This window comes from Calypte anna, chromosome 4A, assembly GCF_003957555.1.
Source record: "Calypte anna isolate BGI_N300 chromosome 4A, bCalAnn1_v1.p, whole genome shotgun sequence".
Taxonomy (NCBI): domain Eukaryota; kingdom Metazoa; phylum Chordata; class Aves; order Apodiformes; family Trochilidae; genus Calypte; species Calypte anna.
The window spans coordinates 6503783-6564730 of NC_044248.1; the positions used below are offsets into that span (position 1 = coordinate 6503783).

The 60948-nt window shown below is 39.5% G+C and overlaps 1 protein-coding gene across 4 annotated transcripts; it reads right to left on the reverse strand.

The window, feature by feature from the left end:
- Positions 1–3519: 3519 nt before the first annotated feature.
- Positions 3520–60708, reverse strand: PROM1 (prominin 1). Of its 4 annotated transcripts, XM_030449883.1 has the most exons (26): positions 60489–60708; positions 42129–42187; positions 39409–39435; positions 37672–37877; positions 31979–32099; positions 28802–28865; positions 26456–26545; positions 24977–25194; positions 24526–24600; positions 23303–23366; positions 22636–22644; positions 21310–21469; positions 20215–20367; positions 19306–19429; positions 18781–18884; positions 18349–18433; positions 16897–17043; positions 16547–16618; positions 13306–13398; positions 12135–12188; positions 10615–10695; positions 10469–10537; positions 9831–9923; positions 6700–6815; positions 5561–5629; positions 3520–3538 (listed from the first exon to the last, which is right to left on the reverse strand). In XM_030449883.1, exons 1-26 carry the CDS (start codon positions 60706–60708, stop codon positions 3520–3522), a joined length of 2592 nt encoding a protein of 863 aa, XP_030305743.1. The 4 variants fall into 4 exon arrangements, with proteins under 4 accessions (XP_030305743.1, XP_030305742.1, XP_030305744.1 ...); XM_030449882.1 differs by lacking the exons at positions 22636–22644; positions 39409–39435; XM_030449884.1 differs by lacking the exons at positions 5561–5629; positions 22636–22644.
- Positions 60709–60948: the final 240 nt, after the last annotated feature.

Sequence of the window (60948 nt, forward strand, 5' to 3'; positions counted from 1 at the left end):
GTGTCCTACTTGAAAAAGGCTGATTTGTGGAATGGGTTTTCTGTGGATTTGCACAGTAAGGATGCAACTTCAGAACTTCATCTTGTCAGCTTGGGACATGCAGCAGGGACACATGGAAAAATCAATTGCATGTTCTTTTAGCCATGAAAGATTTTTACATTTGCAATATTTAAGCAAAATAAGGAATTCAGATGTAGCAAAATACTGTATTACAGTCCTAGACATAAACCAAACCTCTGGAAGTTTTATCTTCATTGTCACATAATGGGTTATATTCAGCCAACAGAGCAAGAAAACAGCACTTGATGTGTCCACTTGGGTGTTCACAGCAGGGAACAGACCTCAAAGTATGTCAGACAGATAGCTGTGCTTTATCACCCTAAAAAAAAAAAAAAAATCCTGTTCATAAATAACAAGCTGTAAAAATGTCACAAAACCAAGGCAAGAAAATTTAAATACTTTAGATTCAGAATCCTGAAGTAGCAGTTTCTGCTGCAGTAACTACAAGCAGAGCTAAGGAAAATCATGGCAATTCCCTTGGCATTCAGGAGGTCATGAGAAAAAAAAATCCCCCCCCCACTGCTGCAAAGCCACAGTACTTTCCTGATTAATAAGACCCTTACTAGGTACTTCTTTAGAAAATATGTTTGCTGTACCCAGTCTGACCTGAGCAGCTTCTGGAAGGGGAATCATATTATTTAGGCATGCTTGACTAACTCTGGGGTGCTCACAACCTTGGTCACACATACTGGAGTAGAATATAATTTTGTGTATCCAGCCACTCAATAAGTACTGCTAAAGAAAACACCAGGCAAGAACATTCATTTAACAGACAGAGAAGCAGAACAACAGCAACAAAAATATAATTGCAAAAAAACCCCCCCAAAATGCTTCTCTAATACTTGACAACAGAGCCCTGAGCTGCTGTGACTCTCCAGCCACTCTGAAATCTTCCTGCTTGAAGACAGAGCCTCCCACAAGAGCTCTTCTGAGTAGTCTGAACCTTGTTCTCCCAGCAAACACATCACCAAGTTCCCCATGACTGCACACCACTTGATGGAGAGAACAGAATTTCCTTCTCATCCCCTCTCTAAGGCTATTTTTATAGCATTTTCAGCAGAGGTCTCATCTGTAGTTTCTTACCATTTGTCCCTCCTGACTGTCTCTTTCAAAGCCCAGTGCTGTGGCTCCTGGGTCAAGTCTTCAAAGAAACAGCAATGATACAGCTGATCTAAGATTTAATTAATCCACTCTTCTATTGTTTTCTTCTCATCCATTACCCAGGAAGACAGAAGGATCTTGTTGCTTACCTCACACTTCATCCCAAGGATTTCAAATCCCTCCTGCAAGGACTCAAAGATGTCCTAATATTTGATCAAAAAAAATCTATTATTTTCACTTGGTTTTGCATGAAAGCACCCACAGTTTGTAGGTTAGGAACTAAGAGCACTCAACTTTTTAGTTCTAATAATTGTTAAGAGTTCAAAACTATGTCAGCAGTGAACTATGGGAGCTGATGAACTGGCAAGTGTTTAATTCTGCTCTCAGGGCTACATGAACAACAGAGGAAACACCTTGAGCACTTGCCAGGGTATGGGCATTTCCTCCACAACTCAGTAGCTCAGACCCTTCCATCTTCACATAAATCACACCCCCTGTGAAAGTCAGAAGCTTCCTCAGCCAGAGTCAATGTTCTTTTAGTCCTTCCTGCTCTTAATCTTAAGCTAAAGTCATCAAGTATAGCAGAAATTTTTAACAGGAGCAATAAATTAATTTTCAGAGGATTTCATCTCAGTGCAACTCTAAGACAGGTCTACAGAACAAAACAATTGAGCACCAAGCATCAGGTAGTTAAGCAAGTTCTTTTTTATTTAAATGAAGTGGGAACGTTTTCTCAAATTAAAAATAGAAACTTTTAAAAATCTGCAGTTCTGAACATTACATATACACATATGCTACACAGTGTCAATTAGAAATGTTTCCATTTAGGACCTAAAAATGAAAAATTTAAGGTTATTTCTGGTTAACGACTGGTACCACTTTTCAGCTTTCCTTTAAAATTATAGGACTGATTTACAGGATTATTTCTACTTCAAGCCAAAGAACCTTGTGGGAAACAGTTAACAATACTGATAGATGAAGAGACATTATTTTAGACACCCCATTACTTCACCTGCTGAAATGTTTTACCCTAGTGACATAAGATACTTTTGGCCTTGTTGATGAATTCTGTTTTTACTAATTCAGCAATACAACTGTATGCCTAAATTCAAGGCAGTAACTCTAATTCAAACTCCAACTTCTAACCACATTTGAATTTCAATACTGGAAATCATATTTTGAATTTGTTTAGCAAAAATAGCATCACTGTCCCCTGAATGAGCCATAGCTTAGCAGTGACACTGTTAAGGACATTACAGAAGTGAGCGTGAACGAGGAAAAGGGAGACAGAGAACATAAAGCATTCTTAAAATCACCAACATATGATATCTCTCATGCTCTTTTTGAGTACTACTGGACTTTAGGAAGCTTAGCTTTTATTTTCAACATTATGCATCACTCGCAGTCCCAACCCTCCCACCCAAAGAGCTCCAAAAAGGTCCCCTTTAGGTCTCTACTGCAACACCCACTAGATAGTGAATAATTAGAAAAAGAGGGAGAAAACAAAACAGCAGCTGAACTTTTCAGAGACACAAGGAGACACTGTGGATCCCATTACACTTCGAATTTAGTCCAACGTGGTCATTCAAGAGCACCAATAGCAACACTGATCATGCTGGTAAATTCATTTGTGAAGAGTATTATACAATATTAAAATCTTGACTGAACATTCGTAAGTTTCAAGAAAAAACATATATACAAAAGTCTCTGTATACAAAATGTATTTTTATGTAAACGTGTATGTACTGTATTTAACACAAACCAACAATTTTAAGAAAGGAACTTAATTATCAGAGGATTGCTAGGCAAAGGCTGTTACTCTAATTAATTCATATACTGTGATGTAAAGTAGAAAGCCCAGTGTAAAAAAGTAAAAAACAGAAAAACATTTTATATTCAAGCCCTGAACAGTGGTATTGACAGGCAGTGCCCCAACTGCAAAATATTCTGTACAGTAGTTCATGGCATAACATTCAATAGTACATTTGGGATTTACAGTACAGGTGACATAAAACAAGTGGCTCAGGATTTGGAAGATGAATGCAAATGCCAATACACTTGGAAGAATAGTGATATATTTCTGGAGAAGGATCTTGAGCCTCATTTATGCAGCCTGGAAATAAATCAGAAAAACAATTCAGGGAAATTTGATGAAGACAGAACTATAATGTAACTTAAGCAGAAGGGATGGATTTTCATATGAACATCAACATGGTTTACTATTTTATTTTATTTTTAAACCTTACAGCACTCCTGCTACAGAAAGCAGAGGATCCTTCATAAAAACAGTGAAGTAGTAATAGACCTGGAATTGCCATGAAGAACTTGTTACTTACCCCTTAATGTTTCCAGTATGTGTTACCACTGTTCCACAGAGCTGTGCAAGAGAAAACACACACCAAAACCATCATTTTCTTTTGCCCACAAATGGAATGAAAATACTGTGTCTAACTAAGGTAAGAGAAGCCCAGTTAGCACCTGTTCTCCAGCTTTTATCCACTTAAGACTTTTTCAAACAAGAGTAAATAGATTAATGTGGTTTGTTGGTTTTTTTTTCCACCAACCCTCCTGGTTATCTTTATTTTATGATAGAAAGAAATGCTTGGGTGACCTATTCAACACCACTACTTTGAGAACTCAGTCCAGCCTCCAACTTTGCTTTCACAAATTGGTGCCTGCAGTTGGGGTTATCTGTATCTTCCAAAATTCAGATGAAAACACCTGTGTAAGACACCTATACACACATAAATACCTCTCACATAGTTCTCATACTTGGATTTACATATCTTATCCTCATAAAGATATTTGCATCTCTTTCCAGCAAAAGAATCCAGATGATTCTGACTATGGGATTCTTTATACCTGCAGAAGTGCAGGTGTACAGAGAGCTATTCAAAGTCCTATCTCTCCATCTATCTCCCAAAGTGATTTGTAGGAAATGAGAAAAAGCAGAAAGTTTGCTGAAAATCAAGTGAAAAGCAAGACTCTATCGCTAAGGGAATCCCAGGCTGAGAAATTCAAAGCTTGTGTCTCATACAATTAGCAGTTTTTCTAATTATCTCATTTAGCACTTCAGAAGACAGCACTGCTTCAAAAGGAATCCTTACATTTTATTATGGAAGCCCATTTTGAGTAACTTAGGTATAAAAAGGAAGTCAAGACTGAACTCGTGTCTTTGCTCAAAACATTATTTTATGTTAGAAATTTTTAGCATATTCAGAAACACTATTAACCTACTCATCAATCACTGAAATATCACAGAAATCATACTATAAACCTGAATAATACTAACTTTCATAGTAAAGATTCAAAGTTCAGCAAGGGACTTCTATAGCCTAAACAACTATCAGCTTACTTAAAACTGAGAGCTCTAAGCTATGCCAGTATTTCTGAACTAAACACCTTGTAGGTTAATTTAAGGAAGCTTAACTTGCTGAAGCTGCAGAACAGACCATGAAAATCATGATAATAAGTATCACTAAAACCACCTTTATACACAAATACTTCCTTCTGATGGCAATGGGGAACCAAGACTTGGTCAGTAAATAATTACTGTAAAAAGCAGTTCTAATAATTGTAACAAACAACTGATGCAGCCAGGAAAATCTGGAAAAACTACAGAATTTTGAGCTCTCTTGGTATTGACCCATTGCTGAAAGAAAAAGATGGTATCTTATTCTCTGCCAGTACTCAGCCTATACTTTCAGTCCTGATGTTGCAAGTTAAGGCACAGTGAGCTACAGATTCCAATAATAAACTGGAGCCTTGCTTAGGCAAGTTAAACATTTTGGAAACCCACAGTATTTGTGGGACATCCTCTGTTCTCCCTATGGGAACTGCAAGTCTCACAACTACCAAAGGATTTGCAGCACAAAAGCTGCAGAGACAGGGAAGAGCCCAGATCTCCTCCTTTTAAAGCATAACTTGCATTTTTTTCCTTTCAACCTGTGCAGAAACACCCATTTACTCTGTTCACATTTTCTGCTAGCCTGGATCACCTGCCTTTTACACAGGAAAATCTCATCATCTAAAAAATAAAACAACCCAGCAGGGAGAATGCATCCCATTCTATTGCTTTCAACTGCTATCAGAGTATTTTAATATGTTTATCAATTCAGGACCACCCAGTGAGCTAGATAAGTACCTAATTACCTGGATTTTAAGATCAAATTTAGGCAATTGCTTTGTTAAATTGCTGGCAATTACGACAATATCTGCTGTTATGTAAAGAATAGTTGAGAAATAGAAATCATACAGGATTTGCTATAGTGAGTAATCATGCAAAAAACCATAAAGAATTAGGTAATTCACTTTAAAACGTGCAGAAAATTGGACAGGTGATTAATACAGAAGATTAGGTAAGGACACATGAAGGCATGCAGTTTCAGACTTGGTTTACCTTGTAAAAACAGGATTGTGTATACCATATAAATGCTCTTTATGATAACCATTATTACCATTTTCTGTACTGTAATAAAATAAATACACCAAAAAAAGACCTTGTTAACTCCAAGATGCACTATGTACAGTATGGCTTCTAAGACATGGACATGGATGATGGTATTAAATGCAAATAAATAAAAAAACTCTGTATGTGCAGTAGCTTTTCCCATGTAACATTCAGGAGTTATGGCATGATTATAGTTTTATGTTTTTAATATTTTACATTCTCCAAAAGTTAATGAATTATCTTGTTATTCTTTTTGACTTGGACACTCTGATATAAAAAATGAAGTCTGGTGAAAGAGAACTGATTACTTCTCTTGACAATTACATTAAAAACATAAGCATCCCACCTGAATAAAATCATTTTATCAAATATCAGAAAAAGTCTTACATTTTCATGGGTATAGTTTTGACACTAAAAAAAACACAGAAAAAGAGGAGTAAATAAATAGACACTAATAGGGGAGCAATTTTAGCTGGACATGCCTGTATCTGCTCTCCTGACTTGTGAATGTGTAATGAAAACTGACCCATGTGAAATGTGAGAAATGCAGTGGGCAGGCTGACTGAGCAATGAGCAAAACAAAGAGCAGAAAAAAAGAGTTAAAAAAAAAAACTGATGGGAAAATCCGTAAGAACAGTTATCATAAAGTAAAATGCCATGTCCCTGAGACAGAGGAACTGCAATTGAAAGAGGAAAGACTGGTTAGGAATAACTAAGACAGTAAGAAAGCAAATAATTAATTCAAGGAGATTACAAAGCAGGCCTAGTTCACTATAATAGGTCACGTAGCAAAGCTAATCACTTGCACTTTTGGAAGATACTTCTATCAATGTTAGACATGAAGCCCTGAAGACCTCATTCTGAAATAAGTTTCTCAAAATCAGAGCTAGCAATATCTGCACAACAACGTGGCAAGGCAAGGCAAAGCCCACCTGCATGAAGCACCAACCCAAAGGTGCAGGATTTCACAAGAAAATTTGCACAGAAGGTTTCAGAATTATAGTGCCTTCATGTGAGACACCAGGAAAAAAAACCCAAAACATTTCAATCCTATTTGCCATTTAGCTTACATAGGAGTAAATACTTACTCATCATACACATCCTCTGTATCCATTCTGCGATAGTATTTGGAAAGTTTTACAGCAAAAATTATGGCAGGAATTAAAAAGACTGAAGAGCCTCCCAAACCAAACCAGAAGGTATTCTGAAACAAAGCAAAACCCAGGAAAAAAAGAGACCACAGAGAAAATTTATCAGAAAAGTAGAGAATCCTTGCTTGATACTCAAAGCTTTTTGTCACTGGAAGAGGACAGCATGAATTAAGAGGCCTTGTGGAATATCTGAGGCTCCTTAAAGTAGTGTGGAAAGGGGCACATTAAACATTCTCCACTGTCAATAGGAAGTGAAGTGAGAACACCACCTTAAAAATGATTGTGCACTCAAAGCTACAGAGCCAGAGTGCCCTGAGAAGTTGCAATAATGTGATCAGCTTTGGGGATCAATTTACTTGCCATGTTACTTCTTTTTCCTTTCTGGATATTTTAAAAGTAGTGTCCTTCTTGTGGTTCTTGTCAAAATCTGAGTTTCCAGCTCTTACTTGAGGTAATTTTTAACTTGCTAAGTGCAGCCTGTTTGTGTAACTAATTTCATTATCACACAGTTGAATTGACTCAACAACAGATGTTAACACGATGATTTTTCAGTTTTGATTTGTATTGGCTGGAGGCATTTTGACTTAGAAGTGACTCAGCTAAGCTCTGCCATCAGGAAAACTGCAGCACACTTACCACCAGTTGGTTAGGGGCTACACAAAGGAGAACAGAATCTCTGGAACTTATGGGATAATGAGTACAATATGGTTCTGGCAGGTAAGGAGATTTCATGGTTAAGCATTACCAAGGTTAGAGAGTGCTCTGGCTTTGACTGATCACATGCATTTACTGTTGGTATGATTAGGACCTGGCTAAAAGTTTTATAAAACTAAATAATAGCTAGGAGATGGCTTAGGTGGTTTTCAGGCATGTAGTTTCTTCTTCTGGTTTAATAAAAGTTCTTTGGCAAGATGAAAAAGCCAGTGTTACCCTTATGTATCAGAGAATCATAGAATGGTTTGGATTGCAAAAGACCCTAAAGACCCAATTCCAACCCCCCTGAATGGGCAGGGAGACCTCCCACCAGCCCAGGTTGCTCCAAGCCCCATCCAACCTGGACTTGGACACTGCCAGGGATGAAGCATCCAAAGCTTCCCTGGGAAACCTGTGCCAGGATCTCGTCACCCTCACACTAAAAAATTTCTTCCTAATGTCTAACCTATATCTACCCTCTTTCATTTTAAATCCATTACCCCTTGTGCTGTCACTCCATGTCAATGTAAAAAGTCCCTCCCCAGCTTTCTTGTAGCCCCTCCAGGTACTGGAAGGCTGCTGTAAGGTGTCCCTAGAGCCTTCTTCTTCTCCAGGCTGAACAACCCCCACTCTCTCAGCCTATCCTTTTAGGACAGATGCTTCAGCCTTCTGATCATCATCACTGCTCTGAACTCACTCCAACAGCTCCACAGCTTTCCTGTGTTGAGGACTCCAGAACTGGGCACGTTATTCCAGGTGGGGTCTCACAAGAGCAGAGAAGAAGGGGAAAATCACCCCCCTTGATCTGGTGGCCACACTTCCTTTGATGCAGCCCAGGATATGGTTGGCTGATGTGAGCTTCTCATCAACCAATACCCCCAAGTCCTTCCCCTCAGGGCTGTACACACTTCCATCCTGCTACTGACCATGCTCCAAGTCATGACTGTAGAGGAATGAATTTAGATATGCCTGCTACAATTGATAAGAAGTCCCTTTACCTCACTGGGGTTTTCTAGATTCCAGGAAAGGTACTTGAGAAAGTTTTTCCTTGGTATTTTCTCACTTCTCGCCCTTCCCCTATCCCCTTAAGTTAAAAATGGTTCAAAATAAAAATTTAAGATCTATGATTCTCCATCTCAAGGTGCTTCAGAATCAAGCAACCAAACTGAAACCCACCATTTTCAAAATGTTTATTCCAAAATAGTAGTAGTGGTAGCAATTTAGTAAGGATAGTTAATTTTACAGAATTCTTGCTAAGAAGAAGGATAAGTTTAATGGGAACCTAAACCAAGTACAGCACTAGTTTGGCTTTGGACTTCATCCAGATCAGAAAAATTTTTCCTTCTGTAACTAGATGAGGGGACTGAGTCCATCATCAGCAAGTTTGCAGACGACACTAAGCTGGGGGGGAGTGTGGATCAGCTGGAAGGCAGGAGGGCTCTGCAGAGGGACCTGGACAGACTGGAGAGTTGGGCTGATTCCAATGGGATGAGGTTCAACACGGCCAAGTGCCGGGTCCTGCACTTTGGCCACAACAACCCCATGGGGAGCTCTAGGCTGGGCACAGAGTGGCAGAAAGGGACCTGGGAGTCTGGATCAACAGGAAGCTGAACATGAGCCAGCAGTGTGCCCAGGTGGCCAAGAAGGCCAATGGCATCCTGGCCTGGATCAGGAACAGCGTCGCCAGCAGGTCCAGGGAAGTGATTCTGCCCCTGTGCTCAGCCCTGGTGAGGCCACACCTTGAGTCCTGTGTCCAGTTCTGGGCCCCTCAGTTCAGGAAGGAGATTGAGGTCCTGGAGCAGGTCCAAAGGAGGGCAACCAGGCTTGTGAAGGGACTTGAGCACAGACCCTATGAGGAGAGGCTGAGGGAGCTGGGGGTGTTCAGCCTGAAGAAGAGGAGGCTCAGGGGAGACCTCATCACTCTCTACAACTCCCTGAAAGGAGGTTGGAGCCAGGGGGGGGTTGGGCTCTTTTGCCAGACGACTTTCAACAAGACAAGAGGGCAGGGTCTCAAGTTGTGCCAGGGGAAGTTTAGGTTAGATATTAGAAAGAATTTCTTTACGGAGAGAGTGATCAAGCATTGGAATGGGCTGCCCAGGGAAGTAGTGGATTCTCCGTGTCTGGAGATATTTAAAAAGAGACTGGATGTGGCACTCAGTGCCATGGTCTAGCAACTGCAATGGTGGATCACGGGTTGGACTTGATGATCTCCGAGGTCCCTTCCAACCCAGCCAATTCTATGATTCTATGATTCAGATGTGCTACTTTATCATCACAGTTCAGATTAGTCTAGCCAGAATAATTAAATGGAGATTTATGTTCAAAGAATTTCCCAGTTGATGTCCCAATTTTGAATAACAGAAAATATTTCTTACCACAGAATCAGTAATATAGCTGCATAAAAAAATATCTACTGCTGTATCTATCACATTGGCAATAGGTTTGCATGCTGCTACCTCCATGGCAATCTGAAAGAGATTTAAAAAAAAAATACAGTTTGAAATATCTCTCAGAATAAAATAAGAATCTCAAAACTTGCTTATATTTTCAGCTATTGTTTACTGAATTGTTATTTCTTGCCTTATCCAAATTCAAACTAAAGTCCAGTGGAATATGCCATCAACTGAACATACACATCTTTAAAACATCAGCTTATTTTCTCAAAGGCTTCAGCTGAAGAAAGAAAAATAAAACATGATGCTAATGACATCTAAGCAAGGTCAGGCTCAGTGCAGTATTAGCATAAATGGTAGCTTGCAGGGTTGCCCTGGAGAAATGATACCCTGTTAAATTTGCATTTTATTCCGACCAACACAACTCATCATCTTTAGTCTGTTTCAAACACAACAAAACTATTTACAGAAGACAAGTTTTCCCCTTCATAGTAATAATATCTTAGTAACCACAACTATAAAACATACTCTCAACATTTTTATTTTATAGTTATTACTATTATTTAGCTTTTTAATGTTTTTTAAATGCAGCTTCTCTCAATGAAATAAATGCACCTTACCGACTCCTTGACCCACTCAACGTACTGCTCGAAGTAGCCAACTATGGTATCCATGTACTTTTTTGTCTCCTAGGAACAGACAAAAATAAGTGAACTTCATCTCCATGATATCATAAATTAATGTAGTTTAATCACATAAAGCTTACCTGGACAATAACTAGAGAAGCGTTGTTATTTATGAGATGCTGGGCAGCATTAACAGCGCCAATGACATTTTTCACCTTAGCCTGCAGAGGAAGAGACAGCATTTAATATAAATAAATCCCTTTCAGGCTATTAAAATGGCTCTGCAGCCATTGTCAGTCACTTATTCTCTTGATAAAATGGCATCACTGTCATGTCAAAACCTGACAAAATCAACACAAAGCTGCCTAAGGAATCATCATCACCTGACAAAATCATCTCACTACTAAAGAAGGAGAGTATCAGTGGTTACAAAAAGCATCTATTCCTGGAACCTACATAATTATTTACACACTTGGTCAGATTTCTCTTCCATTCTCTTTTTTTAAGCATAGAGATACTTTCATCAATGTGTGTATACACTGCAGACACACACAGTGCACAGAAAAAACCATTGATCCATATCCTAGCTGGTAACCAAGAGTTATGATAGAAAATGCTGCTGATCAATATCCAAAAAGATTGAGACACTTCTTCAATATATGTAAAACCTCAGAGTCCCTCAAAGAACACACACAAAGGATAATGTACATACAACCTGAAACCATAAAGATATTTCTTAAATATACTTCAGGGTTAAACATCCTTTTCTCACAGACACCTTATTTCATGGCTTCTTACCAGAAACCACAGATTCTAAAAGAAATCCCACTGGTCTGCTGCAAGATGGAGAGGTGAAAACCTTAATGAGAAGAACAGAGGCAGGTATGTTCCATCAAGCTGTTGTGACCATGACACTTCAGAGCCAACCAAGTGGGACTGAATTCTCATGACCCAAGCCAGGGCAGGCTGGCAGCAACAGAAAACTTTGCTGCCAGAGCAGTAACCATCCAACCATCCTGTTGCTTGTTCTGATCCTGGCAGAGCATGAAGGCAACTGGTCTTACTGGGATGCAGGAATTAGCTGCTACTTAGAAGGGAAACCTCTAGAGAGGACCCAGCTTCCCACAGCGGGGCTGATGCTGCAAAAGAGGGGAAGTCATGGGTATAGTGCTAAAGAAAAAGGCCCAAGTGAGAGCTGGACCTGGGACAAGAGGTTGTTAAGGATGTGAATTACAAAGCTCTCTTTTCTCAGTTGTATTTTTGCATTCTGTTGTCCCCCTTCCAAGTTTTGCACTCAAAGATCCCAGAATAAACAGCTACATTTTTAGAAACATGAATAACACAGTATGTGGAAATGTGCTGAAGTCTATTTTATCATCTGACAATTAAGTTTACAATTCACACTTGAAAAAATACACTGAACATCTTTTTTTTTTTTTCCCCCCTCTCCTTATTTTCTCCTCTAGATGGAAGGGAAAGCCAGGGTAGAAAAAGCTGTGCAGAAAAGATACCTAAAACCACTGTTATTACTCTCAGTGCACTGCAATCTCTTTCAGTAACAGAACACTGAGAAATAGAAAAAGCTGTTCTGAAAACACATATGTAGGAGACAAAGCTAAAACACACAAAAATGTTCCTGTTCCCATAAAGAAAAGCTTACCATAAGTTCAGATGATGTCCTCTTCAGTAACCTAATGCTCTGATTTAAAGTGCTCTATTAGAAAGGAGGGAGAAAAAAAAAGATTCATGTCATCATTACAGGTAAGAGCCCACTTGTTTTAACATTATAGACATGCTTTGATCTTCTATCCATTATTTTGTTTCTAATACAACATATCACACACAGAGTAACTAATATATTGTAGTTTTTATTGTTGAATCAGTATTTCACTAACAGGACTAAGTAGTTATGAGTTGTCTACAGAAGACTTCACATATAACTGAAGTTATTAGCAATAATCTAAGATTTATTTGGAGGAAGAAGAGGATCAATAATAAAAAAATCAGAACCAAGCATTTGGAAAATTCTGTAACTGTGAAATTTCAGAAGGGAAAAAACACTTACCCTAGCTTTAACATATTTCTTGACAGTCAGTTTTGTAAAAGGAAAAAGAGATGAGAATAATTAGGAGTTAATTAGGAAAGGACAGCATAGAGTCAGAGTGGAACAGAGGACCTAATGTTTTTCCACAAGAAGGGTTTGAGAGGGGCAGAAACACTGCTCCTGATGCTATGATGAACTAAAATTATTCATTTTATGTAGAGGAAAAAACACCACCTAACATGCATCAGGTTTGCAGCCTGATACTATACAAAACCAGTGGCTGGCAAAATCAGGCAGAAGAAACCCTTTCACATCATTTTTAGCATCATTAAATTTTTTTTCTTTGGCTCTAGATACTACTCTCAGGAGTTTCCAACCTCAGTACTGTTAAGAGATTGCTAACTCCAAGAAATGAAGTGTGAAAGTGATAACTGCTTTTACTACTAGAGACAAACAGTAAGCAAAAAAAGAAAATGAGTGATTTGGGGATAGAATTTTGTAAAGGCCTCCCCTGCTTCCTCTTTTAGTCATACTTAATCATTAATAGATACAGCACAAGTTGGAGAAGAAAAAGGTCATGATTTTAGACACTAATGTAAAGTAGTAGTAGTGTAAGTAGGAAAACTTCATAAAATGCATACTTGAACCAGATTACTCTGCAGGGACACAAGGCAAATGAAGTCTGTACTTATGTAACAGCAAATGTCCAGGTGCCTAAACCTTAATTAAAAGGCAGAGAGTTTCATATTTTCTACAGATTTGATTTCATATTGCTTTAATGTTTTACCATAGCTTGCTCCAGTGGAACAACTTGCTGGTTATGAATCACTCGAATATTGTTTGCATGTCCTTTTAAGGCATTTTCCAGTGCTCCTTTTGGCTGCAAAAAAATGCAATTATGCAGTATTATTCAGTAGGCCCAAAGCTTTCCAACAAGGCAAAAAACAATGAAAGTTGCAGGTTATTCTCCTCCACTGAGAAACTGCTGATGCCAACAATGGCATATGGCAAATTGAAACACAAAAATGGGGAGAAAAAATAATCACCATATTAGTAACTGAAGTCTCAACAACCAAACCAGATATGTTATGCTATTTCTCTGGCAATAAAATGATCAACCAGATTTAACTGAAGGGAATTTTCACACGGTGCACTAAGTCACCTGCCACAAGGCAGACTTCATCACAGGAACCCTGCAAGCACAGCATCCCAGCTGGGATGAGCATTTCCTAACCATGGGTCCCACCTATGGCTTTTGTGTTGGGCACTGCAGGCACCACCCTGAGGCACTCTCTGCCCTCTGAGGTGGTCAAAATTTTAGCTCTTTTCAGCCAGTAAGTTGGAAAGACATCTGTGAAGGGTATTATTCATTTTTGCAGCTTTCAGTCAGAAGCTAGGAGCTGATTTTCAAGTCCAAATGACTTTCTAGAGCTCTCACTTGTAACATTTTTATTCTCAGAAATACATTTATTTTCCATTTCCTCTTGATGACAGCATCACTTGGCTGCCTGCATACACTCTGGATATGCACACTGCTAACTGCATTTTGGAAGTGTAGTCCTGGAAGATCTCAGTTCATGTGAGCAGTCAGCAGTGGGCACTGAGCAGCTTCAGGATGCTCCCTCTGCTCTACTGCCAAACTAAATCCTCTTGACTCCTAACAACTGGGCCCCTTGGTTGTATCCAAGTTTTATTCCACTTGCTCCTTCCAGTGTAAAATCATATGTTCACTTTTGTGACAGGTGCCAGAAAATGCAAATTAGACACCCAAACTTAGCTGACTGCAAATTTTTTTTAGGGTTTTTTTTGGTTTCGTTTGATTTGATTTGATTCTTGTGGACTCTAAGAGCTGTCACTGATAACAAAGTGAGATTTTAAGTATCCATGGAAATCAGTATCAATCTGTAAGACAATCTAACTTTTGCTATATGTTATAATGTTGTGGGGTTTTTTGGTGGTGGTTTTTTTTTCCCCAGACATTTCAGGAAGAAATAAAAACATACACTGTGACAGTGAACACATTTAATACCTTATTTACCTTTCATATAAAGGAATTACACTGCTTGGTCTAGTCTCAGTTCTAATACTGCCTTTAGGTTCTATTCTAAAAATCATGAGAAAACATTCTACCAGCACAATGTATTTTCCTTATGGAGTGATGTAGAACACACCTTTAAAGAGAGATCGCAGGGGGAATTCTGTGCAAGATGTAACGTGTTTAAAGAACCTCAGCTTTCACTTAGAAAGTAGAATCAGAATAATTTGGGTTGGAAGGGACCTCTCAAGGTCACCCAGTCCAGCCTCTGCAGTATCAGGGACACCCTCACCCAGATCAGGTTGCTCAGAGCCTCCTCAAGCCTCACCTTGAACATCTCCAGAGATGAGGCCTCAACCACCTCCCTGGGCAACCTGGGACACTGTTCCACTGCCCTCATAGGAAATAATTCTTTCCTAACATCCAATCCAAATCTACTCTGCTCTCATTTAAAACCATTGCCCCTCATCCTGTCACCCTTGCACACAGTCCCTCTCCATCCTTCCTGGATCCCCTTAGAATCATAGAATCATAGAATTAGCCAGGTTGGAAGGGACCTCAGAGATCATCTAGTCCAACCCTTGACCCACCGGAGCAGTTGCTAGACCATGGCACTGAGTGCCACATCCAGTCTTTTTTTAAATGTCTCCAGGGATGGAGAATCTACCACCTCACCGGGCAGTCCATTCCATAGCCTGATCACCCTCTCCGTGAAGAAATTCTTTCTAATATCTAACCTAAACCTCCCCTGGCACAACTTAAGACTGTGTCCTCTTGTCTTGTTGAATGTCCTGCCTTCAGGCCCTAGAAGGTCAACCCAGGAAGGTTGCCTTCAGATACTGTAAAGCAGCCCCAAAAAAACAGCAAAAACTCCTCACCTGTGTAACTTTCAAGGTGACACAGTAAAAACTGAAAATGGAAGTGTGGCCAAAGGTACCAATATCTGTCCCAGTGGACAGACAACCTGCATGAGAAACCAGGCAACCTGTGGCTCACTCAGTGTTTGGAGCCTGCATTACAAAACCCCATGAGTATAACCTGAACATCCATGTGTGCCTGGCAGAAGAAAAATAAATGCAACAGGTGTGGCCAAAGTATGCAAAAAAGTTGGTGTGAGCACACCAGAAGCTTCTACTGGTACCCTCCTCTTCCTAGGGTGGAACAGATCTGATGAATTCTGAACAGCAGCCTCACTCTGTTGCCTGTATCCCTCAGAAATCCAAGGAATTGCAGCATAACTCTTTGTGCCACATCACAATCCAGGAATCTGCCCTGGGCCAATGTCCAACCTAGTGCCAAACTAGGAATGTCCTTTAGAAAAATAAATAAGGAGTGACCCTGACATGCATCCAAACACATGAACTGAATATTCACTCCCTGCTTAACACTGCTTTGCCACCCTGCAGGTTCATTTGCAGGCAATATTGTAGCTGTACCCTCTGACCATCATCCATGTGTCTGCATTCAAAAAGCTCTTCAGAGCAGAAAGGATCTTTTTTCTGCATTCTCTCTCCACAATAGAGGCTCAGTTCTCATTAGAGCCCTTGTAAGCTGCCACAGTATTAATTTTACTGCTCACTGTAAAATGTTCTGCTCACTAACTGAAAGAAAATTAACTCAAATCATCTTCTCCATCATGATCTGAACAATTTTTCTTCCAACTGGGAATCTAAAATGTAGACAACATCAGAGGAACTACTCAGAGAATTCCCTTCATTCCTTAAGCAAACAGTGGGATATAAAGTTTTACACTAAAAGAGCAGAAATTGTCCAACAGTGTACATACAAAAATCAATAATTAGCAATATTTAAAACAGAGCTCTTATGCACCATTTTTCTTGAAAGCTTTTCTATACATGACAAGGCATCATGTATAAAAGTGTTGGAGTACAATAATTCTCCCATATTAAGTCTAAATACCTGACTCTGTATTCACATTTCTGTTTATGAACAGTACATTTTATCTATTATTATGTTGGTGAATTAAACTTACCAGCTGGTCTGCTCTTGCTTCTAAGTCATTAGCAAATGTCAGAAGATCCACCTTGGTAACACTTTTATTGATCTGGAAGAGATGTGAACAGTAGGGAAAGAAAGAGAGTGTGTAATTATTGCACAAAGAGACTCTTTGCACTTAACCACACCACTTGATTTTTCTGCCCTTTCTTTAAATGTTTATTGACCTTACCTTCTGAAGTGCTTTTGCTCCAAGTTTTGGGCTTATTCAAAACATGCCCTTTCACATAAAAGCATATTTTTCTCTTTTTTGCCCATTGTTAAAAAAAAACAACATTTCATTTTATGCTTTGTCCCAGACTTGTCTCTAATTTACTACACTCTCACCTCTGTCAAATATGCTGCAAAGTTAATCCCTTCTATTCCTGAAGAGCTGAAATTCAGAAGATTCTCCTTCCCAATTTCATCCAGCAGAATGATTTTGCTGAGGTTTATTTGAATATGTTCAATTTTAAGTGCTACATCTTCTGTGTACTGAGAGGGAAAGAAAATAAAGCACAAAAAGCAGTTTGCACCCACTGAATACTCCTCTAGAGCTCACCCTGCCAAATGCATCTCTCTATTGCTGATTCATGACTCCCATGAAGAAGCACACATTGATTTTTGCTGACATCAGTTTAATTCAATTAACTGAGATAGAATCCACCAGGTAATGTTCTTCCCTCCCTCTGCAATGCTGTGTTCTAACCCACCACTGCATCTTTAATACCAATGAATTACTTGCATTCCATCATGATATAAGCAGGCTTTTCTGACTAGATGTTAATCCCTCCAAAGAGGAGACTGAGACAAAAAAAAACCTTTTTTTTTTTTTTTCCCTCCAGGAAATGTTATTCTTAAAAATGTTAAGTTCTACCCCTGGCCCAAATCAAGGAAAATTTAAAGAGCTCAATGTCTCAGCTGTGGCCAGGACAGACACTGCTTACAGGACTGGATGAGACTCCTCTAAATATGTTCAGTGGTGACAAAAGATGATTTGCTTACTGTTACCTGAAGTTTTCCTGCACTGCACCCAAATCTAAAATGTTACATGTCCTGCACAGGCCACAGAGCAATAAATGAGGAATCTGGAAACTTCCTTCCCAGCCTCCACCATTAGGCTGCTGCAGAAACTCAACGTGATTTTCCCACTTAGCAAATCTTCCCTGTTCATTTTAATTGTGTATAATCTGGGACAGGGACTGTATCCCTTAAGTGTGGCTACAGTGCCTGTCAGAATGGAACACAGGTCCCCTAGGAATTGCTGTAATGAAGATCAGTATTATAGGCACCCCCAAAAGGAGTACAGTCATGTAATGACATTGCAGTCATGTATTATGACAGCTTAGTGGAAAATATTTTATCCCAACCCCTTCCCACCAAAATCAGAACCCTTATCATATGCTGGATCAAGATCAATCTGACTGGAATCAGAAGAAAACACACCAAGAAAGGTGTTTGTATAAAGAACAAGACTCCCATTAAACACTGCAATCAGCTTTTGGAAGATGCTAGACTTGAACCTTCTATGTAAGTTCCAAAGTTAAAACCAACATTATTATCAGCATCCATTAAAAAAAGAACATCAAAAAATCTTCCATGGCCCACTGAGACTGGCAAAGAATATCTTATGTGTAAATAGTTTTATTCTTCAAATTAGCTTGGAGAGTTCTTGCTTACTTGCAGGATGTATTGTATATATAAATCCCATAAGACTCATACATGCTATATACTCTGTTTAAGGGCAAACACCTCTCCAGCCTTTAAAAAAATCATGAACTCACTTCATACTTTACTTACCATACTAATATTTAGAAATTCATTGATATTGAACAGGTGTTCTAGGTGAAGGGAAGTATAAATTCCTTTGTTTTCCTTGCAATCACTAAAAACAGAAATACATACATCAGCCTGAAAACCACCTTGAGGACCAGGTTTTAAGAGAATGATTAACAATGTTTTCATATTCTAAGAAAATAAGACCTTTAAAAAACCTGGCTATATTTTTTCAAATTCACTATATGAGACAGCAAGTCATCAGCAATTTCTGATGGTCTCAGAGATGTAAAATAGTTTTTCAAAGAGCTCCTCTCATTATGCAATATCACTCTGACAACTCACATGGAGCAGAACACATGCAATACCTGCATGTGCTCAAAATATGAAGCATGGAAGATACCACAAAAACCAGTATGTATCAATGGAACTAAATCTTGACCAGAACTTTAATACCTGTACACTTTTTCAAAAGTCAAGTCAATATTTGGATTTTTAAACAGGATGCCAGCAAGGTAGTTTTTCCAGTGTTGATTTAGTAAGTAGGGAGTGTCCAAAACCTAGAAGGCAAAATTCAGTGATGTTACTAAAATTCTGAGTTTCCAATTCATGAATTTATTTATACTTGATCTTTTGACACAAACCCACATTTAATTTACTACCCACTAGTGGAAATACAAGCAAAACACTCAAATCAACTCTCTGGTACAGCAAGTGAGTATTAAAGCTCCATGTCACCAAGAAATGCTGAAGCACAGAAAAATTTATGTCCCAAGGAAGACAGCCATGCACTATTTACACTGCAAAACCAATTAAACCAAGAAAGGATGACCATGTCTATTCACTGTGTAATGGGAAGGTACAACCAGCTCCAAACTCACTTAAAGTGCCCCATAAAAATAATATTCCATACATAGCTGACAAGATCATCAGGACTCAAAGGGGATTTTATTCATTGCTTAGTAAGTTGAATAACTTCACCTGGAATAAACTTTTATCTTCAAAGGGCTCACAGACCAGTTTTTCTACATTTCCACCTGTGACAAAAGTGAGCACCACTACAATCATCAGCACCCAGGAGAAAAGAAAACTGAATCCAACACCACTGAAAAAGAAATAAGCCAAATAAGTCATTGCTTTTTAAGAACAAAGTACATATATATGTTGGGCAACAGTAAAGCCAACAGTTGGCAGCTATAACATAGATATAAAAACTGGCAGATAGCTGAAAAACTTGGGTTCCAAAAATGGTCTTGCTGTCTGAAACACCTTACACATTTCAGCCTGTAAAGTCTTCAGCTAAAGTGCATCTAAAATGCTCACATTTGCATTGGCTGTGTATGCTCCTAAGAGTTGAGTTCAAGAGCCAGAAAAGCAAATAATTTTATTTTTGAAATCCAACTTGTGCTCTAAGAAGGGTTTTAGGCAGATTTCAGATGCAATATTCTCTTGTCCCCAACAGAAGTGACATTACACCACTTCCAACAGCAACTCCAAACCTTCTGAAGTGCTCTGGGGAAGTCAAGAGTTCCTCATATTCTCACACGGCTTTCTCTTCTTTTGAGCAAGTGTACAAAAAAGCTGCAAATTCCCTTCATATTTCTACTTTATCTCTTCCCAGTTTTTGCAGTTTCCAAAAAGGCTTAAATGGAAATTCATTAACTACAGCACTCGCCTTAAAACAGGTTCAGAGATTTTAACCTTCAGCTATGACATTCAATGGAAGACCAATCCAAAATCCTCAAGTTTCTCTGTGGAAGTACATGAGATTATGGATTTTTTTCCAGCACATTTACACAATTTTTTTTAATACACGAGTCCTTCAAAATCAATAAAAAAACCTTTTTACAGGTATCTTTGTTTTATTTTTCATCAATAAGTGAAACTTACGCCATAAGGAAGTTTCCTCCAGTGTTGGAAATGCAGCCTCTGGTTGTAGGAGATGCATGTTTATCATAACCACAGGTGCCACACAGCAGTCCAAGATAGTAAAAGACCAAAATAAGGACCACCATGCAACAGAGAATGAGACAACCCAGCCACCTACAGAGCAAAAACCAAAGTGCTTGGTTATTACCACCCAGAGAAAACCCTGGAGAGCTGCAGAACACAGCAGGCAACACTACACTCCCAACTGGCCCGCTCTTCATTCAACTCATGTTAGCAATGAAAAAATGCTTTTCCTACACTGTTTTGCATATATTTGGGGCCATAATTACTAGACAGCTGTTAGGGATTGGCTGCAAGGCCTCTCCAATCTTATGCTCTTCCAACTGACTTGCAACTCAACAAAAGTGAATCCTCAATATGAAGTCACCTTTGCAAATAATCCATTTCTTTATTCAACTCTGACATCTACTTATGTCTGGCCTTCCTGAAAAAAAGGTGAAGGCCTACAGAGTGGAAACTACCTGTTGTTCTGTAGGGAAACAGCATCCACCTGTTCATTAGCTGCAGCTTTGGCATTTACAAAATGCCAGAAATGAACAATTGCCTTACAGCATCTTTGTTTCACTAAGTTTCACTGGGTCTCTTCAGAAGAAGAGACTGAGGGGGATCTCATGAATTTTTACAAATCTGTAAAGGGTGAGTGTCAGGAGGATGGAGCCAGGCTCTTCTCAGTGATGTCCAGTGATAGGACAAGGGGTAAGGGATGCAGGTTGGAGCATAGGAGGTTCTGTGGAAACATAAGAAAAAGCTTTTCCACTGAGAGGGTGACAAAACACTGGCATAGGCTGCCCAGTCAAGTTGTGGAGTCTCCACTGGACACATTTAAAACCCACCTGGCCACGTTCCACCTACAGTAGGTGGTCCTGCTCTGGCAGCAGTGTTGGACTCAATGATCTCCAGAGGTCTCATGCCATCCCCTAACACTCTGTGATTTCTGTGACGTTATCACTGATAGTTTAAATTCCTTTACAGAACATTCAAATATTACAAAATGCCCCCAGGAGGCAGCACTTCTGCCTTATTTCCTGTCCATACCTGTAGAAATCATACTGCTCCACTAATGGAAAATAATCTTGAACGTAGGCTTCACTCTGTGTAAGGTAAACTGTCAAATCTGCCAAAATCTTCTGAACAGGGAGGGCTTTTGTGAAGATAGTGATATTTGAACCGATGGATTCCAGCACGCTTTTGATATCTGAAACAAAATAAACAAACAATTGCACTCCTAAGAGGTTCAGAGAAGAAATTTCCACGCATGCATTATAAAAAGCTATTTAAATTTAAGCCATTTGCCATATTTAACAAGCAAGCCATGAAGACAAGCGTGAAGAGGAGACAAGCAGGCCACAAAAACACTGAGCTTCAAAGTAACACAATGGTGTTTTAAAATGCACACTTTATTTTTAGCACTCGTTTTAGTGATGGAAGATGCAGATTTCGAGCCAGAGTTCTCTTCCCTTTTGTTATAATGAATGTGTCACTTCTTATCTAGCCAGCTTAAATCTTGCTTTTCATGCAAATGCTGCAAAATGGTAACACTGAGCAAAAGAAATCAGCCACTGAGTTTACAAAGGAGAAGATCAAAAATCTATTTAAACTCCATCCCTTGGGAACAAAATGCTGTGGAAGAAATTAGACTGCCTATATTGGGAACCTATACTAGTTATTTTCAATCTTATTAAAAAGATTACTTAAATAAATCCATTCCAATTAGTTAGCAACACTCTTGAGATAATGATCAATTAAGCCATTTTCCCCCTCAAATTAAGAACAAACATCCTACCCTACACTTAGAGCTTAGATACACACTATTTAGATAGACAAAGACATGATTAATTTACTTATATACATAATCTACTTGCAAAATGAAGTTTCTGTTTACTTTGACCCTTCTTTCAAAACTTGGAAAATAGTTGAAACAGCAGAACATGTAACTATAGGTTGCTATTTGGTCCTGGGCAACACCTTCCTCTTTCTAAAAACAAGGGGACATGTTTGGGGCTTTTTATTTTGATGTTTACTCTTCTAAATTCAACCAAAACACTCTTCTTTTAAAACTTTATGAATACAAACCCTTTTTTTCCCAGTAAAAATATTTATTTGATTTGTAACTCAAACTCCATTATTATAAAAACAAAACCCCAACAATTTAGAAAATGACAAATTGAGATGGCTTGTCTGTGTTTATCCATATCAGCAGATACTGAAAATGAGTAAACCTTCACTACATTTCCTAGTGAAAAGCACAGCATCAGTTTTACCAAACTGGCTCATTTTAGGCAAGTTCACACAGTATACATGCACGTGTATACAGTGGTTTGGTTTTGCCCAGGAAAAAAACAAAACAAAAGAAAAACTTACAAGGAACAGCTGTTTATATATGCAGAACAGGTCCACAATGCAAGAACAAAAAATTAAAACAGATTAGTACACATACAACCTACTACATTGTGTTCAAATGTCAAACGTCCAGGTACTGTCAAAGAGGAACATTTTAATGCCTAAGTAACAAAATCATTAAGACAGACTAAATTATCCTTCAGGAATATTTTTACCTCCCCTTTGCCATCCAACACATTTTAACACACAGCAGGCAGCTTTAGTTTTTCTACCATCATGCTCCTTAAATGCATCATAGCCACATTGAGCAAGGAAAATTAGCTTTTCAGCCAAATAAAGCCAAAGCATCAGTGTGCAGTTTCCATCCCAAGATTACTCATTACTTGAGCAGTAATAAGCCTAACCAATGAAACTGCATAAAATACCATGCTGTTTATATTTGGACTTCATTTTGGGTCCTCATTCAGACACAGGAACTTTCTATATTTTGGGGGGTTTGAGTTTTTGGTTTTGGGTCTTTTTTTTTTGTGTTGTAGCAATTTTAAAAAAAGAAATGTTAACTTTGACATTCCCATTTTTAATGATCTTTAGCCCCAAAAATATAGCATCAGTAAGAGAAATCACAACCATATAAGTGATGCTAAAACATCAACACTAAACAATCTAAGTGAAAAGAGTTTGTCCTCACCTGATAGAATGTTTTTGGTTTGATTCACCACTAAGTCTGGAGTATCATTAAATGCTGCATAACCCTAGGAACAAAAGAAGTGAAAATGAGTTTCTCTTTGACAAATTACTTTCCTTTTTTTCCCCTCTTCCATTAAGGAGTAAAAGTACACATCAGCTAAAACGTAGGTGGTAATGCTATAAAAAATACATTTTCATCACTGCACATGAAAAACCAAAACAGGAACTCAAATATACTTCAGATTGGGTTGAAAAAAATCTACATTTAAATCTACATTCCTCAGCCATAACCATCCCAAACTCAGTTCTGTTGCCTGACAGATCTATCTCCTGCAGAACTAAGGATTCACTAAGTGAAAGGAGTTCCTGCATACCAAGCAGCTCCTCTTTGCAATTCCCTGCCTTCTTACCATGAAATGAAGGTTACAAACAATGAAATCCAACTGCCTCTAGAGACATTACAATGCTTTCTTTAGTGAGAAGGGGAAAGAAAAGGTTTAAAAACTGCTCAGTAGCTCAACTATACAGAAAGGAGAAGCCACTGCAGGGGATGCTTGAAGTGTTACTGCCTGCAGGCTTGATCACTGCAGACATAACCAGGGGTCTGAGACACTATCCACAGCCTCTGGTTTCAGAAAATGCCTTCTTTTCCTAGCAAATGTTTTCAGATTGGTAGATTTCAAAACTCCTCAAGCTAAGCCATTTTTTTCTCAGAGTGAAAATCATGATGGTTTGTGGGTAGCCTTGCAAAAATTCTGGTAATTATTAAATCTGGTGCAATGGACCTAACAAAATATCAAATATGCACATAGAGAGTTTTAAACACGTTTCAAAATAGGTGAAATACAACACAGGTAATTCAGAGAGTGAGAGGTTTAGTTTGGTTTTGTTTTGTTTTTTAAATTTGAACCAAAAACTAGAGAGTGCTGATATATTCGTGTTTCTGCCTTTTTGGTTTTTTAAGGACTGTTTTCTAAGCAGACAACTGGCAATACATTTTTGATCAGCTGTGCCCCAGAAATATATAAAACACTACTTTGATACACTTAAATATTAAATCTTAACCAAACAATAGAGTAATATGGAGAAATACCCATCATGATGCAGGAAGAGGAGAGAACAAGAAAATGCTGCTTGAGAAAGCCAAGGGAAAAGAAGGGATGGGTAAGCATCCCAGTTGATTAGTTAACAGTTTGTCAAGACACAGAATGTCAAAAAACATACCTTTTGGACCAGACTAGAAAGGTCTATTTTAAGGACATCATTGACCTTGGCAAGTTGTGAGCTCACTCCTGGCAACTAGGAAGCAAAAAGCCTTCTTGAGTCACATCAAAGCAGTAGTCTTGCTAATTTACTAAATATTTCAAAGCTAGGAGAGAGGGTAAAAAGAAACTAGAAAGACAATCAGAATCTCTCTAGCACACTACTGAAATGTTTGATGCACAAAAGTAAAGCTTAACCTCAGTGTTTTGGGGAGGGTGGTATTATTTCACTGCCCAGAGCAGCACTCTAATGCAGCTGCTTGAGACACCCTTCATCCTCTTATACACAGAAGATGAAAACAGTGACTGAAAGTACCCAGAAACATGGGGAAAGGTCACTTCAGGGCCATTAAGTTGAGGAGACACTACTGGGCTTATTCACACTGTTAAGAGTCTGAAAAATATTCTCTTACCCCACTAAAATTGGCATTGATGCTCAGTTGATTTAATGAGTTTCTGATGATGTTGCAAGTTGAGGCAGCCTGAGCCACTGAGCATGCAGAATCATTGAGAGTGTTGCTGAGATGCATTTTAGCTTCTGTCAAGTTTGCATCCAGCCTCTCTGTTCCCTCCTGCAAAACCTCTACAGAGACGCTCACGTTTTCCAGTGCTTCCTTTGTTTCTCTGATGGCTGCAAGGATGGGAAAGGTTTTTTTAAGAAAGAAAAAAAAAAACTAAAAAAACCCCCAAAGATGTCATGAGAAACCTGTCTATACAGATATAGAATACACATATACAAATGCTATGATACTATTAACATCAGTGATTTAAATAACTCCCCCTCCCTGCCCTCCTCTAGCACAGAATAAATATTTATTGTAAATAAAAATACCTCACCTACGTTTTGCTCAAACAAAGGTGAAAGGTACTTTTACTGAGATCCTACCCACTTCCCAGACTACCTTTTCCTACACTTTCCCTACTTCTTACACAGTGGTTTCAAGAAATAGCTTTAACACTTGATCATTAGACATTACAAGAACACCCATATCCAAAACCCAGGATTTTCAGTATTTTGGTTATAATCCAGCTCACAAATTACATGGCTGTAAGATGAAAGGGAAAGAGACCACGTTGCATCAGCAAGCATTAATGAGTGTTGAACACTGCCTGGCTTTAGATTCCATCCCAATCCCATCAAACCACAAAACCAGCCATGGAACAGGTGTTTAGCAGATGAAGAAAACCACACAGATACAACTAAAAATACACAGGTTACAAAAACAAAGTACACTTCACACAACACAAGGTTTTATTATACTTTTTACCTTTGATAGCCCTTTCCACTTTGACTTCAAGACAAGTAAGAGAAATAAAGCAAAGAAGAATGATGACAAGTAAATGAGAAATAATTAATGGGAGAATAAAAACCAAAGAGATTCAAGTTCACAGATGCCTCTGTAAGCTGCCCTTAAACAGAAAAGAATAATAAAAGAGTATTTTCTTTAAAGGGAGACAGAACTAAACATGAGCAATGTAAACTCAATGATACAATGAAGAAATGATGGTCAGCACCCTCACAATTGGCTTGGCAGTCTATGGGATGGGGCCACTGTACTCATTCCCTGACCCTTCAAAGACTAATCTGCAGAGATCTACATACAGCTCTTAAAGCACAGTTTTCCTGTCACACTTATTCAAAAGGGACAACCACCTGGAGAAGGGAATTTGTATTTCATCTCTCTTCAGTGACAGCTGAAAGTAGGTACCAACAATAGCACATAAATCTTGATCTGAGATCTTCAGTTTAAAAGAAACATCAAGGCATGTAGGAAAATGGGATGTTGAATCATGGCACTGCATATAAAGCCATCTCATGCTGTGCATCAGAAGGATGATGCCTGTCTTGCCATGGCAACAGAGCATGAACACAACAATATGTACATTTTTACCTCCTGCCATTGTCAGAGCTGCATCCAGTGCAGGACGCACTTCTTTACTCAGCTGTTCTTGAACTCTGCTTCCCAGCAAAGGTCCCACATCTGTAGCATGGAAAGATTAAAAAAAAAAAAACACATTCTGCTCTAGTTCTGTTTAAATTACCTCTTAGCACAGATGCTGTCAGGCTCTTACTTAACAAAGTATATATATATATATATATATATATATATATGACTAAAGTTTCTGTAAAGCCTGACAGTCAGAACTTTGTGACAAAAGATAATGCAGGAACACAGCTTTCCTTAGTCACCTGTAGGTCTATAAACCAAAAATCATTTAAAATATAACAGAGATTATTCACTAGCACTTGACCATATGATTCCAATAATCTCCAAAATATACATTTCATTCCATTTACTACTTTTCAGGAAGCAGAATTTTTTCCTACAATTTATCCTAAAGAGTTCTAGCATCCGGCATCCTCTTTCACGACATGCTGTGTTTTTGCAGTGCAAGAGAAATCAGAAAATAAATTATTTTTCTTTCTCCTATTCCTTAGGTATCCAACAATGACAGGGTCACCCATGACCCAGACCTGCCAGCCATTGGAATCCCTTAAGCACATCCCTGCCAGTCCCTGCCTCCTCACACAGGGTGCCACAGAACTGGATTTGTGCTTGCCCCCTCCTGTCCCCACCTCCAAACCCTCACTGCCCACAGACAGAAACAAAGCTTAATTCAGCAAGAAGCCAGAAAAATGCTGAGCTTTTTGGTGATGGGTCTTGATGTAACATATCCCTTAAGTGGTGGCTGGGTCCCCCCCTTCATTTCCAGATCATGGGAGAAAGGTTTTTGAGTTTTCTGCTCTTGAGGAGATGGGACCATGGTACAGAAGCATCCCCTGCTGTCAGTGCTGTCATCTCTGGCCTGGGATGAGACTTTTTATCAAGCAGAAAATACTTTTCAGCATTTCCTTAGGGTGGGCAAACTGAGCTCATCTACATTTCTCTTGGGATTTATGCTGTGGTTGATTCCCTGGGCATGAAATCCTTTTGTCTCCAGATGTCACCTGCTTAATTCTGGTATATCACTAAAATAAAAGCTATTTTTATTTATTGATGAGCACTCTCATAACAGATGCAGCTAGATTCCTGTTATCTAAGATATTAAATTGGCATTGAGAAGAAGTGAATATTTAATCTGAAACTTTGCTTGGAGTGCCAGGGAAATTCCAAGCTAGTACTTGAAATGCAAATGCCAATTACCGTTATTATTATTATTATTATTGCTTTTATTGTTATTATTTATTATTATTGACTTAAAGATGACACACAACTTTTAGACCTATGCAGATTTACACAGAAAGACTACTACTAGTTTTGTAACTACATTCAATGTGAGCCTCATTCACACAAGACACAATGACCCCAGAGTATGCCCAGCTGGCTGCACTGAAAACTTCCTTATAAATTATGTGATAAACATGGGCAGAAGCAGAATTTCTGGGCATGAGAGGTCAATTCATTATCAGTGGCATCCTGCCACAATTTTATAGTTTGATCTCAGCAGCAATTCTGTTTAAAACTTATTTTGGCACTTCTGTAATTTACTTCAGTCTGAAATGTGGACCTGTATCCATCCATAAACACCTGCTAGCAGATCACCTGGAATTCTAATTTGCACTGAATGTGGTCAGCCCTTTCACACTATGAGTTTTAGAATGTGATGCTTAAATTCCAAAATTTGGGTTGGTTTGGTTGTTTCTCCTTCCTGGGAGCTTCAAAAGGTGACACCCTGAATTAGGGTGCTGAAGGGGAAAGTGCAGCAGCTGTGTTTCAAGTTTTATCTTCTGCTATTCAACAGCTCATTCTGAAATGGCAAATAGGTTAAGCAGCTTTAAAAAGAAGATAAGCTTATACCTCAAATTCTAGCTGAGTAGAGGACAAAGGTGTAATGACAAAAAAATAAACAAATACAAGAGATCTCACAGCCAGTAGGTCTCTCCCTTGACAAAGTTCCTTCTCAGTCAAAACTAAGGAATAATATTCTAAAAACACATTAAGTATTACTGGCTACTGAACTATAAAATGGAAAACAAAATGTTTGCCTGACTCATCATAGAAGGAATTTCTTAGATGACTTTTATTTCAGGAAATAACATGCATTGCACTGGCACCATGAAGTTTCATGTGAAAATAGTTTTGAGTTTTAGTCTTATTTATCACTGGGAACAGCACTTCTGCTTGGAAACCATATTCTCACAAATAAAATTTCACCTTGCATTATGAGCTATTTTCATCAACTCATTTAAGTCTTGAAACATACATTGCTAACCCCCTTTAAATCAAACCACTTACTATTTAGGTCAGAGAGTGCTTTGTCCTTAGTTGTGTTGTACTGGCTCACCAAGTAGTCTATTTGCTGTGGAAAAAAAAATGATAAAAAAGCTATTAAAATAATTGGGAAAAAAAGTAATGCTATGAAATAATGGGCCAAACTGCCACATTTTGAAGCAACCAAAATATCTGTGCAACCCCCCCACAATCCTGGCTCTCTACTGTTTTCAGTTAATAAGTATTTTAAAACCTTACTTGGCAGAAAAGCACATAATAAAAGATGTGCTTAATTGGGAAATCTACTTAATTGGAACATCTTCGGGGCACATGACTCAGCTTAAAAGTGTTAAGTAACAGGAATTGAGGCTTCAGGTCAGTCAGTCCAGTAAGGTTTTGGATGTTTTTGTATTCCTCCTTCATGGAGAGACACCTGGCATGTTGATGGGCTGGTAATTTTGAAGCAATTCACCAAATCTAGGTTGTATCTGGAGAGTGTTTCAGAGCTTCTCCTGTGGAAAGGAGCTGGCTGCTCTCTCCTAATGCAAATGGTTTTCCTTACCCCCAGGCAGATTTGGCCCATTCACACTGTCATAATATGAAACAGCAACTTAAGTTATCACTAGATCCTGGGTTTGGACAAAACACTATGAAAGAACCATCTCAAGTGGAAATCTTGCTGTGCTAATGTTGGAAAGACATGAAATATCCTTAATTGATCTCTGCATGTTTAAAATAATGCATTATTAATCCTACCCTAATTGAGTCAAAGCAATGTAACACTTAGAGGGCTCCAATTTTTAAAGATGACCCAAATAAGGAGCAAAGTGCATCTGCCTTCCAGTCTCTAACTTTCCATGGAGTAAAGAAAAATAACAGACAAAAAATCCACCCTTGAACCCATGTATTGCTCATACAGCACTGGATGGAATTAAATGACAAGGTATGAGGCAGACATCCTTATGCTAAACAGAAAAAAAAAATAAATAAATTGAGTTTCTTATTATGAAGGCTGTAGACGTATTTTTTTTTATTTATTCATTTGGTCTTCCTAGGCTCACCTAAGGACTGAAATTTTGCAAGGCTCCAGGCTTTGTCTCCAGCAATGTCACAGCCAAAAGGTGATTCTGTGTAATAGTGTTATCACTCAGTGCTCAGGGACTGCAAATCTGCCATTACATCAACTCTTGACACGTGGCTGCTTTTTACAAATCCTCTTACATGCTGTACACCTCATACGGGTGAGTCAAGGACATCAGTTACCATTTCAGAGCTTTACAGCCAGGTAGTTGGATTCTAAAGCTTTTTTCAAGAAGCTGAGGGCCTTAGAATCATAGAATCATAGAATTGGCTGGGTTGGAAGGGACCTCAGAGATCATCAAGTCCAACCCTTGATCCACTCCCGCTGCAGTTCCCAGCCCATGGCACTGAGTGCCACATCCAGTCTCTTTTGAAATATCTCCAGACACGGAGAATCCACTACTTCCCTGGGCAGCCCATTCCAATGCCTGATCACCCTCTCCAGAAAGAAATTCTTTCTCATCTCCAACCTAAACCTCCCCTGGCACAACTTGAGACCCTGCCCTCTTGTCTTGCTGAGAGTTGCCTGGGAAAAGAGACCCAACCCCCCCCTGGCTCCAACCTCCTTTCAGGGAGTTGGAGAGAGTGATGAGGTCTCCCCTGAGCCTCCTCTTCTCCAGGCTGAACACCCCCAGCTCCCTCAGCCTCTCTTCATAGGATATTTGCTTAAGTCCCTTCACCAGCCTGGTTGCCCTCCTTTGGACCTGCTCCAAGACCTCGATATCCTTCCTAAACTGAGGGGCCCAGAACTGGACACAGGACTTGAGCTGTGGCCTCGCCAGGCCTTCTCGTATCCCTAATGAATTCTTACAGATGTGTGTGTCTAGGTGGTACTTTATCTGCCAGAATGACTTGGAATATATCTCTGATGATTGCATCACTAAGAGCCAGCAAATTGATAAAAGAAAAATTAATAAACCTGCACAGAAACTAAAAACCTAACTGAGACTTTGAGGAACCCTTGGCACAGATGTTCAAGTCCTGACACTATTAAATTCAATAACTCAGGCATGTTTAGTAACGTTTTTAGCTAGTGTCTATTTTTTTTTCTCTAATTTAGATAGTTACTTCTATGTAACAGAATTTCTGCTCCAACCTTTCCTGTTGTGGGCACTTGGTGTGCTGTGAAAGGGAGTCTGGTGGTTTCTGATAAAACTGAATTAAATCTTTCTGTGCCCCAAGACACAAGACACTCAGGAAAGAGTCATTTAACTCCCTCATTGGGCTGTCACAACATCATGCCCAAACAAATCACTGTATAGGGAACAACTCCAGATAGGGAAACATTTAATGGCATCCCCCAGATGTCTCCTGCACTCATACAGTCCTGTCAGCAGAAAAACAGCTCAAAGGTTAGGGGAACCACGTGCAAGTGTGTAATCCCACATAAACGTGTCATTTCCACCTGCTTCTATTGTATCTGTCACGTAAAATAGATAAATGAAATTGTTTAATTAATTAAAATTAATGAAAGCAAAAATAATAGGACTGTTGGACTTCTTTTCCTCCTGGGCAAAAAAGAATTTAAGTTTGTACATGGGAAAATTTACAAGTCTTCCTTACTAGCATTTCTTTTTCTTTCACTGAAAAATAATAAAAAAAAAAGCATAGGACTGGTTTTGGGACTTTAAGGTTGGAAAGTAGAAAGGAGAAAATCTTTCCTGTTCAGGATGGCACAGCATGGCACTGGTTTAAAAAAACAGTAAAAAATACTTATGGAAAAGAAGTTATTGTAGCTCACTCCCAGAGCAGATCCAAATAAGTTCAAAACAAAAGGATATAGGAAAGAGCAACAAGGAATCTTAAGTTTCCATGTGTATCTTTTTTCAGTATGTATTCCTTTTAAAACCTTCTTTTCTTTTTCAAATGATTCACTGTCTGCTGTCCTGTATCATCACTCCAGGCGTGCAGCTCAGCAGCTGCTCCATCAGGACAGCCCCCATTTATTACTCTGTGTAAAATATCATTTATTCTACTTTTTGAGACTGACATACAACAAGTGAACCCCATACTGCAGGAGGGATTTATACCAAATGGGAAGAAATAATGATTTTCTTCAATGCTTTTTACTTACACCTCTTCCCTCCCACACCCATTCCCCATAAACAAAAAATTCCTTACCGCTGGAGTGTCATTGAGGAAAATTTTCAGATCTTTAAAATTGCTGTTAACCAGTTTCTTTGCTCCTCGGACTTGGTTAGTTAAATGCTGGTTGGCAGCATATGCACAGAGAACTCCAACACTATAAAAAGCACAGATAATAGATAATATTTCTTTGTTATTGTAAATTGTCTGTTCTGTCATCAAATGAAAAAAATTCCAGTAAAAACAAGTCAATATTATCAATATGAAGGTCTCCATAAATTTACACACTATCATTTCTGAGTTCTCACCCACGAGGCAGAGTAGAGGAATTGGCCTTAAGGGCTGATATTGTACTACTAATTCAAAATAAGAAAAGAACAAGTGATTTAACTCAAAGTATTAAAAAGTTATTAACATACAGCTACCTATCCATTTGCACTGATGCTGTCAGAAAAGGTGTGCAGTGCAGGCAGATTGCACAAGACACAGAAATATTATGCTCTTTTATAAGTATCATTAACCTTGATGCAGCTACAAGCAAATGCTCACAGACTAACTGGAAAAAAGAAATATTTTACTTTTTGGAACCTTCAGCAACATTTATTCATAATGGTCCAATTTATTTCTGAAACTGCAGAGACCTTTTAAAAGCACAAGAACAGCTTCTATTAATGCTAAAGTAATGGATAAGCATATCCTGATAGTAAAACACAAGGTGGAAAGTGAGCTGCATTTCCAGTCAGTCATTTCCAGTTATTTTCTATTTGATCACTTCCCACTGTAAAATTCTAATTACAGCATGGCAGATCTGCACAAACAGTAAGTGAAAAGGCAATTAAAAGTCTCAGGAGAGGCTTCAAAAGCTCCCTGATGATCCTTAGCTTTCTGTTTGGCTTAGGTGCAAGACAGCCTGAAACAGAAGGATGACTTCTTTGTTTTAAAGCATCTCATGTCCACAAGAGCTGACCCTTCAGACAAGCACCAGAACTACAAGAGGAACCCCTGGCAGGGTATTAGCCTGAAAAATAGGCTGACTACGTAGGTTAAGTACTAAACTTCCAGAGATTCAACTGGCAGACAGCACAGCTCTGCTCAACAGACAAGGACACAATTCCCAAGGGCAAACCCTTGCAGCCAGGTGCATCCCAAGCAATTCCTGGAGGAGCATTTGTTCAGGATCTTACTTTGCATCAAAGTGCAACAGCTCATGAGAAGCAGCATCCTGAAAGGCTCTTAGACATCCAAGTGACAGCAGCTGGGAGTCACTAACACCAGAGGTACTCTGCTCCTCCCAGACCGTCAAACATCTTGACTTGGGGGGTGAAGAAGACCTAAGCACTAATATTTTTCAATATGACTTACAGAAAACCCACATCAGGTTCCTTATGAGACAAAATGAGTTTAATTCTTGCTTCAAAGAATGTACATTTGAAGGAAGCTGTCATACAGCCACATAAATGAGATGGTGGAGAGCAAACAGGTACCTAGAATAATATGATTTGCATACCCTGGCAAGACAGAAGCAAACACCCTGATGATGTTCATCTCCTCTTACCAATAATCCAAACCTAAACCTTTACCTTCACATTGCTTTTCCCATTTTAGCTTTCCCAAACAAGGTAAAGGCTTGCTCTTCCAGAAAAACTCATCTCATGTACAGGAATTTTTGCTGCTCTAAGAAATACTCTCAATAGGAAAATTCTGATTTCAGAGGATGATAGAGGGTAAGATGGCAAGACTGTAAGGCCATGGATGCTGGTGCATAAGACTGCTCCACCAATATTTTCCTAAAGATCCAAAACAAGTCAGAACAGGATGACAGAATTTGACATAAAGAGGTAGCCTCTCTACCCCAAATTTCAGAGTTATCACGGTTATGTCTTCAGCACTGGCTATTAACTACCTTCCCAGAGTCAGTAATGAAGGGATATCAACATTTATGTTACTAGTTATTTAATTAACAGCAAATGGCATAGCTTTAGTTCCACAAGAACCAACACTTGAGCAGCTGTTATCATCAGCTACCAGACAGAGTAGACGGAGAATGAGAACTCAGAATGCATAAAATGCCAAGAAAATGAGTAACTTTCAACATAAGCAGATGTGAGCAGTTTCATGTTGGACACATGCAATGCACTATTTCTTTTCACTTTGCAGTGATGCAGCTGTCTCAAAAATATACTTTTTTTTTTAAATCAGAAGACAATCTATCTCAAGCTATCAGGGAAAGTAAATATTTGTAATTCATTCTGAGGTGTGGAGTTTATAACAACACCCTTCTTAGGACAGCCAGCATTTTTTCTGTTCTTTCAATGTTATGCCCATAAAGCAGAAAGGTCAATTGGAAGCTGATAAAACTACTTTCTAAAACTTGAGCATGACCATTTTCCTCTGTTAAATGGAAGGAGTGGGAGGAAACAAGACAGGAGAGATGCTTTAAGCAGAAGAGGCAACAACTGCAACTACATTCTGAATGTAACTAAACAAATACACAACAGGAGAGTGGAAAAATCTGATTTTTTCACAGAACTGAGCCTTGAGTCAACATTCAATAAGCAGCTATGAGAGGGAATAAAAGCAGGAATAAAAAGGACAGGCTTTTTCTGTGACAGATTAGAGAACTGCTTAAGCTGTCTCTTTGGGAGTCAGATATTCCACACAACTTCTTGCCAGGTTTAACAGAGTGATATGAATATTCCTAACCCAGTTGCAAAAAGGGGGTCCAAGTTTTTTCATCAGTTGTGCTTGAGAAGAATTTCAAGCCACAGAACAGGAATCCTGAATAGGTGCTGGAGAAATGCTACCTTCCTCACTGTTAGCTAATGAATTTCAGGCAATAATGGGCTAGAAAGTTCTGAACAAACTTCTTCACTGATTCTTTTGGATGATGTTGATTCCTGAATTAGGGAAAACTTGCATTACTTATCTCAAAAAGCCAAAAGGCAAAGCATGCATGAGGTACTTGCCAAGACACCAAGTATCATCCCCTTCCTCCAGCCTTTTCCTGAGCTTCACACACAGTAACACAAGCTCTTTCTTGAAGTTCTGGGTAACACAAGCTCTGCTGTAAGGACAGAAAACTCTGTATTTTGCTATCTGGTAGCCATGACACTTTCTGTCACCAGTATTAAATCTGGCATTGCAATGTACACTTTCTTAAAATTCCAATGTCCCTTCCTTGCCTTTATGATGTAGAAGAATTAATGAAACTACATTTCTTTCCCAGAAAAAAAGTGTGTTTGCCTAAGCCTGCAGATGACTAGGAAATAAAGTGAAATGGAAGCTCTCTGTCCCTAAACTCAGTTAACCTGAGCACATAATTGTTTTAGTGATAAATTTGGGTTACCAAACCTGCTTAGCCATCTATTTGACAGATGATTTCTACATCCCATGTAGCAGTACAATAACACTTTGTATGATAACATTCTTGTATAAAATCTGTGAATTACAAAAAAACCCCACGTATTTTTGTGAATCAATCTACCAGAAGAAATATTTCAAAACCAAAATGCATCTACTGGAAACAACACACTTAAGGTCTATTTAAGATTTTTAAAACTGTGTTATGTGATCCCAAGATTTCTGGCTTGCTTCTTATACCTTTCCTTGAGGAAGAGATACTTCCCGAAATTGCCTCACCTTCAGAGAGTACATCTAGGTACAACTTTACTGTTCTGGTAAAAAACTAAATAACTCTTGTCATCTTTGTTTTTCCTTTACATATTATTTCAGTAAACTTAGTATCAAAGCCTCACCCTAATTATCAGACCACTGTGTCAGTGGAAAAGTGAGAAGAAATAAAAATTCCTCATGAGTAAAATCTACTATTAAAATCTCCTAAAATCCACATTACCAGCATACATGTCAGTGTGAACTTGCATGCTGATACACAGAAAATTCATGCCCATGTTACCAGAGCTTTCAAGAGTTGTTACCTACACACACACAAACTACTACAAGCTCTCTGTTTAGTCTTTCCCCTACTAATCCTCTCTACCACATGTATTGCTTTTGACCTGTCTTTTGCAGCCAAGGAAAGATGGTGTGGACCCATCTTTCCATATCAAGGACTGAAAAAAAAAATTAAGAATAGTATTTCCTGCTCTCCAAAGTTCTGATCTATTGACTGAGGGAATCCCAGAAGTGCTGGCACTGCAAGAGAGATGGAAAGAAGACGTAGAACATACACTTAAGATACATCCTGAAGCAGCCTATCCCCTAGAAATCCTTCCAGCAGCTTCCTCTATGGATGCTCCACTGGAAAGCCCTTAATGCAAAGCTCCACTGGCAGAGATATGGCTACTCTGTGTGCCTTGCTAAATGCATCTTCCAAAGCATTTGGAAGTGAAGAAGAAGTCTGTGGTGTTCCAGTCATCTGGCTGGAGTTTAGGAGACATACTCCACAAGGAGGTCCACAATGCTGCAGGAATTTTAAGTTATATCTAAACAAGAGTATCCACCTGAGTGATTTCATGGCACACCTTGAAGTAACCCTGTCTTAGAGATCACTCAGGATTTTGTTCTTCTGCAGGACAAGTCACAGCTGTGGCACAGTCCTGGAGATGTGTGGCTTTGAGAAGAACAACTACAGGGAAATCTTCCACCTAAGCTGAAATTCCATAGTAACCTGGGAGAATAAATCCCCACAAGGAGACACAGCCTGAGTGCAGTAGAAGAAACAGATGTAAGTAAATGTTGGGCTTTCTCCCAGTTTCTCTCCAGTTTTATTGTTGGGGCAATGGCTACCAGAAGATTGTCCTCTTGTGTTTCAGCAGAGCAGTCAGGGGCTTAAATAGATGCAGGCATCTTGGCTTCTCTTGTGAAAGGTGATCTGGGAAGGGCAGCAGAATCCTGCTTTGTACAGAGGAATACTGGAGACCTGAGCACTCAGTCAGGGTCAGTACTATTAGTCCTGTAAAGTCCTATCTTACCTTGCAGAGCACTCCCAGCATTAGAGACTTAGCTGGGGAATCACACAAGATTATCTCCAACTGGGGAAATCTGCAGACAGAGCTCAGACCAATCCCTCCTTCAGGGTAGGCATCTGAGACTCCTGATGTCTTATAAAAAAGGAGGTGAAAAAGAAAAAAAGAAAAAGGGTGAGTTGAAGAGGCAGTTTCCCTAGTCCTGGAAAGGATGATATTACAGATCACTGATCACTCCCAGTCATGACCTGGGAAGAAGTATTTGCCAACACTGGGTATGCTTACAACACAAGAATAGCTGGCAGCAAATGCACAACTTAAACCCATTATTTTCTTATTAAGAAAATCTGAAGGACAGCAAATGCTGAAGGAAGCCACACAATTGCTCTTCTTATCACCACCTCACTATCAAGAACAAAGCTGTGTGCTGTACCACAAGTTCTCTATGGGATGGCAATGGAACACAGGACCCAATATCTTCTGTTTGGTTTCATGCAACATTCTGCACCTGCCATTTTGACACTGGCAAAAATTTCATTTGACAAATTCAAGTTTAATTTTGTTTTGTTCCACACCTACATTCTCCCCAAGGGAGTACTAAATGACCTCTGCACAGCAACAGTTGCAGCACTTTTATAATAGTCATATTTTCTTTAATAAGCACTAATTTTACTTAGTGTGATCAAAGAATTTCTCCAGCTGTAGGCTAATACAGTAACGTTGTTTGTCCCACGACACAGGGACAAACAATTAGCAAAATTAATGCTATACCAAGCTTCATATTATTCTCTTGATTACACTTGCCTTATTATTAAAGAAGCAACAAAAAGAAATGTTGCAAAACAGCTCCTCTGACAGTCAGCATTTTTCTTCTGTCTCTGATGCATTTCCCCACCACAGTTGTCACAGCAACGACACATACAGAAGCACAGTCCCACAAGAGGCAGTAAGAAAATAAATAGCAATCCCAAGGCTGCAGAGATTATAAAACCGATTTCATAGTAGATGGCCTGTAATTCAGACAAAAACAGTGGTAACAGCAGATATCACACAGCAATTGCAATCAATATGGAGAAAATAATTAAAAATCAAACTACGGACTAAAGCATCTACTTAGTCACTGAGGTTATGGACCTGGTGTATTTTGTCAATAACTGACAACTTTTCTACCAACATTTATAACATATGGTAGATACTGGGAGCTGAAAGTTATTTAGCTAGAGCACTAGTGAGGTAAACTACAGGAATGAATTCTAGGAGAGAAATAGGCACACAAGAAACCAACGTGAATCGATGCAATTCCAATAGGATAAAAACCACCACGTTTGATTTCCCAGGGCACAAATTTACTCCCTCACATATCTGTTTCCAAAAAGGCTTCAGAAATGCCAGCAAGGCTGACTAGATCAACACCACCTCCTCAGGGAGGAGGGAGGGAGGTTTTGCTTCTTCCCCCTTTTTTAATCAGTTACAAGTGCAAAGCATCATCTGAACTGCAAAGGGAAAGCACTTCACTGGATCACCAATTGCCATGGCAGAGCTTTCTCCAAACTGCTGAAGTACAAACTGCTTAGGGACTGGGAAACACAGAGGAGTAGATTTTAAGCTGGCTTGGGTGAAAACGTGTTCTGCTGCCAGACAGCAAAGCAGCAGCAAATAAAAGGAGGCTTTCAAGAGCTGGAAGGAGTGAAAGGGAAGGAGGCAATGCAATACCCTCACTAGATGGGAAGCAGAGGAAGTATCCCAGGACCATGGAGCTGGGCCAGGCAGCCTTGGCACAGCCTCAGGGATGCTGATGAGGCTTCCAGGGGACAAGCTGCCCACACTGTTTCCCTCTGCTGCAAACAGAGGTTTAACACAGCCAGAAGCAGGGCAGGCAGGTGTCTGTATAGAGAGGGGGAGAGCATGACGCAGGGGCATGCCCCGGTGGTCCTTCTTCCCTGATAAATCTCTTTCCTCCTGTCTTTTCCCAGTTTTAGGAGAACTAACTCTCAGGCTAGTACTTGGAGTCCTCTTCTGTTTCACTAATACATCAACAGAAGGGCAACTTGGCAGTAAAAGGATGAAACTGAAGCTAAGTATTGTCCTGCAAAAGAAGTTGTAATTTCTCCCAAGCTATCAATCATGCTCCAGTTCCAGCTTTCCTGATGCCCTTCCTCACAATCCCTAATTACCAACTGATCCATATACAGCAACCACCACCATTAGCATAGTTGCAAATTACTGACCTAATTACCAATTCTAGGATGAAAACTATTTTTTTAATTATTATATTAACTGCTTGTTAAATGCTGTGATCCCTTCCTAACAATACAAATTAAATACTTGGAAGAACTTGGCTGGATTTTGTAAAGAAATATGCAAAATTTCTAGCTTTCCCAGTAGCTGGACACTTGAGAAATTATTTCATAACAAATTTTAAAACAGGTTAGATGGAAAGAAACATTTTTAATAACATTAAAATAGTTATAGGTGTTTTAATCTAAGTACAGACATAGTTAGTTTCTTTGCAAAGCTTTACATCTACCATTAAGACTTTACCTGAAGAGTCAGGACAACATTTTCTGGCTGTGGAACGCAAAACAAATGGAGAATGTGTATAATACACAGGCAGCATGCACAAAAACAAATCATGTGAATAATGAACAATTATCCATGACCAAAATGATTAACAACACAGAAACATTAAGAAAAAGCCACTAAAATAAAATAACGCATAGAAGCACCATTAAATAATTACAGAACATTACTTACAATAAAATACATAGCAGATAATTTCTGGTTTCCTTGGTAAGTGAAAACATTTACTCAACAAACATTTCCATCTTAAAACAACAACAGACCAGTTACTGCTACACTGAGCATCTGTTCCATTAAATTCCCAACACATCTCACAGAACAGAAGGACAGAGATTGCATTAGTTTTTGGTTTGGTGATTTCTTCCCCAATTCCACCTGTCGTAACTGATCTAGGATATTCCTAACTTTTTCTTTTCAAAGCTTATTTTATTTTATTTTGGCATAAAAGCTGCAGCTTTAGTGGCAGTTTCTGGACCTCAGTGCATTACACCCAATATTCACCCTCACCTTTAACTGATTACGTAGACATTTGTTTCATGTTATTCAAAATTTAAAAAAGCCAATAATAAAATAAAAAAAAAAACCTACCAAAAAACCAAACAAGGCATTTGAGAAAGACTGAAGTCTATTTATCAGGTCCTTAACTGATTTCATATGTGTAATTTCAGAAAACCACTGAAAACTACATATTCAATGACAGCAATTCCAGAACTTGAATTCCCTTTGTTTTTTCACAATGCAAACAGGATTTCTTGTATTTTTCCCTTCATCCCTGTATGACAAGTTCACAGCTGATTATGCTTTCCCCTTTTTTACAGGTAGAAAACCCAAGGGAAGCAGACAAGCTGCAGACAGCAAGACCCCTCAACCCATGTCTAATGTGTGAGAATCAGAAACATCCTCAAATCCTGGGGATTTTTGTTTTCAGCACCACACCTCTTTACAAAAAATGTTCAAAAAAAGTATTTAAAACTACACTTTTAACAGGAGGAAAACCAAAGCCTACCCTCCCCTTTAAGAAATCTGGGACACCAAGTATGGTTCCAAAGATTTCAAGGAAGCACATCTCCCAGCAGGAGCAGAGCAATGTCAGCAGGACAGCTGCACGCAGCTGCTGGGCTCTCCTGGCAGATTGCTGCCCCTGCCAGGGAGATTTTGATGGGAAGAATCCAAGGGGGAACACAGGGACATGCAGCACAGAGGTAGGAAGGGCCTCTTGGGTCACTAATATATTCTACAAATAGGTTTAAAAAAATATTACAGAAGCAAAACGACAAGAGAAATTAAACATGAAAAATATCAGAATCAGATTTCCTGTTCTGGCTCCTGAAGGGCTGTTCCTAGAGCTTGATGAACTGAGTTACACAGATGTACACATGGCCACTTTTGCTTCTGTGATAGCACTCTCTTTTGACCAAATAGGAGGGTTTTTTTCCTCCTGGGGTTTACTCTCCATATATATTTATAAGGAGTCATCACCTCCCATCAATTTGCTAAGCAAACCCCTCTGAATACCTGTGTGTTTCCCAGATCATCCTTATACACATTTCTTGAACCAATCCTACTCCAAATCCATTCTCCCTGATTCTGAGTGAATAAACCAAAGGTAATGTTTCTAACTACTTACCTACACCCTTCAGTGACATTCTCAGCTCTCTGTTCCTCCTGGAAAATTCTCCAGGGCCACATCTACAGCCACGCTGGCCCCTTCCCAGCTACTTCTCAATGATTCTTCTGTCTTCTGAGGGACCCTCTATTTGTCCTGACAGATTTTCCTTTTTCAAATTTTATTTTCAAGCTTTCCATTGCATTCAGGCCAAGATTAGGACCTATCAATGCCCTCTATCTGTTTTACTTCCTAACCACACCTAATGCTGTTTTTTAACAAGTGTCTCCACTCTGCAGGATTACAGCTGTCTAATTACTCTCAATTTCTCTGCACTTACCCAGTGGTTGCTAAATACTATCCTCACACCTATGGTCTCATGGCTTGGTCCAAAGATGCTGCCAACCAAGTCCACCCTGTGTCACCTGTGCTCTTCTCCAGGTGACACTGCTCAAGGATGGGGCACTGTCCTTGAGAACAGCCTAAAATCAGATCCATGGGATGTTCTACCTTCTCTTGCCATCAGGTACTCTACCAATTTCAACTATTACAGAATAATCACAAACCTAAGGAGAGAATGGGAAATATCCTTGATGGAATTAGCACACTACCTTAACTAAACTGTACTTCCTAATTAAGCTATGGAAATTTGGGTTTACAAAGGCACCAGAACCAGCTTAAAAATGCAGCTTTTTGAGGACAATAACTGAAGCCAACATGAGAGCTGAGCAGTAATGGTTCTTTCTAAGTGTTTTTAAATAAAACCAGTATTTTTTAATACAAGGAGACTTCAATCTTTCTGCAACACACCCAAATCATGTTAACAGCTGGAATTTATAAGTGAACCTTAACTATCTGTAGAGTCTTCACAGTGGCTTATGAAATTTTCTTTGTAATAGTTTTGGCAGGTTTTAGTCCCAAATTTTGCATGAAACCATCATACACACCATGCACAAATTTCATTCTTGCATTCTGCTGCTATAGCTTTAAAATACTCTTTCCTGTCTTAGAAACAAAACTGAATTTCAAAGCAATAATTTTCACTATTTTATACAGATACACACAGATAAATTACCTTCTGATAATCACCCTGTGTATTTCCAAGCTTCTGCTGTGCAAGTTTTCTGATGAGATCTGAAAATAAGCAAGAATATTCCAGAGTTTTAAACAACATAAAAAAATTAAAATGGGTAAAGAGGATGGTATGAACTCTACTGTTAGGCAGGCAAGATGAAATTAAGAATAAACATCAACAGGATAGGCAGGCAAGTGTTTCCATAAACCTGTCTAGTAACAACAATTTGTTTAAAAAAAACAATATATTTCACTAGCTCACAGGAAGATATCCAGATTATCTGTCAATTAATCAATTCCCACTGAAATACAGTGAAGACTTTTCCAAGGTCATCCTCTGTGCCACAAAATCATTATTAAAAGTGAATCCCAAACTTACTGATCACTTGGACCAAATCCAGGCATCAGCTTTCCCTCATGCCTACAGCCAGTACACACATGCAGGCATACAGACACCCATATATATGGAATTAAACAGATAATGTGCACAAACAAGCATGTTATTAATAATTTCTTGACTGGACAGTATAAAGAGGAAGGCCTTCTTGGCAATATTACCCTAATCTTTACATTTTTTGTGTGTGTGTGTCACTGGATCAACAGACTGAGCATGGGAATAGGCAACACTGCCAAAACAAATCAGAAAGCCTCACAGGTGCCAAATCACTGTGTGTGCAGCTCATTCTGGCACAGTCCTTTCTAACTTACAAAATACAGCAACCACTAAAAAAAGAGAAAGCAGAAGTTGTACACAAATAGTGCCACTTAATATTATAAATATCATATCACCACTCCAGTTTGCTTCAGTAAACACCAGCAGCTGCAATGAGTGGATCCCCTTTTTAGACATCGCCAGCCTCCTCTTATCCAGGTTTTGCCAGCCCTATGGGAACTACACTGGGAAATTTGGCTCTTGGTCCTTTCCACGAGATCCTGAGCTTGAAGAGGAGCAGCCCTAACTCTGCAGATCCTCTGCCTCAATGGGGTATCAGCAGTTCCATGCTAGGTTGGGTAAAAGCAGAAGCATTTGGACACTTAGGAGAAAAAACTGTCTGAACTTTTGGTCTCCTCTGATGAAGGAGCATTTTAGAAGAACTTAAGAAGAATTTAAGAAGAATTTAAGAACATTAAGAAGGAGCACAGAGCACCTCAAGGAGGAGCAGTCTGCCCCCCCTCTTCACACACTTCATGGTCCTGCTGCCCCATCCTTAGTCACCCCATATGCAACTGAACATACCTGAGAAAAACCTCCAGTAATTTACCCAGCCTGTGGATCAATAAAAAACTTGTAGGTTCAAAACCAACTGTTCACCTCCTAGAAGATTCAAGCCCTCTCAGAGTTTGTATGTACTGTGAAATATGCTCAGTGGGTGCACAGGGGCTGTGATCTCATTCCTCTCTAATCACAAAATTGTTATGATTGGAGAAGATCTAAGCTCACTGCATCCAATCCTCAAGATTCCCCTCCCCAAATAAAAAAAAAATACAATGAAACGAAATAAAATAAAAATCACCATGCCCACTAAAAGCATGTCCTGAAATGCCTCATCTACACAGTTTTTGTATACCTCAAGGGGTGCTGACTCCACCATCTCCCTGGGCAGCCTGTTCCAGCACCTAACTACTCTTTCAGTAATAAAATTCTTCCTACTATCTAGTCTAAATCTAACCCTGAATCTGGCCCAGGAAAATAAACCCCTAAGCCAACACCACCCATGGTCCTCCCTCCCCAGCACCCTACAGAGAGAGTGAGGACTTGACTGATCTGCAAGCTGAAGAGCTCCTGGAGAGTTCCTCGTGGAAAAATGGAAAGAAAATGCACAACAGTGAGACAACAGCTGCTGTTTCAGGGAAGACATCCCCTGCAAGGCAGCCAGCAAGACTGCCAATTAAAAAGAAAAATTAAAAAAAAATTATCTGTTAACTTATCAGAGGAATGTAAAGCTGCACATCATCCACAGGTGGGATATTCTAAAATGCAGGAGTGGTGGCAGTGGATGATCAGGGACTCTGTGTGAGGCAACCTCATTTTGGTAAGGCCACAGGTGACAGAAGATAAGGGTGAATCCCTCAGTAGTAGCACTAGACCTTAAACATTTGTAGAATAAGCATCCACGAAGAACAAAAGAGTTGCAAAGCCCACAAATCCTTTCAAACCTTGAGAGTTGGGAGAGCCCTGGGCAGATCCCTTCCCCTGCATGGGCACCACAGCCTTGATCCAAGATGTCTGAGACATCTTAAACACAAGGACCAAGAGATTCCTCTCCTTATCAAGCCCATGCCCGGGCAGCATCCCTGTTTCTCAGGGAGTTCCAGCAGCAAGGAGATACACACACAAGTGAGGCAGAACTGCACAAACCCCCCAAAATGTAATTCACATTATGTATTTATTTATGTATTTATGTATGTATTATGTATTTATTATGTATTTATTATTTCTTCATCAAAAGTAGTACTTCTTTCTTCTTGTTTATAGCTATGTACCTACAACCAGGTGTACCTATGTACCTAACACCAGTGCATAAAATACAGAATGCAATGAACATAATATAAATAATATAATAATATGAATAATATAATATAATAAATAATATAAAATACATAATGCAATGAACTGACTCTACCACTAGATGATGGCTCTACCACTAGATGATGTTAAGATGCCTTTTAACAAGCTGGAGAAGAACAGGGGTAAAATAACCCACTTGTTTACACATTTATTCAACCATTTAGCACCATGTGACACCACACCACAGAACAGCTCCTAAAGAGCAATTTCCACCAACTTTAAGCAGAATGTGATAGAACAGAAGAAAAAGGAACAGCTTCTGGGATCCTCAGTGACAGGAAGCTGCAGAGACCATCTTTGGGTGGGTGGTCAAACACTGCACCCACAGCCCTGAGCCCTTTGGCATCACCCTCCTGGATACTACTCTGAAACCAAGCAGGAGAACCCCCAACAACCTGCCCTGACTTCCAGGATGCAACCCAGAGGTTTATCTTGGTCTGGAAGAAGATTTCATCTGATCACCTTTAGAGGTCCCTTCTGATGTAAACTGTTCCAAAGTTATCCTACGATCATGATGACTTTTTATTAAAAAAATATTGAACAGAGGAGGAAACATGTAAGAAAGCTAAATTGTATTATTGACAGAATAATAAAACTGATAGATTTCCTAGTGCCAGGAATCAGGATAACATTTCAAAAGCACTAGCCCTTCATCTAAAAAAGAAGTTGAAAGTTTTTATCCATTCTTCTAGTTGAGTGTCTGTCTTCTAGTTGAGTGTCTGTCTTCATCAGAAATTAAAATGAAAATTAAACAAAACATTTAACACCATGTTTTACATACATCTACACACACTTAGGTATTTATGGACACCTGTATGGATATTTGAGAGCAACAGATTAAGCTTGAGGCTGAAAGGGATGCACTGAGACCATCCAGTCCAACCACTCCTGCTCGTGCTCCTTACGGCCATGTCCATATTTCTGTCCAGGTCCTTGAGTTTCTCCAAGAAAAACATCCAATACTTTAAGGAAAACAAAAAAAAAAACCCAACAAAAAAATAAAACAAACCCAAACAACAACCAACCAAAAAAACCAAAACCAACCGAAAAAGCACCCAGAACAAACACCCCCAAAGCTGCTCTGGTTACTCACTCAGAATGTTCCCAATTCACAGTTTTTATTTATACTCTTTCCATAATTTACAGCCTGACAGACAAAAAAACCAAAAAATAACCTGAATAAACTATGACAAATTGATGAAGAAAACAACACTTTCCACGTGTTTTTCAAATTTAGAGGCTCTAAAGCCTGTTCATCAGAAAACAAAACACCTTCAGGTTCATAATAAATAAGAAAGCTTGAAAACAGGTACAAAAATTTCTGACATGGATTAAGTTATAGTGAGAATGATAAAGGCTCACACACTGCAAAGCAGTCAGTATTACACAGCCCATTTTTAACATTAATTTTCCAGAAAGTGAGATTTCCTTGCTGAATAAAGATTTACTACTTATATTACTTTGTAATGATTTTTAGAAGTAAGGTGACTTTCCAAGGTGTTTCTTTCACCAGGCAGCACACAGTGACTGACTAGACATTGCCATGGATTTACTATTTCAATAGTCTGGATGAGACACATTGCCAGTTAATTCATTTCAAATGAAATCTGGAAGTCTTATATTGGTATGAAAAAATAAATAATAATTCTGCTTCTAACTGAATGTGAGATTAGCTGCAGGGCAAGCACAAATATTCCTTACTGGGTCTGAGCATCAAGAATCTCCCTGTTGGGATTTTTTCAGCAATCATGGGTACTATTGCAGCACTTTAGGGGTAAGCAGGGGAAGATTCTGTGCAGGTTCTGTGTAAACATCAAGTTTTCAGTCAGGATTCCACAGCTCACTGTAGCACAGTAAAGAAAGATTCACAATTAATTCAGTCTTTGATTCTGGTTTGCTTTTACGAAGCATCTTCCCTCCCCAGCTGGAGTATCTCCATCTCTGTTTGTACTGAAAGAAATTTTTATTTAAAATTGAACTAAGATAACTCCCCATGAATCTCTTCTGCATTACTGGTAGATCACCACCCTGAGGGTGATTTGTTTCCAATATAAAAGTGCTAGGAAGACACAATAAAAATTGGTGTCCTCTATTTTCAAATTAATGGGATTACTTCTGAAATCTTGGCTTGGCCAGCTGCACACATTGTTTCACAGGGCCAGTAATCCAAGGCTTTAGCAGAGAACACATTTTATCATTGGGGTTAAAGAGATTTACTTTGTGAGGCTCATTTACACAGCTAATTACATTACTGCTTTGTTCTGCCTCCTTCCTGCTCTCATGATACATGTGAAATGCCATCTGCCCTGCTAAATCTAACTAGCCAGATGAACTCTTAATTTGCCAGGGCACTTTGTGTTGAAATATTAAGCACTTCTGAGAAGCCCCAGTTAAGAAAATAGAATGAGGAACTCCTGAACTGTGTGTGTACTGTGTCCATACACCCAATATCCCATTACCCACATAAGAAAATGCACTAGGCTTGCTTCTTAGAGCTACCCTAGAGAAAGGGATAGCAAAAATAACAGAGGTTTAAAAATAAGCTGTCTGGTTATTAAATACCAAGATAAATTAGCTACAAATTCTTCTGAAAAGAGCACTTTACAAATTTAGGTGACAGGAAAACACTTGGGAGTAAAACCCATGGGAATGCTATGCTTCAGCTTCCATTGAGTCCATACAGTTACAGTGCAACTCCAGCATTAATCAAATTATGCCAGAAATTAATTTATCTTTTTATGTGTAATATAATATATTAGGCTTGTATTGTGAAAAGGACTTCAAGGGAATCCATAAGAACCATGACTGAAGCATTCATGTTGCACTGAATGGAGAGTTTTCAGACCAGGGAAGAATTATGTAGACAACATACATGATAAATTAATAACTGCTTTAATAGTACCTGATTCTAATGGTTATTTCATCCCATTCCCCTTCATCTGTAAATGGACCACTCACACACTTAGCATCTCTCCCAGTCAGCCTGATCACATTTAGTGCCATAAAAAAGTAATAATTAGTATGAAATTAACAAATTAAAAGTACTTCAAGATTGTGGGGTTTTCTCCTCTCTAATTATGACTAATGAATACCTCTTGCAAGTCTAAGAAAACCAGAAAAGCTGTAACAGACTTACATTAGAGATAAAAATCTTTCAAGCATCTTATCGCAAGTTCTGCACCAAGTTCACTTTATTGACATGTTAAAACACTTGCTTTGACTTGAGGAGGTCTTTGGCTTCTTCCCATAGCCAGAAAGTCTCCAGCTATACAATTCGGTTGAGTTCCCAATGAAGAGGTCTCCATCAGCAGAAATTCAGCATCCTCCTCTCTACTTCCACACAACTACCTGGCAGCTCAGCTCACTCCTCCAGTCCCTACCTTGGCCCTGGTCCCACTGCAGAGCAAGGCAGGAGCTCTGCTGTGTTGATGCCTGAAGGATCAAGAATCCACCATGAACTCTGGTGCAGAGACCACACAGTAAGAGACCCCTTTAGTGCACATAATCCATTCACTGAGACTGGAGTGTTCCTTTCCTTTCCTTTTTTCTTTCCCTTTTCCTTTCCTTTCCCCTATTTTCCCCCTTTCCTTGCCTTTTTCCTTTCCTTTTCCCTTCCCTTTTCCCTTTCCTTTCCCCTTTCCTTTTTACTTTCCTTTCCCCTTTCCTTTCCTTTCCCCTGTTCTTTCCTTTTTCCTGTCCTTTCCTTTTTCCTTTCCTTTTCCCTTTCCTTTTCCCTTTCCCTTCCTTTTCCTTTCCCTTCCTTTTCCTTTTTCCCTTCCTTTCCTTTTCCCTTTCCTTTTTCTTTTCCCTTTTCCTTCCCCTTTTCCCTTTCCTCTTTTTCCTTTCCTTTTCCCTTTCCCTTTCCTTTCCTTTTTCCTTTCCCTTCCTTTTCCTTTTTCCCTTCCTTTTCTTTTCCCTTTCCTTTTTCTTTTCCCTTTTCCTTCCCCTTTTCCCTTTTCTCTTTTTCCTTTCCTTTTTCCTTTTCTCTCCTTTTTTCTTTCCTTTTTCCTTTTTTTTCCTTTCTTCCCTCCCTCACTTCTGAAGCCCAAACACAAGACCCCCTACTTACACATCAGAAAAGATGAAAATTCTCTGTCCAATCACCTGTCTATTCACAAGGACCAAAGAAATAACATGCAAAAACCAACCTTAACCCATCAGCCCTGCCTTTAGCCAAGAGAAAAAGGCAGATAAGAAAGGACCCTTGTGCTGTACCTCACCACTGACATGGGAGATGGAGCCCAAGAACCTGTTCTTCTACACTACCTGGAAGAACCTGTTTTAACAGAGGCAAAAAATGACAAATAAGTACCAAACAGCTGAAGTATTTTAAACTTCTCATCTCATCTACTACAGCAATTTGCCTTTTCACCCTCTCCTCCCTTCAGTCTGCTGTTTCCTCTCATCCTCAGGATTGCTCCCCATTCCTGTTCTCCATCTCTCTTTAATTGCACGTTGATCAAAAGGAAAGCAAAATCCTTCTCCTACAGCTCACCTTGGCTCTGTCTCAAACTCCAGCAACACATTGTGACACAAACAAAACCACAGCAAATGAGAGACTTGTAAAGCACTTTTATTCATAGCTGAAAGGCCAGGCCACTGGACCACCTAGAAATGAGTCTTGGCTTGGACTGGATGGGCTGGGGGTCAATGTGGGGGGTGGCAGGGCTGGAATCTGAAGGAGGTGATGAAGAGATGAGCAGGTAGGAGCAGGACTGAAACTCTAGGAGTGCTCACAGCAGGGTGAGCATTACCTAGAGGACAGCTTGGAATAAGCACAGTGATGAAGATGAGGAACTGCAGAGCAGCAACAGATGAAGGAGAAGGCTGCAGGAAGCAAAACATAACACTGAGGAGATCATCTGTGCACCCTTTCTGACAAAAAGTACAACACAGCACAGAAGAAATGACATTATTATCTGATTCACTGCTGTAACAAACTTCACTCATGTATACAGAATGTTCCAAATTTCCTAAAAAAAATAATACGAATGAAACAATGGAGGTTTTATGAATTTAGCTTCCTCAAGGTTGTTAAGAGGCAGGAAGGCCAAATGGATAATTTAAATACTGCACAGAAAACTGTCACACCTTCCAGCTGCCCCAAACTTCACTTTATTCCCTTAAAGCAGTCACATTTTCTGCTTAAGCCCATTCTGCTTTCTATCAACATTAAAGAGCCTGGTCAGGGAAAGGTTTGAAAGAAAAATAAAAAAAAGAAATAGCCACAATATTCACTGTTACAGGACACCTAGAATGAAAGATTTCTCCTTTGAAAATAACCTTTGAAGGGACTTTGTAGTTGTTCTTTGCTACAAAGAAAGTTCTGTTCTTGCTGAGGTTTTGGAAAAAGAACATAAAGCGAGAAGCCTTTCGAAAAAAATCTTTGCTTAGGAGGCTGCAATAAATTTGCATATATCACACAGACACAAAGTTAAGCAGAAAGCTTTGAAGAAGCATTCCACTAGGAAACTGCATTCTGAAGGCAACAAAACTTCTGTAGCACACTCTTTGTGCCCCAGCAGCTATTTTTTGCTACTTACTTTGTTTGCAGCTACCTAAAGTTCTCCCTAGGCCACCATCTGGTAAGGATTTACAACAGATTATAGGCTAAGATTTAATTTGGTGCAGTGGATATGCTGCTCTGGTTCAGCACTCTGCAGAGACCCAGCAACTTCTTGGTAGTGTGGTTAGTGCAGAGATACTGATTTCTATCTTGGATCAAAGCAAGAAGCATTTAGAGTGTAGGAACAAGCCAGAATATTAAATTGCATTAATTGAGATATTGGGACATCAGAACACAGATACCTGGGAATGACACTGGAGCCCTGCTGGGACCAGCTTCTAATCAGCTCAGTGATGGGCATTCTGACAGCTTCCCTGGGATCCCTCAAAATCCCCTCTTTGTTTTCCCATTTCTGCAAGGATCACAGTTTTCCATGTTGGATAAATGGGGCATGCATATTGGTTCCAAGTACTGCAGAGATCAGAGCTTTACTGAAAAATCAAAGCAAAAGTTCTGGTTGCTACTCTGAAGAAAATTTGGTTTTGTTCTTTACAGGTACACCCAGGTATCTTTCTGCTGAGTTAAACACCCAAAGCAACACTTAGTAGTAAGAGCATTCACACTCACAACTCTAATCACTGCTCACAGTTCCCAAAAATAAAATAATTTGCTATATTTTCAGAGAAAAGAAAGATATTGACTATGTTATGACGCAAGACAAATCGTGATTTAATCACAACTGGTTTTAGATGAGAAGAAATGTCTCTGCATATTGCAAAAAAGATTCAAAGCCAGTTTGTGGGGTTTTTTGTAACTGGTAAGCTTACACTAAGATGTACATATATCCTAATACCAATATATGTATCTACATACTGATTAGGAAACTTAAACTACCATAGCTTCATTCATGGCAGCTGGTTTCTATTCTAACAAGATGGTAACTTGAAGAAGTATACTCAAAATCTCTAATACCAATATGGGAAGATTTTAATATTGCTAAAAGAAATGTTAAAAGAATGTTTGAAAACCCACTCAAATTAATACTTGTACATTTACTTTTGAATAGCACATATTCACTGAGGAAAAGTATCATTTTTGTTAAGATCTAAATGTTACAAAAAGCATTGTGAGAAGCACCAAATACTGAGAGGAAGAAAAAAAATACAGTTCTCATAATTAAACACTGAACATGAGGATTGCAGAAAGAAGATTTGCTACTAATGTCTATCAAATTCTTGGTACTTTGGCTGACACCATTCAAGAAAAAGTCATCAATGAGCAAGACCTAGGAGTCTGTTGTTCTGTAAACAACATTATAAGTAAATTGTCAGACAAAGAATGAGAGGGCTAGGCTAATGTTACCTAATTATGATGGTCAAAAACAAAGAAAAGAGAAAGTCAAATCACTGGTTTTCCACTAACAGACAGGATCTGTACAGAAGCTTCTTTGATTAACTCAAAGTGTTTCATAGCAGCCAAGATAGGGATGGGATTGAAAGGTCCCTTAGAGGCTTGTGAAAATGTTATTTCAGTAAGGTCAGTGACATCTCCCCTCTTCCTTCCAGTCAGTTCCATGAACTCCAAGTTAGAGAACGAGGGATGAATAAACTTGGAAAAGTCAAATGGGGGATGGACAGATGAGTAGCTGCCATTCTTAAGCCAGAAAAATCATGGAGCCTCAGAAAAGTGCCCTGAAAAACCCCAAGATATTTGTAGCCACAGATAAGCTTCCAAGAGGTTCACAGATGATACGTGGTATCAGAGAATATGGCTGATCTAAAACTTACTCCATCCTGCTTCTCACCCTACAACATGCTGTGGGTATCTCAAATCTGGAGATAAATAAATTTCCCCAATAAATTTCATGCTTTTAGTGATTCAGATTTCCTGACTTGTTGTGTCCCTCCCTCTGTAGACAAACCAAACCCAAACTGCCTTCTTCACATGGTGCTCCCTGTGACTGTGCACTGGTATCTGAAGGGCAAAACTTAGGATCTGATGAGCCATGCATGAGCCAGCAGTGTGCCCAGGTGGCCAAGAAGGCCAATGGCATCCTGGCCTGGATCCGGAACAGCGTGGCCAGCAGGTCCAGGGAAGGGATTCTGCCCCTGTACTCAGCCCTGGTGAGGCCACAGCTTGAGTCCTGTGTCCAGTTCTGGGCCCCTCAGCTCAGGAAGGAGATTGAGGTCCTGGAGCAGGTCCAAAGGAGGGCAACCAGGCTGGTGAAGGGACTCGAGCACAGACCCTATGAGGAGAGGCTGAGGGAGCTGGGGCTGTTCAGCCTGGAGAAGAGGAGGCTCAGAGGAGACCTCGTCACTCTCTACAACTCCCTGAAAGGAGGTTGGAGCCAGGGGGGGTTGGGCTCTTTTGCCAGATGACTTCCAACAACAAGACAAGAGGGCAGGGTCTTAAGTTGTGCCAGGGGAAGTTTAGGTTGGAGATTAGAAAGAATTTCTTTACGGAGAGAGTGATCAGCCATTGGAATGGACTGCCTAGGGAAGTAGTGGATTCTCCGTCCCTGGAGATATTTCAAAAGAGACTGGATGTGGCACTCAGTGCCATGGTCTAGCAACCGCAATGGTGGTTCAAGAGTTGGACTCGATGATCTCTGAGGTCCCTTCCAACCCAGCCAATTCTATGATTCTATGATGATTCTATGACCAAGTTGCTTATCTCTGCTAGAAGATACTACATTGGACAGTCAATCTTGGAGAAGTTAGGAAAAATGAGTGCACACAGAGCTGACCATAAGGTTTACTATAATTGGAGGCACACAGACACCATGCTACATCCAACACACCTGAATAATTTCCCTACCTGCAATACTCACACCACATGGAGTAGCTCTAATATCTAGATACATGCATCTTTAGGACATGGTACTTCTGCTTTTTTTTCTTTAAAAAATATACAAACCCTGACAATGAAGCTCCTGTACCTAGAATGATAAACCACAAGGCCAATTTCTGTCACAATATAACCCTGTACCCCTCCTTTCCTTGTAGTTGGCACCCCTGGATTTATTTAGCTGCACCCAGAACTCACCCCCTGCGCTTTAGGAATGCTGCTCGTCAGCTCTTTGGTTACGCCTTGTGTTCATTAATGTCCATTCACAAACAAAACAGGGTCAGGACAATTTTAAACACTGGCCTGGCATTGCCCATGCTACAACTATGAGCAGGTTTCCTGACCCAGCTCAGTACTTCACCCAGAAAATGACCAACCCATATATCAAAAAGTGTTGCCAAGAGAGAGATAGGACATACTTGACTAATTTGGAAGGGGTGGGAAGCAGTTTAGGTCTGAGAAATAGTTCGAACTGAGTCTCAACACCACAAAAACCTTTTTCATTTCATTTATTCTTCTAATCTAAGAGACAGCACTGCTTGAGGTGCCCTCCAGACTGTTCCCACAGCTGCAATGCCCTTTCATAGAATCATAGAATTGGCTGGGCTGGAAGGGACCTCAGAGATCACCAAGTCCAACCCTTGATCCACTCCAGCTGCAGTTCCCAGCCCATGGCACTGAGTGCCACATCCAGTCTCTTTTGAAATATCTCCAGGGATGGAGAATCCACTACTTCCCTGGGCAGCCCATTCCAATGCCTGATCACCCTCCCCCTAAAGAAATTCTTTCTAATCTCCAACCTAAACCTCCCCTGGCACAACTTGAGACCCTGCCCTCTTGTCTTGCTGAGAGTTGCCTGGGAAAAGAGCCCAACGCCCCCCTGGCTCCAACCTCCTTTCAGGGAGTTGGAGAGAGTGATGAGGTCTCCCCTGAGCCTCCTCTTCTCCAGCCTGAACACCCCCAGCTCCCTCAGCCTCTCGTCATAGGATCTGTGCTCGAGTCTCTTCACCAGCCTGGTTGCCCTCCTTTGGACCTGCTCCAGGACCTCGATATTCTTCCTGAGCTGAGGGGCCCAGAACTGGACACAGGACTCAAGGTGTGGCCTGACCAGGGCTGAGCACAGGGGCAGAATCACTTTCTGAACAACCTCCTTCCAGAAAGTCATCCAACTCCCTCAAACCCCACTTAATGTTCATTTTCATTACTTTCTCCCTTCTGTCCTAACAGTGCTGAAACTGGGAAGCTGGGTTGTCATTTTCCAATTCCAACTGGAATTCCAATTCCAATTTTTTTCTCCTAGGCACAGCTGGCAGGGAGTATTAAACCAGATCAGGGCAAGCACTGAGAATATTCTGTAGAGAAAGGATTCCAGATGTGTGCATAGTGCACGACTTCCTAATTTCAGCCATGCTACCCTGATTAAAAATGACTTGCACACTTTCCACTTAACACCTGTCTGTAAAAGAGAAGCCTTGTTTATGCAATCCAGAAAAATTGGGCAGGAAGACATCAGAGAAGTGTTCATGTCTGTCACTGGGGTTTTGCTGCAGTAGCCTCTAGGAGATAATCTGGATGAGCCTCCCCTCCCTAAAACCTCACCCCTCCCTCTCTACTAAAAAAGCCCTTTTCATAAGTAATCTGTTGCGACAGTCTGGAGTTTGGGATAGTTCAGGGGGAAAGGAATTACTCTTCTGATGTCTAAGAACATTTAAAAAAAACAACCAAAACAACAAAACAGCCTTAAATCTGCTTCAGAAATGTTCTCAGTGTTCCTTATTAACACGGGCATGTCAGCAAGTAGAGCATCTCAACTTCCCAGCATGAAATGAGCAATGATTTTTTAAGCACCATCTCCTTAAATGTATACAAGTGGGCAGAGAATTTAGGCAAACTCATCTCCTATCTCCTTCCTACTCCATCTTCCCCAGTATTTCTGATGTTAAACAAATCTCCTTCACTGTACACATTGAACTGCCAAGTAAAGGAGTGCTGGAAGTCTCCTTTCCCCAGTTCCACCCAGATGACACCACCACTAACATGCTACATAAAATCACTGTCACTGAAACTTGCATTTTTTTATATACATACATTTCAGCTACTCCTTTAAATCTACAGCACAGCTTAGCCACAGTGCTGGAAAAAAACCTCAGTGGTGAGGAGAGTGCCAGCTGATTAAAATTGTCATGTCCCACTGCAGCTTTGCCCATCTAACAGCTGATTTCCTAATATTCAGGTCTTGCTCTTCCTCAATTCTTGCACCAACACTTGTCACTGTGCTCCCAACCCAACTCCAGGATGTAAACTTGAAGAAAACCAACCCAGATAACACCAGCAGTTGTCAAACACCAGCTCAGAAGAGCACTCTAACCACATCAGGGCAGTTTGACTCCCACACTACAACTGAGACCACACAACTGCAAAAAGGACACTGTTCTTTACATTTATATGTATATACATTTATAGGTAACAGCTCATAATTGCTTGGGGTAACTGGGCAGTACCTTATGTTGCTGATCTGCAGCATCTGCACATAAATCAGAGGCAGAGGTGTTGCAGATATACCCAATGCTCCCAGGAAAAGTCCCAAGTTGAAAACCAGAAGTGCATTTACCCACTACAACATCTCTGAGCTCAGCTCAGCTGCTGCAATATCAAGATGTATGGATTTTTCATCTTGGGGAGCTGTGAAAGATTTATTACTACCAGGAAGCAAAACTGAAGTAGGAACAGGCAACCTAGCCATAAATAGGTACAAAAAGGCAAAGAAGTTTGTTCTACAGAGCAAAAAAAAAAGAAAAAAAACCAACCTGACTTAGTGAGGCTTTCAGTGAGAGGGTGATAAAGTGTTTTGATTAGTTGCTTTGGAACATCACATCCCACACAGCCAGTATTTTTTTTTTAAATCAATATCCTAAGAGTTCAAACCTACCTATAAAACCAGGGGTTTGCATATGCATTTTCTATTACAGCTACACTAGGTAGAAATACACTGTTCTCACATCAGGTTAACAAGAAAACATTGTATAAAATGCAGTTTTTATTGCTGAATGATGAAATTGCTGAATACTCTCAGGTGAGACATTAATTGCAGAGATGGGGAACACAAAACTGATCTGCTGAACTCCACAATTTCCAGCTGCTTTACAAGCTGACCAGGTAAGGAGAAAGGAAGACCAAAGGAAGACCAAAGGGGACCAGAGATGTGACTTTGCATTCAAATAATCTCTGCTCCTCTGTCTCATGTTCAAACTGTTCAAGTGAGACTCCACAGAGAGCAGAAATTGAAAGGTACACTCCAGGTCTAAAAACCAGTTTGTTCCTCACAGGCAACCAGTATGTTTCACTCTTCATAGTATATTTGCCCAGGAAATAACTGCATTCAACAGTTGATTTTAATGTTAAAGTTTTATGCCTGCTTCAGCTGCACAGGGTTGATCCAGAATAAAAAGCATAAGCTGAAACAAAGCGACTGTAACTCCATGTAGGTAGCACAGTGGTCCTGCACTATGTTCCAGCAGAGTAAGGTAAACAGGACTGCAAGTTCTTGCCTTGTTTCACCTAAAAATAGGAGCAGGAGCTCTAATCCCAGTTTGGTTCCTTTGTAAACTTCCTATTTTCATTACAAGAGCAAGCTGGGAAGCCAACAATTTGCTGTGCACATTCTGCTGGCAAGTGGAATCTCAGATTGATGTCATCTTTCTGCAACAACTGGTTTCCATGGCAACAGAGACAAAGCCATCCTAAGATACTCCTAGGAGCCAAAGGACCACACTGGCCATGCCTTCACTGCCCCAAGTTGACATCTGAAGGTCACACAACACAACAGGTGACATGCACCAGGTGACAACCATGAAGCTACTAAACTATATTAATAAACACTTAGGTTCATTGTAGCGGGAGGATCCATTCTTGCTCCTGAAGCTCGACAAGCTGCTGGCCTCTTCCAGGACTCCAGCCACCACACAGCGCTTCCAAGGTTGAAGTGTAGCGGGAAGAGCCTTTCTTGCTCCAGAGGCTCGACGAGCTGCTGGCCTCTCCATGCCTCACACAAGAGTGAGCTGAGGTCTGCTCTGTGGGTGTGTGTCCCACCTTTATTGGCCCCCTGGTCTTGCTCATGCCCAATAGGGGCCTGTCCTAATCAGGCACAGGTGGACTCACACCCACTCACTGGCAATTCGAGGCACCTGGTTCATTTCTCTACAGTTCATGATAAATTCTAAGAGAAAAATGGGCAATTTGTTTTGGTAGATGTCCTCTTACCTGAGTGAAAAAAGCAACTGGTAATTTTTCTGTTATTGTCTATTGCTTCTAAGTGTAAAGCACAATTATGTTCTATCCTGAAGTGCCCTCAACCAAAGGAGCAGCAGCACCATTACATTAATTTTACAAATGGAGAAATCAAGGCACAGCAAGATTCAAGTGACCTACTGAGCCTCAGGAAGCAAACCCAGTGACCAAGCAAAGTCTTTTCCACTCCAGAGTACCATTAACCAGATCAGAGGTTGCTTCCCTGCATAACAGTTAATGGGAGTAAATGCACTCCCATTTACACCAGTACATCATCTAGTGAGGATGAAAGTATTCAACTGGTGGAGCTGAAAGCAGACTCTATTCACACTCACTGAAGCACTGCAATCAGATATCCCAGTTCACTTGCCATATCCAAAGACCATACTGCTGGTCTTGAAAGATACAGCAATTTAGAAAACACCCACAAACAAACAAACAAAATACTTCAGGAGTTACAGTGCCTTCTCCTGGTCCTGTTACTGTGTTTTATTCAAATACTATATTAAATCTCACTAATACATTACCTACTAAATCTAAACTTAGATTAAGGTGTATGTCCAAATTGTATGCCACTAACAAATTTAGGAGTAAATAATTACTCACTCAAGATTTAACTAAAACTAAAACAAAAAACAACTTACAAACCATTTATTGACTATTTTTTTTCTTTAAATAAATAAATTAAATGACCCCTTTCAAGTTTTAAGTAACCTACAAGAATATTCAAATAAATGTTAAGGCTTAGCAGCATGAAATCACTTGCAGAAAAACTTCCCAAAGCCTAAGGTGTACTTCACATTTTGCTTCACCATGCTAAAAGGTTTTCTTCCTAAAAGGCATACTTGAGACTGAAGGAATACCAAAGTTATATATATTGCAACTTGCTCAGCTCCATCAAGGGCATCCCTGCAAACCCAAAAATGACTTTCAAAGGCAGAAACATTTACATGCAATTAGAGAATCATGTCACTCTTTTTCCTCCCAGCTTACTCCTAGCAGTAGATTGGAAAAACAAATACCAAGAACAAAAAAAACTGAAGTCCACTAAGATCAAAGGTCTAGAACTGCTGCACAGGAATCACTCTTCTCCTGTATGTTCTGTTTCTATGCAATACACTGGGGCATCATCTTGGAGCTAATTCTTCTGAAGCCTCTGCTTAATCAGAATGATGAAGTTTTGAGTCAGAACCATCAGAGGACTTGCCTTCTGTGCCCATCTGTGATTCTGTTTATTTTCACCTCTGAATCAGATTTAACTCTATTTCAAGTTGGCAGTTTAAAAAAAAAAAAAAGAAAAAAACCTAAACAAACCAACCAAATATATAACTACACCATTAATACACTGAATGTGAAAATAGAACAACATATGGCAAAAGAGATTATGGGGATTAACCAATTAAATGGTATGACTCAAACAACACAACCCATCAAATCTGTGTTTTGCAGTGAGGGATGTTGGGGGTATGGGAAAAGGTCTTTACCTAATGCAAACACTGAAAGCCAAACTTCTAAAAATAGCTGATTTGGCAAAAAGCATCTGTGAGGAAGGAAGGAGAGGTATGAGATGATCAGAGTCTACAAGCTGAGAGCAGGTGATTTCCTTCTGGATGTCTCTTTTCTCTTTAATGCTGGATTACACAAGACATGCAGAACTTACTGGAAGCAATCCCACAGGACTATAATCATCATCATAAATTCTGTACTCAGTAATTATTTACATGCTTAGGACACATAATAATAAATTGGACATGAGGTTAAAAAGCAGATTCCTGTTGATATAAAAACAAATAAGCATCTCACTGAAATGAAGTTTCCGTAATTTTAAGAGAACAAAATACTCAAGCAGGGCTTTAGGCAGAATGAAGGCAAATGACAATCCTAAAATAGAAGTTCTCACAGAGAGGCAAACATCTGCATGGGTAAAGGGAGGAAAGGCCAAAAAAAAGGTGACACTCCTGTCAACTTCATGCACTTGCCTTCATTACACCTTGTGTGAGGACCTGTCAGAAGACAGAACCTGCAGGTAACAGCCCAGGTTTTGGGTATTTTTCTTCTCTCCAGGTTAACACCTGGGACTCCAGGCACCTCTCTAAATAGAATCCATTCACTCAGGTGTTCATCTGAACTCATTCTTTCACAGCTATTGAATAAATGCCAAAAATCCCAGCAAGTCATAGTTCACAGGTATCATAAAGACATGCAATCAAATAATTTATATGAGATTTTAAATTATTAAAGGTTTTTTATATTAAAACTGACAGATGTATCACAAAGCAATACAAGCTTTTTATACACAGCTAAAGATAAACCTCTACAAGGAAACAAAACCAAACCAAAGCTGTTCCTATATATTATTAAAAACTTCACCTCAATATGATTTTAAATGCCAGTACTACTAAAAAAAAAATTAGTATTTTATTTTAAGATAAAATAAACAAATCAAACAAAACAAATATTGGAAAATTGAACTACACCATCCACAAACACACAGAATTCCCCAAAGCACCTTTTAATCAACACAACCTCAATAAGCACATACTTCTCTGATGTCTTTTTCTTTAGAAGAGACAATTTGGTAGGAAAGGAATGGAAAAAAAATCTCAGCAATACAAATGCAGTTTCAAGTCTTAACGTCATCTCACAAAGGAACAAGCTAGATGGGGCTCTGTAATGGAACTGCCCTTATATAAAACTCACCTGTGGATGCACAGATGTGGAAATGCATGAAATTTACTTCACTTGCTAAGTTTCCATTTCCTAAGCTAAATCTCATAATATTACAACCACCTGGGTGTTTATCATAATATGTAATCTCAGAGCTGTCTCTCAGGGATTTGGTATTAAATACAAAGCAGTTGATGGTTTATGCCTAACCCATGCTTCTAAGCACAGCCTCAAATGCAGTGACAGCTGTGAAAATTGTGAAATTTCACCAACATTTCATTTTCATTGACAACCCCATACACACACCATGCTTAGCAGAAAAGTGTTAGTTGATATAAAACTATAGATTTCCAGGCTAGAACACAAGCTACTAACAAATCCCTTCACATCATTAAGTTCCAGATGATGATTTTAGCACCTACAATGGATCAATGCATCAGTCCCAAGTCTCTATTTAAAAAAAAAAAAGACATTTATCTACTTACCTTGTGGAAAAGAATTTGGCTGCACTAAGTAGAGGAATGCATGTACTGTTTTAAACAAAATTCCTATTGGCCCAGGTTCATGGTATGCACCTGTATCATACGTCTTGGATGGTACAAATCCAAAATCCAAAGTCCCAGGAGGCAGTTTGTATAAAGGCTGTACCTCTGAAACAGTACTTCCACAAAACAGCAGGAGCAGCAACCAGAGTTCCACAGCCATGGCTAGCAGTATTCATAAAACTGGAGGTAGAGAGATTTTTTTTTCCACCAAGTCTAGGAATCTTCAACACATTCACTTGGGGGTTAGGTTTCTAGCCAGGAAACACTGGTGTGCCCTCACACCTTTTATTCTTCAGGTATTCTTGCTCTGGAGTGGTACAGAAGCCTCTTCTGGGAAGGACTCAGGGCATCACCTCTGGCAAAAACAAAACAGAGCTCATCTGGGTGTGTGCAAGAAAAC

Bases quoted from the DNA above. Each gene is read 5' to 3' on its own strand.
- PROM1 (XM_030449883.1), bottom strand. From the start codon at position 60,708: ATGGCTGTGGAACTCTGGTTGCTGCTCCTGCTGTTTTGTGGAAGTACT. The intron at 23,367-24,525 runs GTATGTTTTTTG...TTTTGTTCCTAG, and splicing joins TTTCTAGTCTGGTCCAAAAG to GGTTATGCAGCATTTAATGA. The intron at 13,399-16,546 runs GTAAGTTTAATT...ATTTTTTTGCAG, and splicing joins AAGCAAGAGCAGACCAGCTG to CCAAAAGGAGCACTGGAAAA.